Raw genomic sequence first — 67,686 nt, 5'->3', positions numbered from 1 at the left:
GGAGACAGCATTCTTCAGTACCAGGAGGCCAGCTTTGAGGAGGAAAGTGGGTTCTGTCATGGCCCTCTAGGATGAACTGCCCCAGAAGCCATCAGGATGCACGGCGCTCCCCGCCCGGACTTCACACAGGGCTGCCTCCCTCCGTCCCTCCTGCTCTTCTTTCAGCTGTCCTTACCTGGGGGACTGCAGTGGCTGTGTGGGTGGAGTAGCAGTTGGGGGTGTCTACCTTGCTATCTGGCTTTTCCTGAGTCTGCTTAATTAAATTAAACCTTTGTGAGAATGTAAAAAACAAACAAGCTCCATACCTGGGTACTGTGTCCCCTCCCCCAGATTCTGACTCGGGAGCTAGGAGCACACTTATATTTATTAAAGGCACAAGTAATTCAATTGTAGGTGGTCCTGGACCATTGCTTTGAAAAACACTGGAGCAGAAACAAGCTAGCAAGCATATGGGATACATCTGGTGTGAGTGATAATTCATTTGTTTCTAAAAATATTATTAGAGGCTGGATTATGTCCCACCCAGAATGCATATGTTGAAGTTTTAACCCCCAGTACCTCAGAATGTGACTGTATTTGGACATAAGACATTTACAGAGGTCATTAAGTTAAAATGAGGTCATTAGGGTGGACTCTAATCCAGTATAACTGGTGTCCTTATAAGAACAGATTAAGACATAAAGGTACACAAAGGGAAGAACATGTGAAAACAGAGGGAGAAGACAACCAACTGCAAGCAAAGGAGAGAGGCCTCAGGAAAAAAGCAACCCTGCAGAGAACTTGATCTCAGATTTCTAGCCTGTGAGAAAATACATGTCTGTTATTTAAGCTGCCCAGTCTGTGGTATCTTGTTGCGGCAGCCTGAGCTAACTAATACAAACAGACGCCTGATTTCACTTAATAATCATCTCGGAAGGTAGAGATTGCTTCAATGTATTGTATAAACAGGCTGGTTTATGGACCAAGGGACATGAGCCCCAGACCTGGAATGGCAGAGGTAGTGTGACGTGCACAGAAAGCATAGCTTCTGGTGTCAGACATTCCTGTAAAAGACCAGAACCCTCTTCCCTGGCTCACCACCTGAATGACTTTAGACAAGACAGCTATTACTGTCTTATTTAGCAAATATGTATATAGTACTTACTATGTGCCAGGTAATACTCTAAGCACTGAATAAATATTAACTCGTTTAATCCTCATTACAACCTTGTAATATGTATACTGAAGATCTACAATCTCTTATTCAAACGCTCAGGACCAGCAGTGTTTGGTGTGTCAGAATTTGGGGATTAGAGAAAGGTCACATGGCATATGAACCATACGCTACGTGCATCCTGCAGCATCAGCACCAGAGTCCGATTATCAGATGTGCTGATGCTTCTGTAGTGAAATGTATATGTTGCATAAATAAAGACTATAAGTAGCCTCGTGTCAACTCAAGACAGGTTTTTAATTCAAATGCACTTATTTCAGGTCATGTTTTGATGCCAAGTGATTTATAAATACTATCTTTGGTATTTGGAGCTTTTAAGATTTTGAAATTGTGAGCCTGTATTATCCCCATCTTACAGATGAAGAAACTGAGGCATGGGGAAGTTAAACAACTCACCCACATTCATTAACTCGTGGGAGGTGGGGATGGGATACCAACCCCGGCTATGTGGCTTTAAAATCCATGTTCTTCATGTCCAGTTGGCTGTGCCCTATGATCCTGCCTACCTCTCTGGACCCATCAGTAGAAGGCAGATTACACCAAGCTTGCAGCCTTACTGTGAGGACGGAATACCAAGTAGGAGTAGACTCCTATTATGGGTTGAATTGCATCCCTCCAAATTTATATTTTAAAGTCCTAACCTCAGTATCTCAGAATATGACCTTACGTGGAAATTGGGTCATTGCAGATATAATTAGTTAAGATGAGGTCGTTAGGGTAGGTCCTAATCCAATATGACTGGTATCCTCATAAAAAGGAGAAATTTGGATGTAGAGACAGACACTCACACAGGGAGAATGCCATGTGAACATGAAGTCAAAACTCAGGGTGATGCTTCTACAAGCTAAGAAATGCCAAAGATTGCCAGCAAACCGTCAGAAGCTAGGAGAGAGGGGCATGGAACAGATTCTTCCCTTACAGCCATCAGAAGAAACCAACTCTGCTGACACCTCGATCTTGGACTTCTGCCCTCCAGAACTATGAGGCAGTACATTTCTGTTGTTCCAGCCATCCAGTTTGTGGCATTGTGTGATAGCAGCTCTAGCAAACTAATGTAAGTCCCTCACCCAGCACTGGATTCTGAGCTGGAGATTGGTAAGTGGTAGCTAATCATACTTATTGTCATTATGACTGAGGCCTCAGATTCTTCAATGAAAAATAAAGTCAGTGATTTAGATGATTTTGAAGACCTCTTCCAAGTTTGGGGTCTAATATTCTATGTTTATAACATGAGGAAAATTCAACTCCACTTGTACCAATGATCTGGGTCTTATAGCATTTTTTTTGTTATTGTTTTAAAGATAGGCTACTATAAAGGTGGTCTCAAAAAGTGAGGAAAAAAAAAAAAGAAAAAGAACTTTTCTCCTGTGTTGTGGGTTGTACCCCTATACATTAAACCTGAAACCATGTGGGCCCTAATCTGCCTCCTGATGTCCCAGCTTGTCTTGTGAACTCATCCAGTCCTGGACTTTCTGAACCTCTCCCCTGGTGTTTTCAGGTCTGGGGAGTTGAGCCCACAGTATATGTTTGGGCTACAAATTCTGCAGAGGAAAGCAGAAATCTAAGTTAGAGGCTATTTTCTGTGAGTTAAGAGTGTGTCACTGGAAAGTTTGAGTTCTTCATGTGGAAATTTGCCCCCAACTGCCATTTCACTGAATAGATAAAAGCTGCTTAAACAGGGTCCTGAAAAGCAACTGAATACTTTATCTGTTCATAGAACGGGACAGGATTGGATCCAGTCTAGAGAAAGAGGTAAAATGCTAAAAAGTTTTTCTTGGGCTTTAGTGATAGGAATCCCCATCGCCAAGCTGGTTTGGAGCTTTAAGCCTCTGTCCTTAAGATTCTACCACATCAATTCAGAAAATGATTTGATGATAGGGTGGGGTGTGGTCCCAAACTCCCCATCTATGGAAATGGGACCTCAATGCCGTGTGTGTTCAAAGAATGGACTTCTAGTTTCCTTCCAGCATCTGACTGTGGTGTGTAGGGTTCTCCAGGCTGCCTCTCTGACTCCCCGTCAGCCCCTCAGCCTTTGTCCGGAAGGCTGCGCCCGGCTTCTTCCCTTGAAGCACTTCCATACCAAGCCAGAGGCGGCTTTAGCATTTGGGTAATGGTTTTCATCTTTGTTCCTTGTTCCTGATTATCCATCCCTAATTTTAGGAGAAGTGTGCCTTCTCCTGTCATGGATGCAGCCCAGTGGAATTCTGTTGGGATACAAAAACAGTAGCAGAGTGGGGGTGTCACTTTTGGGAATCTCATGGATGGTGATTCTATTCAATGTCACGTGAGTGATTTAATTAAGCAAGAGGAAGTGTCTAATGGATTGAGCCGCTGGGGAGTAGACAGCACATCGTGTTCATTTTTGAATCCTCAGTGCTTGGCTCTGAGCTCGGCACAGAGCAAGTGCTCAATAAAAGTATTTGTTGAATGAATAAATCTTAGTTTTCTTCATTCTTCAGACAGGTGCTGTGACATGTTTTAAGTCCAAGCATCCTGGCCACAAACAGGGTTGGAGTAGGCTTCTGCTTTATAACAGCTCTCATGAGTCATGTTCAACAGAGAGGTCCTGGGGCCAGGTGGCAGAGGACACGAAGTCCAGCTCTAGCTCGGCCATCACCAAGAGGCCCCAGGGGCTTCCACTTCCCCAGGTCTTAGTGTCTTTTGCCGCACGTGGAGGCCATAATGTCTGCTCTGCCTACCTCACTGAATGGCTACGAGGACATGACAAGATGTGAAAGTTCTCTGAAAGCTTCAGAGAGCATGCTGAAGGTATTACTTTTTAAATAATTGTTATTATTACAGGTAATTGTAGTGTTTCGCTGCTCATAATTATTTTTGACTACTTCAATCTCTTTTGTTCTGGATAAGCCCTCCAGGACCAAAGCTAGGTGTACCCCCTACCCCGGCTGAAGAAATATCCATCTGGGGAGGCCAGGCACTGCCAAGCACGGGCCTCTTTTGAGCTCAGTCACCTGCTTGGTCAGCAAACATTTTCCGAATCACAGGTGGTAAGTGAAAAGTTAAGTCACAGAAGATTGGCTGAAAAATAGTTGTTCTCGGACACAGTGCCTGTGCTCAAAGCCATGCAGAGCAGAAACAGTAAGGTCTTCTCACCCAGAGGACTGTGCTCCTCATGCTTGAGCCAGCCAGAGAGTGCTCAGCCCCCATGCCGTCAGTACAGGTGCAGGAGGTGAGGCGACTCACTGGGGCAGCCAGCCAGTGGGCAGCAGAGCAAGGGCAGGAATGCAGGCTGCCTGATTGCAGGCATTTTTCCTCCGTGCCCCATGCCTCTCAGTCGAGGCTCTGGTAGATGGTGCTTTGCATCTTCTGTATCCTGGTGCAGATGCTGTTGCTAAGGTAACTGAGTGAGCATAAAACAGAAACAGCCCATGGGGTCTTGCTGCCTCCACGTGTGTGTCCAGACAGTTTCCCATCTTGGCCAGAGAGACAGGCAGGCGTATCAATCCAGGCTGAGCATGTGTGTTGGGGCCTGAGGAGAAATGCCTGGCTCTGTGGCAGTCTATATTCCCTGAGCATTCCTCCTGGGCGTGCATTTAGACAAGATGTTGAAGACGGGGGCAGATGATGAGAGGCTGAAATTGTTTGAGTGTGCCCTTTGTCAATGTGTGACATGGCTGCTTTGTCCACAGCCTGGATTCTGCACCTTTGGTTTACTTGAGGCATCTGTAGAATGAGAGGGCTTGTGCAGAGCCTCAACTCTGAGTTCTGTGTCCCTCAAGATGGGCCCCTCCAAGCTTTCAGACAAGCGCCTTTCTTTAGGAGCTATATAATATCATGTAGCCGATTTTCTCTTGTTCCTGGGAGGGGTTAGCTAATTAGTGCATTATCCAGGGCCTTCTTTATCACTTGTTCTCAACCCCTGCCTTGCAGACTCACCAGAGCTGGTCCCAAAGGCAAGAGGAGAGGGCACACCTTAGTGAGCTAGTTTGGCTGCACTGACAGCTCCGAGGATGGGCAGGTCATGGAGAGGGGCTGCAATTCAGGCTCAGGCGTGGAAAAAGAGGGCAAGGGGGTACAGTGCCTGCATCCCCAGCCTCCAGTGGCTCCTAGAAGAAGCATAGCATATCTGCACCTAAGACTACACTTCCCTTAGGGACTCCTGGTTTAGGAACTCACTGCTACTACATCCCTGTTTTCTTTTAGGGTACAGGTTGGAGGAGACAGATCAGTCTCCTGGTCTAGCTGGCCATAGGGTTCACCCTTTTGGGAGAAGCATGAGCTGCTGCAGGGAGGTAGAGACTGAAGCCTTGAAATCTGAACCCTGACACCCCTACAGCTGACCACACACACCAACCCACCCCGCCAACACATGCATACACACACACACACACACACACACACAACTTCCCACCCACTCTCCAGCCAAATGCAATAACCAGCCATTCCCTGCACAAGTCCTTTGCTTTTCTACCTCTATCCTTTGCTGCCTTTCTCCTTTCAGCCACAGCCGTATTGGAGAGGATACACTGGTTGCAAGTTCAGAACTCAGCTCCCATGAGCTAGGCCAAGGAGGGCACAGCTGAGATTCCGGAGCAACTGGAGTCAGGGGCTCAGAGTTCACCACGACTCTCCCACTCCCACCTCTTATCCCCACTTGTCTCTAGGTGCCCATGTCATTCTCTCATGGCATACGGATTTCCTCCACATTGCAGGAAACAGGGCTGCCCCAACCCCTCCTCGCCAGCACACATACACACGCAACTCCTGAATTTAACATCTTTGGGATTTCACCAAAGGTACTGCCAGCTTTAAACCAGAAAATCCCAGGTAAGGATTCTGGGCGGCCAGGCTTGGTCGGGTGCCCACCGCTAGACAAGTAAGGCAGGACGAGGGCAAGGTCACAGCAGGCAGCTCCTGTGGACTGTGGGGAGAAGCGATTTCCAGGAGAGAGAGGAGTGCTGGGCAACAATCCCACAGACATCCAGCACAGCGCTCCCTTCTCCAGGGAGGCCCAGCTCAACAAAGACCTTCTCCAAACATCTCTCCAGCTCCACCTGGGCGGGAAATAACATTCTCCTCCTCCTCTCCCTGCCAGAGTGTTCCTCTGTACTTCCCTGTGCATTGAGCACCGGTTCACCGAGTACTCACCTTTTGAATAACCTTTATTATACAAATACTAATATATGCTCACTGAAGGAAAATATAGAAACATAAATAAACAAAAAGAGGAAAACAAAAACCACTCATAAACCTGCCATCTGGAGATAATCCCTGTTACTATTTGGGGGTGTTAGTGGTATTTAGATTTGTGTCATTTTTTTCTCTGCCTGCATTCAGCTCTTCAATAGCCAAGTCCAAATCTCACCTCCTCTCTGTGCACCCCTAGAACCACCACAATGCTTCCCATGCAACAGAGACTCCGTTTGTGTGTTTTAAATAAGCCCATGAATAAAGCAAAGAAAAAACAAATGGGTGAGTGAACAGATGGTTGGAGAAAAAGTCCTCCTACCCAAAAGTTGCCCCAGAAGAGGCAGCAAGAAGGGAAAAGAGGGCATATGCACCCCACCCTCTCTGTCCCTTCCCCAGGCTTCTCTGCTCCCTTCAGAGCAGAGTCAGTGCTAGGAAGTGAGCAGTGCACAGTGAACAGGCCGGACCTAGACAATGACCATTGGTGGAAATACTGCAGAGGGACTGAAGCCTTGTCTCCCCGATGTTACTTGGAAATATCAGCCATGGCTTAAGGGGAAAGAGGATTCAAGGAAACAACCAAGTCAAGGTGGCCACGTGCTTGCGGTATTTGGGGCTCAGCAAGCAATCTGGCAAATTCAGAGCCTCTCATGAATGGGTTCCAAGAAATCTGATTTCAGCAGTGCCTTTGACACAGGAGTACTCCCCCATTACTTTGCTCCTTACTGGGTTGAAGATTATCATTGATTTCTCTGGAGCAGAAACAGTAGGATTCCATCTCATGCCTTGGAGGGAAGCCTGGGCAAAGGCAGAGAATTAACAGATCTTTATTATTAATTCCAATACCACAGCTCCCCACAGGCCCATGCAGTAAATCACCAGCTCTCTTAACAGGAGTTTCTCTGTGTTTAAGTGGAGCTAGTGGTTTTTTGGTTTGTGCCCATTTACTCCTCTTCCATGAGCCTCCTGGGAGAGGCTGGTTTGTGCAGAAACAAGCGGGCACTGGCTCCTGTTCTGGACTTACTGGTAGCGGTGCTGATGACTGCTTTCCACTCGGCGTGCGGAGATGGCACTGGTGTGGGAGCTGATCACGGGCCCACAACCAACAGAGGTGAGCCAGAGAGCAACTTTTGGTCCCCAGCAGTGTTTTTCTTCTGCCCCCAGTGTTTTTCCTACTTGATCTAGAAGCAGCATTTGGGTTCTATGGGAAAGGAGCCTGAACTCTGCAGTTTTGCAGACCAGGGCTTAAATCCCAGCTCAACCTCTTGGAAGTTGTATGAGCTTGGACTCTTAGCCAGAGACTTCATTTTCTCCACCACTAAGTGGTGGCAATGCCTGCCCTGCAGAGAGGTTCGCTTGGGTAACTTACGCATGATGTCTGGCGCGCAGTAGTTGCCCAATCAATAGTAGCCATCATTATTGTCCCAACTGAATTTCCCCCGAGAAGTGGAGTCATGATTTTTTAAGCCATGAGCTAACAAGCTTTAATTAAAGATCTGTTTTTATCTGAGAAGACTGATAAAGCTTGTGAGAAAATGGTTGCCCACACCCTCTAGGAATGAGGGACCTAGACAGGGAGTAAATAAAACCCACGGCCATGAGCAAGTCTCCAACAACTCAAGCATCTGAGATACAGGAAGCGAGAGATAAAATTCTCCTGGGTGTCTGCATCTTTAGAGATAAAGGCAGTGAGTGTGAGCAGATGGAGGCCCCTAGGAGACCCCCTGGCCAAGCACCCCAGAGCTACATCACAGGTATCCCTTCACGGGCCTAGTTTTCACGCCCTGTTCCTGTCTCCCCTGTCCCCAGAGTTTGCTTTTTTGCGCTCGCAGGTATTTTCCTTCTTGAGAGCTGCCAGGCACCCAGAGCATCCTCAGGGTATCTGTCCCCAAGCCCGGCCGGCTCCTCACCCAGTTCTGACCTCACCTCTGGCGTCAGCCTTATCAGGTGTGGACAGAATCGTCTCCCCTGCTCTGGGAGTTCCAAGCCCAGGATTTTCCCCACACCCAGGACCCATCCTCTGTGTCAGAGGAGGGCCAGGCACCTCTGGGACTAGACATGGTGGTCACCTGACGAATCAGGAGTGACCACAGAAGTCTGCAAGCAAAGCCATGAGGCACAGAGTCGGGGAGGAAGGGTGAGGTTTACGTAAGTGTTGACAAAGAACAGAGCAGATGCCGAGCTCTGCCAAGCAGGAGAGAGGGAGGAGGATGTTGGGGAGAGACAATAACCCTCCCCAGCCCAGGTCCTCGTGGGGACACTGACAAAGGGCAACAGGTCGTGATGGGGATTTAGTCTCCTCTGGGAACTTTCTTCCTCCTGGAGGGCATGAAGATCCAGCTGAGCCCAGTCTTTGAGGAAGTGGGTCTTGAGTAGACTGAAATAGGAAATGAGAGAGCCCAAGAGGTGGACATGGACCCTTTGCTCCTGGGCACCTGGGCACCGGTGCAGCTGCTCTGTATCAGCTCATATTCCATAATCGGAAAGGACACTTCACTTATACTGCATCTCTAGTTTGTTTAAGTTTATCAGCTTGAGTACTCCTTGGGGTTAATGGCCTGGGTGGGGTGGGAGTGGGTGAGTATTTAATTAGAATTCATTCCACAGGGGCCCCTTTGTCCTGCTGGGGTCAGCTCCAACCACTTGTTTGTTTGCACTGGGCCTCCGGCCTTTATTGGGCTTGTTAGTGTCTGTCAGTAAATGATAACTCATTTGAACTGTCTCCAAAATCACAGTTGTGCAGTTCCCAGAAGCTTCTCACATCAGTGTTTTCACATTCTAGGGCTTGGAAGGGAGGCAGGGGTCAGACCGCCCCTCATCGTGCAGACTGGCAGACTGCAAGCCAGACCGCAGGCAGGCACCCCGCAGGCCAGGCCTCCCCTGGAGTGGTGGGGAGCCACTGGGTGAGCTAGGCAAAGCCACAGGGCTCAAGCCTGGGGCTGGCAGCTGCACCCTTGTCATCAAAAGAGACCAATCGGGACAGTGTGGGAATATGCAGCTGGACAGCTGGGGACAGGAAAAAAGGGACACCCGAGAAACAGAAAGCGCTTCCTTCCCTGCAGGCTACACTCCGTGTGCGGCCCCACTGTGCTCTTGCCCAGTGAGCCACAGCTAGGAATTCATCCTTCAGAAACACTCACATGTGTGTGAAATGGCGGGGTGCAAGGTTGTTCATTGCAGCGTTGCTTGAATTAGCAGAAGACTGGGATCAATCTAAATGCCCTTCAATAAAGGACTGATGAAATAATTTATGGTCTGTGCATACAATGGCATACTTCAAACAAGGGGCCCCACGCACTGAAGGGGGATGCTCTCCAAAAGGCATTGCTACATCAAACTAGGTTCAGCACTGTGCATTACCATTTGTTTTTCAAAAGGGATGGGAGTGTGGGGAAGGGAGGAGACTATATACTGACGTACTTGTTTATGCAAAAACTTGTTATGCAAAAAAACTATTTTTGGAAGGATTCACAAACTGGTACTATTGTAATATTTTATTCCTCCAGGAAAGAGTTTGCCTGGGTTGGGTGTGGGAGGTGGGAGGGTGCTGTATACCAGCGTAGCCCAAACTTAGTAGCTTAAAACAATCCCCATTTATCCAGCTCACATTTCTGTGGGATGGCTGGGATGGCTGGGATGGCTGGGGCGTTTCCCCATGTGGGCTCCTTCTCCAGAAGGCTAGTCCTGCCTTCTTCACAGGGCAACATCAGAGTTCCCAGGAGCAAGAGAGCAAGCCCAGAGCACTTTCAAACTTTTCCTTGCATGATGTTTGCTAAAGTCCCTTTGGCCGAAGCAATTCACATGACCAAGCTCAAATTCAAGGGAGAGAAAGACTCCATTTCTTAATGGGAAGAGCCACAAAATATTGTGGGCATTTGTTTTAATCCACCTCATGGTAGGTACGGCAGGAGCAGGGAGGGAGGGAGCAGCTTTTCTTTTTTTAGCCTTTTGTACTTTTTGAATTTGAGACATGTCAATATTACCTATTTGAAAATAACTTCAATTTTAAAAATTAAAAGAGATTCCCTGAAATTAGCTTCCTAATAATTCAGTTGTTGAAGGATGTGTGTGGGAGAGGGGAGAGGTGAAGCCATAGGGGAAACTACACTGGCAGCGAGCTGGTAGCTGCCCAAGCGGGTGATGAATGCCTGAGGGCTCATCATACTCTTCTGCTTTGTGGAAGTTCAAATTTCCTGCAACAGAAATTTTTAAAAATAATAAAATAAGAAGGGCTAATAACAAAAGCTCATACTTTGAGACTTACATACGTGGTAAGCGCACTGCCTGCATCATCCCTTTTGGTCTACTCTACCCTGGAGGTCAGGACTCTTGTGTCCTTGACAGCAGCCTCCTTGGGGGGGACAGCACGAGGGGTCAGCCTCAGGGTGAGGCCCCCAGGCAGCCTCAAGCAGAGCTGGGCCTTGGGGAGTGGTCAGAGAGCTGGGAAGAAAGGAGCCTCAGGGAGCTGCCTGCACAGCGTGGGCAGGACTAGTGGCTGAAAAATCCAAGGGTTGGGGTGGGGTGTTTGTAGTGGCAGCGGAGGTGCAAAACACTTGACTGTCTCAGAAACACACACAGAGCTTAGGAGGGTTAGAAACAAGAAGGGAGCCTTTCCAAAGATTCCAGACAAAAATTATAGGGCTTATGAGCACGTGTGAAGGAAAATAACTCAGCAGGAAATAAAGGTCCTTTTTCTTGCCTCTTCAGACTTATCACTTATGAGGGCCACCTGTGTGCCCAGGGTGGGACTTAAGTCACCCACGTGGACTGGGCCTGGCCACCAAGGGCCCCATCTTGGAGCAGCTCTGAGAATGCTAAGCACCCGGGTGTGCCCTTCTGTGGGCAGGTAGGGAAATCCTTCACCATCTTCACCCAGTCACCATGGTCCCTGGCTGACCCTGAGAACTCTCTGCCTCTGTTCCAAGTGTCTGCCAAGAGTCTTCCCAGAGGCTGCGCCACATTCCGTGCCCTGGAAGGTTCATCTTTCAAGTGTGCAGCTGTGGATGCTCCTCCTGCAGCTGCTACAAGGCAGACAGCTCTGTGGGAGAAGTGACCCTGGCACTTCCTAGGCATCCAGCTGTGTCCCCCAGCCCCACTCCAGGCCAGGTTAGGTGACACTCCATCTCATCCTGCCCCATGCCTGTCTTTCTTGCCAAACCCCCACATCGTTTAAAATCATGCAGCATTTTCAGAGACTTAGTATTAATATTAAAGAATTACTGTTTTTAGGTGTGATAATGCTATTGTTGTTATGTTCTGTTTGATCCTTTTATTGAAGTTTAATGTATATGCTGAAAGGTGAACAAAGCATATGTGTACAGCTGAAGAATTTTTTAAAAAGGAAAACACCTGTATTGTCAGCCTGCAGATCAAAAGGAGATCATTGCAAGAAGTATAGTTATGTTCTTTTAAAGAAAACTTTTGTTTTTTAGTAGTACATTCTTAAATACCTACAGATGAAATGGTACGATGTCTTGGATTTGCTTCAAAATAATGTGGAGTTGGGGAAAGGTACAGATTAAACAAGGTTGGTCATAAATTGATAATTATTGAAGCTGGGTAGTATTTACACAGGGGTTCTATGTATAGTGTCTCTCTCTCTCTCTCTCGTACTTAAAATTTCCATGATGAAATTTTAAAAGCAATCACTAGAGAACCCAGGCTTTAACTCAACCAGTGACTCTGAGGTAAAAGCTAATGGGTGAGGCCAGGTGCCATGATGTGTGCCTGTAGTCCCAGCTACTTGGGAGACTGAGGTGGGAGTATCTCTTAGGCCCAAGAGTTCAAGACCAGCCTGGGCAACATAGTGAGACCCAGTCTCAAAAAAAAAAAAAAAAATTGTAAAAAATGCTAAGGAGTGAGGTGAAAATGTCTCTGATATATTACTTGGTGATTAAGAATCTTTAAGTCTAATGGCATAAATATGTAAATTATTTATCTTTTAAAAAATGAGTTTTCATGTGCCTATCTCCTCTGTGCCACTGAGAGCTCCCTGCAGGTATTGGGTTTTATTCATATATGTATCCTTGATACTTAGTACAGTGCTTGGTACACAGTAGGTGCTCATAATTGTTTGCTGAGCAAATGAACGCTTGAATATTGATATCATATCATACTACACAAGGCCTAACACAGCACCAAGATAGTGCAGATGCCCAAAACTGCTCCATAATTTACAATGAAATCAATACTACCAATTTCTTTTCTTTTTTGTAGTTACTTCCAAATAATAAGTTGATTAAATCTTAAAATATAAGAATTGAGAGGGACTTAAAGATCACTTTATATAATCATTTGTTATAGATGACGAAATTAAGGCCCAGAGAAGTAAGGGGCCTCTCAAGGTCACACAGCTGGTAGGGACACAGGCAAAGCTAGGACTCAGCCTCCTTGAGCCCAATCGGGTTTTTTGTTATACCACCCAGCGCCATGCTGCTAATTTGACACACCTGCAATCCTATTTTCACAGGTAAAGAAAGAGAAGTTGAAAAGGTGAATATAATTTTCCCAAGGTCTTGGGTCTTTGTGACTTCATAGCTCTCTCAAGAACAGTGTTTTTCACATTAGGTTGTGTCCTTTACTTTAAGAAAACTTAAAATTCAAAAATCTTAATTTTTAAAACAGGTAATTATGCTCATTAGAAAAGGCTTTGGTGCTCATTTTTTAAGAGAGGTGAACTCTCTCAAGTGTCTTTGAAATATGAATCAATTTTTAAAACTTCCATCTGCATCCAGCTTGATAGGAATAAAGCAACTGTATAAAATCAAGCACAGCTCAAGCCACGGCCCCCAGTCCTATCCTGTCAAGTGTCACAAGGGTGCTTTCAACATTCCCAAGGCAAAAAATAAACAAATCAATCAAAGATAACTCACCAAGATGGAAATAAATGTTTTTAAAAACCAAAAAGACTCAACCATCTTATAATATTGTATCTTTTAAAAACATGTGATTAAAAAAACACTTTTTGTAATAAATTAAAATGTTAGGATAACCATGCCTTATAGTGTAATTCTGTTGGCTTTCAAAGCAACATAACTATAGTGGTCTTTTGTGGCATTCATGCTCTGAGCTTTTCCATGCAAAAGTATTTTGCAGCTTTGTCCAGTGCCTCTTTCAAGCATCTTGTGACACTCCCAACCCCCCGACCTAACAGGGATGGCTGGATTTCTTTGCTAAGAGGATTACTGAGACATTCCCCTTTGTACAACTCAGAAGACTGAATAACAGGAAAGAGCAAATGAGATGTCAAGGAGAGAGGTTACAAGCAAGGGCTGCACTTCAGTGAAGCTCTCTAAGCACAGAGAGGTCAAAGAATGTTCTTAATTGACACTGATAAAGCTGGGGCTCGAGAAGCCGTGTACCAGGCGCCATTTTCCTAGGCAATCAGGGGGGTTAACTCACATCCATCCATCAAAGGTTAAACCTTAAGCCTAAGAACTTTGGGTGAGTCAGGGCCAGAGACTGGTAAAGAAATGAGACACCTTTATCTCTAATCAGCCCTGCCTCAAAATAGCTCTCTCTTCCCTGCGGAAGCGACTCTCAGCACAGCACAGTGCAGGGAGGTGCCTGAGCTGCACACTTCATCAGAAAGTCGATGAGTATGCTCTATTCACTCTTGCACAAAGTTGTATCTCTCTGGGTGAAACAATATGTAATTTAGCAACCCTCAAGATGGCTTACATTGCATCAGGATGTTTCAGCCAGGAGGGACCTTACAATTTACCTGGACCAACCCTTCATTGTACAGATGGATAAACTGAGACCCTGGGAGATGGAGGATTTGCTCAAGAACAGAGTCATTAGCCGGGCTGAGGGCTAAAATCCTGGGGGGCTGTAATGGATGTTCTCTTTCTCTTGGCAATGCTGCTGTACTCATCTGAAAAATGAATGAAACACTCATGCCCCTGGTCAATTTTCCTTCCGTTGTTAAGGAAATCATTTTCAACTCTCCAAGAGTTTCCAAATCAACACTTTCATAGGCAGCTGTTGTTAAACCCTTTCATTGTGAGTTTCTCTAACTTCCTCTTGTATCTTCCTAATCCAGACAGCCTTACTTTTGAGGTTTGCTACATGGACTGCCACTGTTGTTCCTTTCTCTGCTGCTGGAAGAAAATGTTACAAATGGGTAATTGAAGTACTTGGGAGACTGCTCTTAGGATGGGGTCAGACAAAAATGCCCACCAGTCTCATCAGCTGCTCACCCCTGCCAACGGCTGTGACTCACAGCTAGGACTGCCCTCCCAGAGACCATCTGTGAGATGACACAGCTCTAACATTCCTGCCACCACACTTCCTACACTGCCATTTGGATACTGTGTCCCCTTTGTGCATCCTCCACACAGTAGGGGTTCTGTCCAGAGCTGTCTGAGGCACACAAGGTCTAAAGAGGGGTGCTGCTGGAAACTGAGCAAAGTAATGGGGATTCACAACATGAACAAAGGGCTGGAATGTGCAGTTAAGAAAATGCCTGGCTCCGTCCAGCTTTAATCAGTTTTGTTTCAGGTTATTACTATCCAAGGCTTTGTGTCAGAGATTAAAGAGAAATAAAGTGCTAAGAGACAGGAAATTGAATTTCAACCCCCTCCCATTTCTGCGTGATTGTCATCTCTTAAATGTTCCCATTTATTTCTTGCATGAGTCACTTAGGCCGACTCATCACAGCTCTTAGGTAGAAATTGGTCCCTAGTTGTTCCTCATATATACGATTTATCTCTTCCAGCTAGACTCCAAGCTACTCCCCCAAAGGCCCAGGGCTGCATAATTCCCACAAGGCCTCCTACCTAGGGCTGGACATAGAGCAGCTGTTTAATAAGTATTTAATGGCCAAGTCCTGCTGCGTCAGCATCACAGTTGTAGACTCATTCTGTGTTAAAGTCAGATCTTGCCTTGCAGGTCCACACTGTATTCATGAGAAGGCAAAAGGGCAAAGAGGAATGATCACCCAAGGTTTATACCTGGTGAATGACAGAGACAGGGCTCAATCCTAGGTCTTCTGAAACTACATCCAGCCCTTACTAACTCTTCTGTCTATCATAGGATGGAGACAGAAAATATTATGCTAAAGACCTTTTGGTTAAAGTCAGTGAAAAGTGAAGTAGTATTAACTCATTATCAATTTTATGTCAATTTTTTAAAAGAATAATTTGTTATATTATTTTTATTACATGAGTTACACAAATATTTTCATACATTTATGTAACTGTAAAAGTCTAACATTTTTTCTAGCAAGAATACAATCATAACAAATTGTTTTATCAAAATAAAAATAGGTTCCTTTTTAGCTGAAGAAAAAAAAATAGGAGGCAAATTAAAGCCTAGTAAATGAGATAAATTTCTATGATGTAAGGCCTTATTGTTCTATCAACTCAAAGTGGAGTTTGAACTTTCTCAGTAACATACATGTTCACATTCAAAGATTATGCTGTTGAGGAATATCAATAAGCATTCCTTTTGTGTCTGCTGGGTGCACAGCATGGTTCTGGCTGGCTTTCTAGTTTTGCCGTCAATTAGCTACGGGACCACAGGTACATATTAAAGGACCCAACATTTTTGAATGCCAACCATGTGTGCAGAGCCTTGAGACACTTTACATGTTATTACATTTAACCCTCATGGCCTGATTAACAAAGACTCAGTAAAAGGTCATTAACTTACTCAAAATCACACAGCTAATAAATGGCAAAGTTGGGATTTGGATTGAATATTAGTGCCTCCAAAGCCCATATTTTTCCTGCTATACCAGAGTTTCTCAATCTTAATCCATTAGTATCACCCAAGGAGCTTTTATATCATACTGATGTCTCAGACCAATTACATCACAGTGTCTGAGGATAGAGTCTAGATTTTTAAAAATCTCCCTAAGCAATTATAATAAGCAATCAGGGTTAAGAACCACTATATTAGGTGTGCTGAGCCTCACTTTCTTCAATTGTAAAATGAGAAGTTTAAATGGACATCTGTAAGTTCTTTCCACTTCTATAATCACCAGAACTGTGATGACTTTGAGGCCAGTTGCTGCTCAAGAAGTCCCAATTTGCACTTGGAGTAAGCAGTTGTCACCCATGCTGCCAGATATGCTCCCAGCTTTCTTCTTAAGTGTGGGCTATAAGTGAAGCTGTTTAAACATCCAGGGATGAGACTCTAAAGCATACAATTATTTCATATATATATATGAAATCAGAACAAGGCCCTAAAGCTCTAGAAAGATTCCCCATGCCACTCTTCTCTGTCTTCCTTTCCAGGTATCAATCATAGCTATTTGGTGACATCCCTAGTGCTCCAAACTATTTTAGTGCTACTTCTCTATCATCATAACATCAAAAAGTCTTTTGAAAAATATTCATAATCTTTGACCCATAATTCCTTTTCTAGAAATCTATTCTAAGGGGGTAAACTGAAAGCAAAAAAAAAAAAAAAAAAAAACAAACAAAACCTTTAGGAGGAAAGATGTTCATTGCAGTATTATGTATTATAGTAGAAAATTGGAAATGACTCACATCTAACAGTAGGGGAATGATTTAATAAAATACAAGGTAGCCTAACAAATGGAAAAATGGCCATTATGAATGATATTTACATATAAAGTTTTAAATAATGTGGAAAAATATTAACACTTATGTTATAACACTGAAAGAAAAATGTAGGGACACAAATCACAGAGTTAATCTATGAGTTAAGTCACACAGAGTAATCTCAACTATGTACTGATTTTTTTTTTTTTAATTCTATAATTTGGGCTGAGCATGGTGGCTCACGCCTGTAATCCTAGCACTCTGGGAGGCCAAGGTGGGAGGATCGCTCAAGGTCAGGAGTTCAAGACCAAGACCAGCCTGAGCAAGAGTGAGACCCTGTCTCTACTAAAAATAGAAAGAAATTAGCTGGACAACTAAAAATATCTAGAAAAAATTAGCCGGGCATGGTCGTGCATGCCTGTATTCCCAGCTACACGGGAGGCTGAGGCAGACAGATTGTTTGAGTCCAGGAGTTTGAGGTTGCTGTGAGCTAGGCTGACGCCACGGCATTCTAGCCTCAGCAACAGAGCAGGACTCTGTCTCAAAAAAAAAAAAAAAAAAAAAAAAGGCTAAATTCTATAATTTGGAAGAGGGTGTTGATTAATTTCCAAAATACACTTCAGAGTCCCACCTTCCATATTACTCCCCTACTCATAGCCTTTTGGTTTTTCAGACAAAATTTAAGAGTCCACATAAAGCTAGAAGTATTGATAACCCTTCAGTGCACCCAAAAGCAGTATTCATTTCAATCCCTTACAAAGACTATGTCCTATAGACTTTGCTTCTCCCTACACATTTCTCCTATGGCTCAGTGGTAAAGTGGCTGTAGAGACACACATTAGGGGGTAAGTGGAAAAGGGAAACAAAGAGGAAGCCCAGTCACATGGATGCAGGGAGGGGTAGGGAACACTACTTCCACTTTCCTTTTGTTTTTTCTTTAAAAAAAAAGAGAAAAAAGGCAGGGACGTGATTGGTTGGAAGGGCAGAGAACAAACCCCAGAACAGCAAGCTCCAGAGGTGGGTTGTGGGAACAGTTCCCACAGAAGTGAGAAGGGAAGAGGTCAGGGCAACGCTTGCAGCACCAAGTTGCTCAGGAGTTTCTGTCGGCCCAGCTCACAGTCATCCTCATCCACATTCACCAGCAGTTTGATGGCTTCATGGCCCACAGCTTGCTTGAGGGAGTCTGTGATGAAGACACCTTTAAGTGCCTCTACTAAAGAACCATTGATGTAGTCACGCCAGAATGCGTCGAGGTCGGTGAGCTGACAGAACTTGATGCCACAGACGATGGAGCCCAAGCCCCGGGAATTGAGGATGGTGTTGGCCTGCTTAAAGCACTCAAACTGGCGCTCAAGTGGGTCATCCTAATCAGAGAAGACGCTGCCCTGCAGAGCAGTCTCGTGCAGGCAGTAGTCAGCCCGAACCCGCAGTCTGATGTCACATGTTTGCTTTTCCTTGGGATCTGGGGTCACTGATTTCCGGCGTTTTCGATGGCTCCCAGGTGTCCTCTCCCTCTGGCTGGCCGCCTGCTACACATCTGAGGACCGGAAGTGGGGCAGTACACCACCGGATAGCGAGGAGGCACTGTTTTAGGAGTCTGGGGAGGCCTCGGTTCTGGATCACTGAGGGCTTTGGGGGTCACATAGCGAATTGATGTCTCCTCCAGATACTTGTCTACAAGATCAGGGCACACAGCCCGCCTCTTCTTGAGTGTGACGTAGGGCAGCAGGTCATGGCAAGTGATGAGGTCCAGCAGCTGCAGCACCTGGCGAAAGTTACTCTCATCGCAGCAGCCCTGGTGCTCCAACGCCAATAAGAAGTCACGTCCATTTCGGACGCGTCCTGCTCATCAATGGCATCAAGAAAGAGGAAGAAAAGCACGCGCATATCTCTGTGTGTCAGGTGGGTGCCCACGATGTCAAACATGCCGTGCAGGCTATACAGCCCGTGCTCCTGCTCAGCATGTTCTTCTGGCCACACCTGGCTTGCCCACTGCTTTAGGCCCGCCATCTTGGGAGCGCGGGTACGCAGTGCTTTCCAGAATTTCTGCTCAGCAGCCACAGTTTCGACCGTACCTTAGCTCAGGGTCTCCGCAGCCACGTTGGATCCCTCCGCCCCGCTCTCCGGACCTGTTTCGTGCACCACACAGGACTCCCGCCGCTTCCGCCGCCGCTGGCGTGGGGGACTACTTATCTTTATACATAGAAAAAAGAAGGAAAATAATATTATGCAAAGGTTAAAATACCTGAAATTTAGAAAATTTAGAATTGGGTCAAAATGCCCGAAATTTTTTTTCGCCATCAATTCGATTTTAAATGTTTGAAGAACAGAATATGGAGATGGTTCTGAAGCAGGCCCTGTCCAGAGAAATTCTATACATGGTTCTGGGCCTCTGGGCTGTAAACACACAGATGAGGGACTTACAAACAGCAAAGCACAAACATGAAGCCACAGGTCAACTGACTTTTTTAGGAGTGAGAAGCAAAGATAAATGTAAAATTAGATGCTAAGTATTGTAAGAGGTTTTTAAAAAGATAAAAAAATTAAAATTAGTCAAGATAAGGGAGGGGTAACTAAAAAAACCCAGTGGCAAGGTCAATCCTACTTTAATCTAGGAAGGAGTCAAGAAGTGTTAGGTAGATAGCCAGGGATTCCGGGTCTCCTAGGGACAAAAGTGCGTGCTCTGCCGCCATCTTAATCATGCCCGCCCTAAACTCCCGAGACTGCCATACCTGGGGAGGAGGGAATACCCTGCGAATCTGCCGATCAACTTCGTGGCCAGCTGCAAAAGAAGGCAGAAGATTCTCTAGCCCACAGGCCAAGCCAGTAGGTACCACAGAATCCAGAAATTGGCCTAGAATAATGCGCAAGTGTAGGTAAGGCTCAGGTCATGTGACGTGCAACTGTCCAATGAAAGAGGCTCCATGGTGACCTCTGAACCGCAAGGGAGGTCCCAATTGGGCACTAAGAAATAAGAGCAGCCCATAACCAAGTCCTTTTTTTACGCCATTCCTTTTGCTTTCTTTCTCTTTGGTGTGGCAATGGGTCTGGTCGTCATCTGTGGTGTATGTGTCATGCTCTGTAAGCCTATATCTTGCTCTTACCAGATAATCCTATTTTCTTCCCAATAAACCTTATCTTTGTGCTTCCCTAACTTTGGCGGGTGTGGTCATTCTTCCGCCATGGGCACGCCAAGAACCGACATTTTCAGACTAAAACCTGACGGAAATAAATGGGGTTCACAAATGAGTTAATAACAACCACGGTTGCCACTTTGAAAATATTTCCATATTGTTGTTTCACAGGATCCTCAAAACCCTCTGAGGGTGGGTGGGAAGGTCAGTGTTGGTGTTGTGTCAGTTCCATTTTAGAGAAGAGAAAACGAATCCCGAGAAGGCAGAGAGTGCCTTGCACGGTGTCATGGCGGCAGCAGCGTACCAAGGCCCAAGGCTGCTCTGCTGTCTGCAACTGCCAGCCAGAGACCTTCGGCAGGAATGCGGAGGAGCCTTTGTACCAGGTGGCTGCCCTGCTCCCTGGGTGCTTTCAGGGCTATCAGCCTCCGAAGCAAGGTAGACACCCGCAGGCGGGAATCTGGCATGTGGCAGCCCAAGACCGCAGGACGCGGGGCGGGTTCTCCCAGGGAGACGGTCCCTCCACCCTTCCTTGCTCCCTCCGCTTCCCATTCCATCCCTCCCCAAAGCCACAGCAGGAAGGGGTTGAGAGGGCTCTGGGTCCCAGACGTGTCACCGGCCGCGGGGCTCACAGTGACCCCTCTGGCCTGGAAGGGTCACCCACCGCGGGCCCTGTGAGCGCTCACGCCCGCTGCCGCTGTTCCGCGGGCCAGGCCCTCTGCCCGCGTCCTGTGGCCTGCAGAGCCCGCCTCAGCCCCCGGCGGCTCACGCGCGGGTCCACCGGCCATCCCCGTGCTCCTCTGACAGCTGCTCCTGTGTCTGCTTCGGTGTTTGGTTTTCCCTGTTTGGCAGATTGAACCTTGTACTTTTGCAAATAATAAGTGTTTGCTCAGCAATCCAAGCGGCACCGGGAAGACGACAGGTGGTGGATTGCGGGCTTGTGGGTGTGAGAGGTCAGGTCCTGGAGTCAGGAGCCTTACAGCCCCCTCGGGGATTCGGGGGGCCTGGGCTGGACCCCAGGACCCTGCCCTCGACTCTGAAGGGAACCTGACGCTTCTTTCGGTCAACTTTTATAGTGAAGGGTGTCCTGGTACACAATTCAGTGACTAGTTAATTTTGGCCGTCTGAAAGTTTTCTTTACCCTTAAGAAGGACTTAAATACATTGAATGATGATAATGATAATAACTAAATTTAGGAAAGGTATGGTAATTCCTTCGTTCTAAACTTCTGTCTCACCCTGCTTCTTTTAAATTCAAAACAGTTTCTCTTTTTGTTGTTAAATGGGATTTTTTTTTAAACTTCAGAAACCAAAGCAAACTATTCTAGCTTTTTTTCCGAAATAGAACTTAATTTACAATTGAGGTTTTTGTTTTTCTAGACTTGAGAATCTATTTGGAATTTGCACAATAATGCGTTTCACTTCAACATCTTCTATCCAAACAGAAGCACAAAATTGTACTTGCCTTTCCTTCCACAGAATGCATTTCAAATATCTTACATACACAGCTTGTTCAAGTTTAGCATAGTTTTATTAAAGAGCTATTAAATGGTGCTAAATTTATCTTTACTTAGAGATCACTGTGCAGTTCTCTAAACTTTCCCTCCCTAGAATCATACTGGTTTCTTCCTAGATTGGATTACTCTAGTACTGAATATAGATGCTTGCTCAGATCATTTAACATTATGCCCCTAAGCTTTTATCCCATGTCATTTTAATAAATGGTCAGGTGAAGAACAACTTTATATTCTCTATAAAACTGCCATAGACATTCATTATGTTGCTTAATGTAAAAAATCCTTGCAAATAATTTCCTCTTGGACTTTAGTACTAGGAAAAAGTTTGGCTATGCTTTCTTTAATGAAAACTACGAATTCATGGGGCCATTCTTTTTGCCTACACTACCAGGAATCTCGGAGTTTAATTTTCTACTCAGTTTCAAGAATCCCCCTTAGTCTAGGTTTTGTAGCATAGTTCCCGTCGTATATCTCCCTTCCTCTCTCTCAACACCAGATTTTTCTTTCTCTAAGTTATTTATCCTGTCTTTGTTTGAAGGTGCCTGTATCTTCTTTTATGATTACCCTCAAAACTTCCCAGAAGTGGGAAGATATAAAAGTTAGTTATTCTAGATTGCCTCAAAATGTTCTTTCAGTCTGCTTTAAAGAACATAATGTAGTCAGTCTTGGTTTTGGCATTTGTTTGGGTGACATTCACTTACAAGGTGCCTCACCAAAGGCCTACCTACAGTTGTATACAATTGCAGCGAGTGAGGCCCTTCCCCTCTCTCTTCAAGAAAAGATTTCTAGTCTAATGCATCACTGCTTTATGAGTCACTCACAAGCTTCAGTACTTTTCTTTATTAGTAACAACTGACTTACACACTGTGCAGTTGTGAGGGAGCCACTCACCAAATCCAGACCCCCAACACAGTGCAGGTGCTCTGGGATGTGCTAGGGCACCACGGCTCATGATCAGCAGGTAGTAGCATAGGTTTCCTTAATTTCAACTGTCGTGAGCTGAACTCATTGTTCAACAAAGCCTACCATCTGTGCTTCCTTCCATCCAACAGGAAAACTTTATTTCCCTAGAATTTATTTCTTCAGTCAAAGGTGTCTACCAATTGTAAAAAGAGTTATATTTACAAAAATGCTCAAGAAGCAACTGGGGAAAACTCTTTTGGGTTCTGAGGATCCTAGAAGAAAGGCTAGTGGAGAAGAGGAAGGGAGTGAACATTTCTCCAACCTCACTATGTTCTAGACACTGTACCTGGTCTTTGACAAATTTCTTTTAGCCTTCCCAGAAGGCCTCCCTAAGGTAGACCCATTTGTACACATTTTCCAGATTAGAAAACAGGCTCAGAAGGGCTAAAGGAATTGCTCAAATTACATCACTCCTGTCTTAGTCTTTTTTATGCTGCTATAACAGAATACCAAAGACCGGGTAATTTATAAACAATAGAAATTTATTTCTCATAGTTCTGGAGGCTGGTAAGTCCAAAATCAAGGTGCCAGCAGGTTGGTGTCTGTAAGGATTGGGTCTCCACTTAAAGATGGTTCCTTGGACACTGCATTCTCCAGAGGGGAGGAACACTGTTCTTCACATGGCAGAAGAGAGAGAACCCACTCCCGCAAGCATGAAGGCAGAGCACTCAGGACCTGAGCACCTCCCATTAGGCTCTACCTTCCAACATGGTTGCATTGGAGATTAAGTTGCAACATGAGTTTTGGAGAAGACAAAAACATGGAAACCATAGCAACTATTACGTGGTGAATCCTGGATTCTAACCAAGTCTAATAGGCGATGTTCACTATATTCTCATTCCATGTTCACCATAAAAACTGCCCAGAGAGAGAGTGAGACTGTTAATATGCTCCCCCAGGCTGGGTACACGAGGCCCTATAGCACAGGCCACACATAGGGACTCCAAGGCCAGAGGGCCCCGGTTCAAATTCCAGCCCTGTCACTTGTGCATGACCTTGGACAAATTAACTTCATGGGGTGCCTGTTTCACCACCTAAGATGGGGGTAGTTGTTGTCTGGAGCAAATTAGTTAATCCTGGCACAATAAGCATTCAGCAAGCGTTAGCCAAGTATATCCCTATGTTATTTTATTGCAGGCTAAGAAATGCTGCTTTCTTCTCCAAGTGGTGGTATTTTTATATTCCCTATCACTTGGAAACCACTCACTTAGAATGGCAGACCTGATAGTGGGGTCATCTTCGGAATCACCCAGAGAGTTTTTAAAAATATTGATGCCTGTGTCCCACCCCTAGAGATTCTGATTCAGTTGGTCTGGGAAGTATCCTAGGCATGGAGAACAAATGGGTTTTTAAATGTTATTACATGCTCTCAGTGGTTCTCAAAGTATATCCCTGGACCAACAGCCTCAGTGTTACCTCGGATAGCATGTTTGCTGGAAATACAGATTCTCATCACCCCCAGATTCAGACCTAACTGAATCAGATGCTTGGGGAGTAGAGCCAGCAAAACAAGCCCTCCAGTTGATTTGATGTCCATGGATGACTGAGAGCCATTGCTCTAAAGGAAGGCAGGGCCCTCTGAGACTGCCTCATCCTAAATACAAAATCTAAAAACTCACACCAACCTACAGGGCTTATGCATTTACACCGAGCAGTGTAGCTCTCGTACACTAGTCTCCCCTAGTGCCATAAAATGATGTGATTCCATCAACTCATCCTCTCCCAGCCTCAAGGAAAGCCAGGTCCTCATCAGAAGTCTCTTTATTAACTGTTGAAGGACATCAAGCTAGGATTGCCCAATTTATGTATTTCACAATGAGGATCATGAATCCATGAACCAAAAATAGTGAATTCCTCTGAACCCAAATTTCTCAGAGTTCATTGGCCACAGCCCCTACCTTCACCTCTTCACTGAGGGCAGCCCTGCCACTGGCCTCAAAACATTAAAACCCCCTCTCCTCTCCTGGGCACCTCAGGGATGAGTATAGCTGTCCTTTGCCTTGGTTGCATTTTCTCTCTGCCCCCGCTGTCCTGCCCACATTATCCATTATCTTTTCTCATAATCAGAACTCTATCTCTCTCTTGTTGTAGTAATACACTTAAGGGGGTTTTAGTTGATTCTTGCAGGCCATAGAGACACTCTGCATCTTCTAGATGACTTTGCATAACTGCTCTGATCCCTGATGCGGGCTGACACGCTCAGAGGCAGCAGTATCTGTTTCCATCTCTTTCTTATAGGTTAACTCCCCATGGCACTCACACTTTTCAGCACCTGTGACACCTGCCTCCTTATCCATTAGTCTTTTTTGAAAATTAAGAATGTTTGCATTAAACATTTGTCTTCAGTGTTTCTCCAAATTTTGTGAAACTTGCGATCCGAAGATGTTTCTCCACCATTGCACTATCTGTCTTTATTCTGACTCAAGATAAACGCCATTGTAGTTTCTAGTAGGACAAATGCCATCTATGTATCTTTGCCAATCTAACTGCTCACAAGAAAAATATTCTCATTTTTCTCGTTGGGCTACATGTAACCATCCACTTAGGGAAACCTACACTGAAAATTTATACTTTTTTAAAAAAAATTATTTACTTCTAGATAACTTTGCATTTGCTTTAAGTAAATGAACAAGTAGCAGGATTATCAAAACAAGGGCAAAAGAACAACAGCAGTGGAAGTGGGGGAGAAAGCAGAAGAGAGATGGTGTGGGTGAGTTAGCAGGGACAGAGGGTGGTTTGAAATCTGGCTAAGGAGAAGCTATGCAGGAAAGTACTACCCTCAGCCTTGGCAATCAAGGCAAAAAGGGAAACGACAAATTCCGTTGCTCTCTAGCAGGATATTAAGGGGATATTTTCCTATTTCTTCAGAATTTCAATTCATCCTTCAAAGCCAAGAACAAGGGGTATTAGGTGTCCACTACACATTCTATGCAGGGGAGCTAGACCATCCCCACACAACTTGATAAGCAGTCACCCCGAGCCCATCACCTACCACGGCGGTGTGTAGAGAAGGGGAGGAGGTTGATGAGGAAAACTAGGCAGTGGGATTCCTTTCAGGGGAGTTGTCAGGATGCTAAGAACATGAATCTTCCACCCCAAACCCAGTGGGGAGAACCAATCAGAGAAGGTGGTATCTCCCAGGAGGAGAGACTGACATCTTCTCTCCCAGTTGGATCTTGCAGAGCCCTGGAAACTGTACGGTCCCAGACCATCACAGGACTGAGACAAAATGTGGGGACAGTGTTCTTAGGAGGGCTTGACCCCTGTCCAGGGAGTTTAGAAAGACAGAGACCAGAGCCTGACTCTTACAATTGAATTTGATATGCTTCAACATAGGCAGGGTGATACTGCATATGTTTGCTACCCCTACTGCAGAGGCAGCTACCATGAGGGTATATAGAGCTATCCTTATCTTTGAACAACACCAGAGGGTTTGCTAATTACCATAATGAACACTTGAAATGGGTTTTATGTTGTGAAATTAGTAGTCTTCCAGTTATGTAGATTGGCCAAAATATTTAAGAGACTCTCGTCATATTTGCCTGAACTGGCCTAGCTTTAGGGGAGCCTGTAGCCTGAACCCTTAAAGCCACCTGAGGCTCGATCCCTAAGTGTCCTGTAGCCAGCAGTTGGTTCAAAGGAATCTGGCTGTCTGATGCAAGTCCTCCAGTTTATTTGCATCTTGCCTCTACAGTAGGTATCATCATGTGTGCCCTAAATGAACCTTTTGTGCAAAGGCAAAGGTTTTTCATGTTAACCCAATAGCAGAATTGTGAAGGAATAACTAACCTCATTTCCCTCTACATATTGCTGGCTGCTGTTATCTACCACAAACAATGCAATGATTGTGCCTGGCCAAATTAGCCCGAGATGGTTCATAACACTGCAGCTTACCCTGGAAAAGTCTAAAGGCGAGCCGATGGCGGGAGCTGCCTGGGACAGAAGAGTGAAGAGGGAGACTGAGCACAGCGAGCACTCCAGAGCTGCACACGGCAGACAGGGTGGCTTACCGTGGGTCAGGTAGGGACTTTCAGGGTGTCATCTCGAAGGAGAGCCCACTCAAGACGACTAGCTGCTGGAGTGAGGTAACCCTAACAGAAAGTTGGGTGGGGTATATTGTTGGTGTAGGAACTGAGGGCAGAGTTGTTAGGGGGGCCCCAATGATTAGGCTGCTTTGCCAGAGAATTGTATGGTTGGATGTCTCTGAAAAGCTCCTGGAGTAAAGAGCCACTGTTTGGACATCTGCCACACACTGAATCGGTAGTCTTTCCTGCCCCTTACCTCGCCTCCCTCCCGTTATCCTCTCCCCACCTTGAAGGAGCTGAGGCAGCAGAGTGAGCGGCAGGGCAGGGAGGAACAGGGCGGGAAATAGGCCCGGAAGCTGAGCACGCTGCCCCGTCTCCCCCTGCCGCCTGCCTCTTCACTGCTGTGGGCTGCAGGGCTTTATTAGGTCCCAACCAGGGCAGGGGAAACCTTTGGACTGGGTGAGACATTGAGGCTTTGATGTGAGACTGGACTGGACTTCCCAGACTGAAAAATGAGGCGTTTATTCATGTGTGAAGGTGACCAGAAAAGCGTTGGCATGTGCCTGGCATTTCACCCAAGACAGTGGAAGAATAATTCAACAGAGTGGGCTTGAAAGGGTGGCAGTGAGAGAAAATTAAGTTGCCTGTTTTTTATATCCCACTGAGTCCACATTGATCTATCATCTATGGCTTTCATTAGTGAATGAAAGGGGCTTGGTATCTTTACTGTAACTTTCTAAATTATTTATTCTTATATCTCATGAGTAGAAATAAGGAATGGTGACTTAGTTTTCAAGCATATTCTTTAAAACCACAAACTAGAGAGCAGCAGGGTGCAGGGACATGTACGAGTCCCCATTGCTGTTGTAACAAATCACCATACACAGTGCCTTGAAACAACACAGATTTATCATCGTACAGCTCTGGAGGTCAGAAGTCCAAAATGAGTTTCACTGGGCAGAAATAAAAGTGTAGGCAGGGCTGTGCTCCTTCCGGAGACTCTAGGGAGGAAGCTGTTTCTTCGCTTTTCCAGCTTCTAAAGGCTGCCTGTGTTTCTAGGCTCATGGCCCCTTCCCCTCTTCCAAGCCAGCAGCAGCTGTAGTGTCTTCAAGTCTCTCTCTGACCCTGACACTTCTGCCTCCCTCTTTACTTAGAAGGACTCTTGTGATTACACTGAACTCCCTCAGATAATCCAGATTAATCTTACATCTCAAGATCCTTAACTTAATCACATCTGCGAAGCTCCTTTTGCCTTGCAAAGTGATACTGTATTTTCACAGGTTTCGGTGATCAGGGAGTGGACATCTTTCAGGGGCCAGTACTCTGCCTCCCAGAGGACAGGTCCACGTGCATGAGCTGGGCCTATGGTTCACCTCTCAGAGAACACCTGAGCCTGGGGTCAGCCAGGCATAATGGTGGCAGAGAGGAAAGAGACTCTGTATAATCTTGGTGAAGTTACGTAATCTGCCACTACTATGGTTTCTTCATCTGTGAAATTATAGACTTAGCTATTCCTCAAAGACCCTTCCAAATCTAAACCCTATGCTCCTTTTCTCTTTTGGCAAAATAAGCATTTGATGAAATCTGGCTGTCTAACTCAAGAAACCAAAGTGACCTTGATCTAATGCACACTGCCAGGCCCCCCAGTCCCACCCAGGCTGAAGGGGCTCTGACAGCAGGCCTGGTGGAAGCCTCTGAGGAAGGCAGGCAGTGTGGCGGAAGCCTCTGCCTTCCCGAAGGCAGAGGAGGGACATGGAGGGCGCAGGTGGGAGGCTCCGCTGGGCGGCTTCTCCCAGCCAGGGCAGTGAGTCATCCTGTCCCTTTCTGCTGAGTCACCGTCGAAGGCCTTGGGCAGTTGTGCCAACCAGAACCACAGAAATAGCTGCTGACTCAGAGCTGCCGGAAGGGTCCAGGGAGGCCCCGGCAGAAAGAGCTGGGGCCAGGCCCTCACAGCCCGCTCTTCTCAAGCCGGTACACACATTCCCGCTGATCTCCTTGAGCCTCAAACTCTCAGACGAGCAGGTCTCAGAACACTGGAGACAGAAGGAGCTTCAGACACCACTTGACAGTGTTCTGCCCTCCAACCTCCCCCATCACGTGACCTCTGGAGCTGGTGATGTGTTTTTGTTTTTCCAGCTACTCTGATGAATCACACATTTTGGGATGCCTGGCTCCATCTCTTGTCTGGCCTTAAAATTAAGGTTCACTTTGGGCCGGGCGCGGTGGCTCACGCCTGTAATCCTAGCACTCTGGGAGGCCGAGGCGGGTGGATCGCTCAAGGTCAGGAGTTCGAGACCAGCCTGAGCAAGAGCGAGACCCCATCTCTACTAAAAATAGAAAGAAATTATATGGACAACTAAAAATATATATATATAGAAGAATTAGCCGGGCATAGTGGCGCATGCCTGTAGTCCCAGCTACTCGGGAGGCTGAGGCAGGAGGATCGCTTGAGCCCAGGAGTTTGAGGTTGCTGTGAGCCAGGCTGACGCCACGGCACTCACTCTAGCCCGGGCAACAGAGTGAGACTCTGTCTCAAAAAAAAAAAAAAAAAAAATAAGGTTCACTTTGCACTCTCAACCCCATGAGCTGCAGGCAGACACCCCAAGTCCCTCAGGACTCCTCTAGGCTACATTTACCTTCCATTTTTGTGGTAAGTGTCATCTACCAGTAAGAGCTTTGGGCCATAAATCAGGAAACCAGGGGTTCCTGTTTCTGTCCTCCCACCAGCTGTGGAGCATTCAGCAAGTCACATCACCTCTTGGGGCCTTATGGGGGTTTGACTCTATTTTCTCCAAAGTCCCTTCCAGTACCGATATGAGGGGATCAGAGCAGATCATCCTAAAAGTCTTCTTCAGTTCTGGAAGTCAGTCATCCTCTGTCAGAGTTCTGGAACACAGCAGGGGTGGCTCTGCCTGGGGATAGCCGTGGCTGGTGGCTGCCATGTCCGTCCCCCTCTCAGGAAGGTTTGAAATCCACAGCCTCAGGAATGCTCGGCATTCTGCTGAGGGCTCCTTCCCTTTTCCTGGTCAGGTTTCTCAGTCTCTGTCCTCCCAATCTAGACTAGACTGTCACATCCATCATCGATCCCATGGGAGGTTCAGGGTGACTGCAGAACCCAGAAACTGAGCTGTGACTCTTGTTCCTCATCCTTGTTACAGGCCTGTCACTCCTCCTCCAGTAGGGCCTGCCTAACCAGACCAGCACTGGGGTCGCTCTGTGTGGTGTGCATGGGGACAGATTCCTGCCTATCCAGTGACCCCGAGGACAGGTGGTGCTCAGTGGGTGGATGTCAGCTCTGTCCCTGGAGCATCTGGAGCAGCCAGGGCCTCCCACCTACCCGCTTCACTTCTCCAGGGCCTCTGTGTAGCGCCATCTCCCTCTGCCTCAGGCCTGGCCCCACTTTGCCAAGGACTGCTTATTCCCAGAACATTTTCTGTCTCTGTCTCAACCACGAAGGTACTCTCTGTAAGAGAGCAAACCACCCCAGGCTGCCTTTTGCCATTCCATTTCAGAGTCAGTTGGCATCTTATGTTTCCCCTGAAAAGATGAACAATTTTTTTTTTCTCATCCAGCAGGAAAGTTCTGCTTCTTATTTTTCACATGAGTTTATGCCCCACCCTCGCCTTTTCAGAAGGAAATTGAATGCAAGTATCTGTGTTGTAAACTAGCTTTCTACACTGTCCAGGCCCAGGCATGGACCCAGGCTTGCTGAGAAGAGGACTCCTTTTCTCCTGGGTGTGTGCTCAGCTGCTGGAGGAGAGAAAGGCCTATTGTTTCTGATGTGCCCGGGACACTCTGCCAGGCAACACACTGGGTGTTCCTCCTGGGAGGTAGAAAACTGCCTCCCTGAGATCAGATCATTTTATGCCTCATGTTTTGTTTGGTTTTGTTTCTGGCCTTTCCTTCTTTGCTGCACCTCCTTGCCCGAGCACTCAGACCCCGAATAACACTTATTTCTTCCTGTACCCTTTGCACAGTGAATTGCCTTTTGTACACTTCGATGCAACTGTTCAGTTTCCAAGGAAGGGGAATGAGCTTCTCATCTCCCCCACCTACGAGGCTCATGCATGTTGTCAGGAAGAGAGTGAACAAAGGCATGCTTGGCCCCGAGGGAGGCTGGGTCGGAGGCGAGGGTCGCAGGGTCTGGAATGTAGGGTCCCTTCTCCCTGGATGTGGAAGGGGGAGTGGTGCTTTGGGGCCTGTGGTGCTGCTGGTCCCCAGCAGTGGCTCAGGGGCAGTCATGGCAGGACTGAGCTGGGCAACACTAAAGTGGAGCTTTGGCCTCTGGGTTTCTGCCCTTGTCTACTCAGAGTATCGAGCCCGTCTGAGTCTCAGAGGGAGGAGCGTTGCAGGAGGAGCCGGGAGATTCTGGTCCGCCCAGCCTCTGCCACTGTGTGACCCCTCATGACACTGACCCTCCCAGGCGGAGCCTCCCTCCCTTGGCCCTTGAGTGGAGCAATAAGTCCTGCCCCACCTGCTGGTTTCCTGGGCCTCATGTTGTAAGGAGCAAACACAACATGCTCCGAGGAAACGCTGTGAGAAGTAGAAGCCCTTTGTGAGTCAGAGGTGGTAGTTACTGCTCTGTCTTCCCCCACTGTTTACCAGCCACCACCCCCCACCCAATTTCCCAAAAGCATCTAGTGACCTCCTGCTGCCCCCTAGTGGCCAAACTGCTCCTCATCATTTATTTCTATTAAATGTCTATTATAGCCATAAGAAACGATGAATAACTAATATAAATAATTAATAGTAATGAACCCAGGCTGGATTATATTCATTTCATACCAGTAGAGTTATAAAATATAAGTTATACTAGTTTTGGATGGAGGAAATGGCCCAGGAAGGCAAAAGTGCATAGTGTAGACCTAGACCCAAGGTGAGAGGCAGGTCCAAGCGGACCCTTCCCCATCCTGCTGCCCAACTGCTGGCTGCGCCTCTAAGCCTGCAGGGAGGCCTGCCTGAGGCCACATGGTGGCCACTTGCTAAGGCTCCCCCAAAGGGTCCATATTTCCCCAAGATAATGAGGACAGGAGAAAAGGTGAGAAACCAAAGCAAGTGGCTGTGATTTCTGCACCCTTTAAAACCTGTTCAAATTCCTCAAGGTTACAAAACACTTAGATAAGTAGCTATCTTTTTCTTTACCAATATTGAGATAGTACTTGTTGATCTGGAGAGAAATTAGAGTTCCTGCATTTTAAAAATGAGTGACCCATAACAGCTGTGTTCCCTCTTCACAAGAAGCGTCCATGGACATGATGCCACTGACTGCTTGCCACAGCCCCGAAGTGGAACTGTCCTTATTTTCAGAGTAGGAACTTGGGGTCCAAGAGGACATGTGCTGGTGAGATGGGAACAACAGCTAGAACCCAAGTTCTGACTTCAAACCCTCACTCTTTTTACCACATTGGGGACATAGACTTGAACACTGGGGGAGTCCCCAGCCATGTAGAAGAAGAGAACAGTCTACATGATGGGGAGGAAATGCTGCAGAAAAATTAGTAAGGCTTTTCCCTCCATACCTGTGGAATAAATCTAGTTAACAGTCACCCTCTAGTCACGATGAATAATCGCCTGAAAACACACGCCCTTTGACCTGGATAATCACTTTCCTTTTCCCGTCTCCTCTGGCAGAGAGTCCTTGGGGCATTCACCTCTCCACACATTTCCTTACTCCCCTTACAGCCCAGGTGTGCCCAGGCTTCTGAGGCACTTCCTTTCAGGTTCGGCCTCCTGGCATTGGAACTGGGACGAAAGCTTGACCTCCGCGTCCCCTCCAGCCCTGTGCTCTCTCTCTTCTCCAAAGCAGGCAGGATCATGGGCTCCTAGACACCCACAGCAGAACTGAGAAGAGTTTAGTCAACTTGGTGTTAAGTATTGTCTTGCTTTGATGAAACCATGAGTGTAACACTGACAAGCTTGTGAGGGTCTGATGGTGGAGGGGCGGGTGGACAGGCGTAGAGGCCAGGGCACCCCAGGAAGGCAGTTGGACACCCCGTCGCAGGTGCTGCTGTTTCCAGGACTTGGTTTCTCGAGAAGGGCTTCTGACACCCATGGTGCAACGAAGTGGCACATGAGCTTGATTCTTCACCAGTATGAGGCGTGACGATTCAATCAAATGTGCAGAAAGGCTTCTTCCAGATCTCCCGTCTCTGGGGTGGGGCCGAGTGAGATCATACTTGAGTTCTTACACAGTCCAGGAAAGCTCACATTTCATACGTATCTTTTGTGTGCTAGGCCCTGGTATGTTTGCATACATCATCTCATAACCATCAGGAAAACCCTGTGAGGTAAGGATTATTTGCCCTGCTTTACATATTAGTAAATTGAGGTTCAGAGAGGTTAAGAGACTTGTTCAAGATCACAGAGCTAATTAAGAGAGTATCGATTCAGGGCATGATGTGAGCTCCAGAAAATGTTACACCCTTGAAACTAATTTGCCTGACCAAGGACACCTCTGGACACTTTTCTGCTGTGGGGGAAAAGGAGGTCTCTCTTAGCGCATTAGGTGAGTGCATATGACCTTTCCATTTATTGGAAGTACTAACCGAATGATCAGATAACTTAGTTATGCATAGATATGCTTGCACCCAGAATTGGCCATTGTCCCGGTTTCCTGCCCCCTCCCTCCACTGCACACAAAGGCCAAGTCATGATTGTGTCAGTTGCTGTGGCCTCATTTGTCTGCCTTCCCCAGATGCCTGGGCAGCTGTGGGAAAACTGACCAAGATAAGAATGGAGAGGACATGGGCTTCTGAGCCAGGCAGGCTTGGGTTTAAATTCCATTTCTGCCATATTTTCAGGAAAAACTACCCAGATTCTAGGATAGGGCTGGGGACAAGGAGAGGTGGAGAGGATGTCAGAGACAGAATCATGTGGTCTCAGCCTGGTTCTGAGAAGAGGAGGGGGCAGGTGGCAGGTCACTGCCCTTGCCACCAGCTCTCTCCAGAAGAGTCAGGGGCCTCTCCTGGTAGCTGGCGATCCTCAGTGCAGGAACGCAAGTTCAGATGCCCAAACAAGACTCAGGTAGTTCCCCAAATTCTCTCCCACAGTGGTCTTAAACTCCCTTTTAAAGCTCTGGCCATGACCCAAATGTTACCATCCCTGGAAGGGGACAACGCTTTACAATGTTAAGGAGAAGTGCATGGGATTAGGGGAGCACTTGCTGTGGGCCCAGTAGAATCCAGTCTTTACATGTAGGCAATAAACTTCTGTTTTCTCATCTCTGACCTATAATAGCTAATGACATAATGATAGGTAACACTTCTGCAGAGCTATTCTAAGCACTTTTTACATAAGTTAACTCCTTTAATGCTCTCAGTACCCCAGTCCCCATTGTGCCAGCGCAGTGGGCATATAGGTCCAATCCCCTGCCCAGGGTCACAAAGCAGGACTTTGAAGTGGCAGTGTCTCTGCTCATAACCTCTACACCATTCTGGTACTTAGGGGAATAATGAGGCCTTCCTCTGAGGTTTGAAGGGAGGATTAAATGAGATCATGCATCTAAAGCTTCTGGCATAAAGCAAGGACTCAGTTAAGGCTCCTTTCCTTCTCTGGCCTTTTTCATTTGGAAGAAGACAGCTCCAGCCTACCTCTCCCAGCAAAGGTCTGTGCTGCACATCTAAGTGCTCAGTCACTGTCTGAGGAATGAAAGAAGGGGCAGACTTTGATAAGGCGGGTGCAGGAGGTGAGGGGCAAAGGATAATGAGAGGTGTGTGTAGGAGGCTGTCAGAGGGCTAAAGCTGTGGCCCAGGGCGGTGGTTTTCCTGGGGCCTGCCCTGAATGCTGAGGTGCCATGATGCTGCCTGAGGGGTTTGGGTCCACGATATGGGTTTCAGCACCTACTTGCTCCCTATGTCATGGTGTTAGCATGAGAGCTCACCCAGAGGCCTGGGGCTCCAGATGAAGACAGCGCTAAACGCGGCAGAGGGTTCACGGCGGGTGTGCTTGGAAGCAGCACAGAGGAGTGGGAGGCACTACCCTGATGACCCGCTGTAGTGCTGAGAAAGGTTTGAGGCTACTCATTGGTGGTGGTAGTGGTGCAGGAGGGGAGGGGAGGGTGCAGGGGCTGGTGTGAGGAAATAGGGCTGTTCTGTTTCAGGCCTAAGATAGCCCAGACCCACACCCAAGCACACCCCGCACCCCTGCCCTGGCCTGAGTCAACCACTGGCAAATGGAAAGTGTTTCCCACAACCCAGAAAGAGGTCTCTGTAGGGCCAGACATAGCCCGGGTCTCTGATGGAAGGTCTCCAAGCCATACTGGCCCAATTCAGCTATAACCTGGCTTCACCAACACAGGCTGTACGGGTAATGGTTACTGAGGTGCATTCATTTCTGTTTATCAAGAGTACATGGGCCGAGGCCAGGTGCACCTGGGCCAAAACAAGTAGACCTTGACCAGGCAACATACCAGAGCATTGGTTTCAGCATGTTCTCTCTGAATGTCCCTCAGCTCAACTGATATGTCATGATCGGGATGGTTAAGGATGACTGAAATGAACTGCCACTCCCTGCTCACACTTTTAACTGCTTCTGTTTATAGGCACAGACTTCATAGCCAATGCAAAGTGAAATGAGGTGAGTTTTTTCCACAAAGTGGAGTCGCTGAGTCTCAAGTGCTTGAATGTTTTGGGAGTGGTTGTTCTAAAATCCTGCCCACTGCTTCAGTTAGCTCTGCTCTTTGTAAGTACAGTCACAGCCCTAGACTCCAGGAGAGATTAATCCGGTGTCCTTGTTCTGTTTCATTCCATGTGACCAGCTGAACTGGGCCTTTCTTATTCAAGATTTGCAAATGATAGTCAAGACCCTGCTTCAGTCACTGACATTTCAAAAGCGTTCTTGAAATGACAAAATGGTTTCTTTGCACTGTGGACATTTTCATCATCTATGAATATTTATGAAGTACCCATACTGAGGTTGCTTGCCAGTTCTGAACCCAGATAAGAGGGAAGGTTCTTTGTTCTGTTGCAGAGGGGGATTTGGTCAGTAAACTGCATTTCTTTTAACTTCTGAAAGCCTTCCTTTTCCTGGAAAAAAAAAATGTCATTTTGTTTTTGTAAATGAAAAAGTAAAGTTTTTGCTAATGCATAGTATTTCTTCAGTTATCAATTTGGGTTTCAAGACAGCACTTGTTTTCTGAAACCCTCAAATTACCTTATTTCTTTGTACTAAAAATACTTAGTCAGTCAAGCATTGGTTGAACTTGTGACTTGTGGCATTTGTGAATTCAACAGATGGTTTCGTTCTTTCCAACCCATTCTCTCCCCTTTCATCCACTCCACCCAAGAACAAATCATTCAGATACTATATTGCTAGAATGACTCACGGGAGAATCCATCACTGGCTGTGGGTGCTGGAGGTTTTGCACTGACCCCTCCTGGTGAAGAGGGCAGCAAGCTGCCTCCCACACTCACCAGCTGTTTCCCCTGATGGGAACAAGAGCTGCTGGGCTGGTCTTAAGGAGCAGGTGGTAGGAACAGCCCGTGAGGTTCTGAATGTCATGTTATGTACTCTCCAGTGTGAAAGGCTCTGGGCTGTATACTTGGCTTTTGCCTCCTATTTGAGATACAGTGAATCAGATTGCCTCAACAAAGAAAGTTATTCCCTGGGAATTAGGTGCTCAGAAAAGTACGTTAACTGTTTTAGGCCTTTGCAAAAACTTTTAGCCACAGGAGGAACTCTCTCAGTGAGGGCTGGGTTTCCTTCACTTCAGTAGTCTCAGAACCTGGCCCTTTGCCTGTCACATAATAAATACCTCGTAAATACTTGTTAACTGACTTGAGTTAATCAGTCATCAACAGTCATTTACTGAGCACTTACTGTTTTGGGTCCCTGGTTAAGACAAGGGATTACAAATAGGTGTAAAGGACAGTCCCAACTCTGATTGGAGTCTAGTTGAAGAATTAAGCCAAACAGAAGAAATGACACTTTCCAGCACAGAGCAATGTGTTTTAATTGCCTCAAAGAATAACACAGACCATAAGAGTCACTAGTGTTTAGGAAAAAGGAGAGATCCTCCTAGAATGAGATGCCAGGGTCAGCTTTTCTGATTGCTTGGAATTAGGCTGTGCCTTTAAGGCAGTGATACCAGCAAAATATATCAAGTACCTCCCACCCTGTGTCAGTGTCTTTTTACGTACATTACTAATTCTCACAATAATCGCCAAGGGAAATGTTATCATTGTTAACCCAGCGTTGAGGAAGCTCAGGCTAAGCAATTCTGCCCAAAGCCACGTGGCCACTGAGTAGGAGGCCCAGACTTCTAATGCAGGTAAGTCTAACTCCAGAACCCATGCCCCTTTTACCACCCCTGCCAGGGAGGAAAGGTCTCAAACCTTATCAGGTATGTTGCGGCTTAATTTGAAGCAGTTTTCACAAGCTGATACTGCTTCTAGGAAGCAGCAGCCAAGCAGGGAAAAGCTGATGCCCTCAGGTTCTCTAAGCACAACACTGAATGGGCTGGAGCCACTGGGTTACTGAGATTGATCTCAGGGCCTGGCCTGCTTGCAATCACAGAGGGCAGGCTGGGCTCAGGTGTGGGCATCTGCATGACCCTGCTGGACAAATTCCCGGTAGCACACACCTGGAAAGCAGCATCCACTCCCCTGAGCTTTAAAAGATCTCTGATGATTTCACAACTCATTTTGTGGATGCTCTATAAACAGGCCAGTGAATCCAGGCTTGGATATGGAAAGATTAGATTAATATAGCAAAGCCATGTAGGTTGATATATAGCATAGTGGTTAAGTGTATGAACTAGGAACCAAACTGCTTGAATCCTGGCTCAACTACTTACTAGCTGTGTGAAATCACAATCTCACTGGTTCCTCTCCCATAGGCTTTTTGAAAGATGTCAGATGAGTTAATAAATGTGAAACAATGGCATCTGGCACATAGTGCTTATATTGACGGGGGTTGCTCTCTTTATTCTTCTGCCAGCAACATTTAGCAAAGGCATGTACCTGTAGAGTTATCAAAGGTTCAAGTCTGGATTAAGGGCCTAAAGGAGGCTTAAATGGAAATATCTAAAGACACTAGTGTTCATTTGGAAACAGACAAGCCTTATTGTATTCAGAGTAAGCCTTGCCAGTCAGCTGATGTGAAACCGGGCGCTCTTCTATCACATATAGCCAAACAGTGACCTCTAGTGGCATAAGTACTTAGGATGACGTGTTACAAATTATTACAAAAGGCTCTCTGTAAGGAAAGAACAGATTGTAGGAGTATGGGAACTGATCATGCATGGGGAAGATTGTCCTGGACCAAAAGGACAGTTGTTGTGGAAACAGAGAAGCCATGTGGAGCCCTATACATTGGCTATCTTGACCTTTAAAAGTCGTTGCATCCTCTCTAAAGCCATGCTGATGTTCTTAAGAGCTGATTATTCCCAAGAGTTTCTGGTTATACACATCTAGAAAAAGCACAAATGGTGTGAATCTTTTGAAAAGACACATGTGGGAAAAAAATCTTAGAAATACTCATCTTAAAGAATATAGGAACTATCTTAAAGGGGTTCCCATTGACCACATCTGGATTCATTTGAGCAATAAAATAATGATAGTATCAGTTTATAACTCAATAGAATGAGTCCATAGAAATCATTTTCAATAATTGTTTCAGGCAAAAATCATCAATGGATGCTATAATTAGTAGGCAGAAGTATTATTACAAAACAATAGTTAAGCCAGGTGTGGTGGTTCACACCCATAATCCCAGCACTTTGGGAGGCCAAGGCGGGAGGATCGCTTGAGCCCAGGAGTTGGAGACCAGCCTGAGCAACAGAGCAAGACCCTGTCTCTAAAAAAAAAAAAAACACACCCAACAAACAATATTTACCTGGTTGAAAGCATCTCCTCCGTAAGATACTTGTTAATTACAATGGGAAAAGATAGTAACATTTTAGTAGAGAACACTGGCAGACAGTACCTTAACCGATGATCAGTTAGCATCATTAGTTAAGGGGGCAAATCAACATCGTGTGTCTCCTAATGTGATGCACTGAGGACACAACCTCACTTACGTTGTATTCCTGCCCAAAACACAAAACTCATATCTAATCACGAGGAGACATCAGACAACCCAAATAAAGGACATTCTACTAAACCATTGGTTTATACTATTCAAGAAAGTCAAGGTTGTGAAAGCAGACAGATGAAAAGAAACTAAAGAGATTATGACTGCAGGCAATGTATGATTCTAGGTTGGATCCTGGACCAGAAAATAGAACATTAGTAGGAAAATTGGCAATATTTGAATATGTCAATAGATTATAGTATTGATCAACATGTTAATTTCCTGACTTTGATAATTCTATTGTGGATATATAAGATAATGTTTTTAGAGAATATATGCTGAAGTACTTATATGTAAAGGATCATCATGACTGCGTATCAGAAAAGACGTTACTTACGCACACATAGAGTGATAAAGCAAGTATGACAAAATGTTAACATTTGGGGAATCTGGGTGAAGATTATACAGGAATTCTTTGCACAGTTTTTGCAACATTTTTTGTAAGTCTGAAATTATTTCAAAATGATTTTTTTTAAAAAGTGTCCACTTCCGTTTCTTTGAACATTATTTTTTCTTATGTCACTGAGGTGGGTTGACTAGTACTCGCTGCCCCCTCCCCCCTGGCAAAAAAAAAAAAAAAAAAAATCATGTCCACCTAGAACCTCAGAATGTGACCTTACTTGGAAATAGGGTCTTTGTAGGTGTACTTCATTAAGATGAGGACATTACTGGTTTAGGTAGGCCCTGGTGTCCTTTTAAGAAGAGAAGACACATGCAGAGCAAAAGGCCATGTGAAGTTGTAGACAGAGACCAGAGTGATGCAGCTACAAGCCAAAGAATGCCAAGGATTGCTGGGAACCACCAGCAGCTAGGAAGAAGCAAAGAAGGATTCTTTTTGAGAGCTTTCAGAGGGAGCATGGCTCTGCTCTCTGTCGTCCTGATTGCAGACTTCTACACTCCAGAAATATGAGAGAATAATTATTTATTGTTTTAAGCCACCAAGTTTGTGGCAATTTGTTACAGCAGCCCTAGGAAACTAATACAGTCACTTACTTGCCTAAAACAATGGCTCATTGGTCTACAAAACACCTTAGTCTGTCATCCACAAGCATCTGGTGATGATAATATTTACTGAACATTCACTACAAGCCTAACACTGTGTTAAGTGCATTAAATACACTATTTTCTCTAACCCTCAAAACATCTGAATACAGTAGGCTAAATTACTAACTCTTTACAGATGGGAAAATGGAAGCTTGGAGAGGTTAAGTAGCGTGTGCAAGATTATACAGCTAACTGAAGGAGATAAGCGTTGAATGCATGCAGTCTGGCTCAAGAGCCAGATGGGTAAGGTTGATGAGCAGAAGGGGCAGAATTCGAAATACGGCTGTCTGCATGCTGAGAAAAGCACCTGACACCTGGCTTCAGTGTTAAAATTAACAGGGAGTGGAGGGAACTTTATACACTGGACCATGCACACCCCAGCCAGAGGGCTACTTTGTGCCAGTCAATTGTTGCCTTGAGGGAGTGTAGATCTCATTCATGTATTCTAATTTTTTTAAAGAAAGCTGAAGTCTAGGTTTTTAATGTAAATATTTCCAATTAAAAAATGTTAGCAACCAGTGCATTTAAAACAAGCAAAACATCATACAAACCAAACAAAATTTACACGCAGGCCAGGATTTGGCCCTGGACCCACCAGTTTGCTACCTCCAGGCTGTTTACGTCTCTGTCTGCTCCCTGTAGACTGTGAGTCATACAGACATTCTTGGCAGGGCAGTTGGATAAAGAATACTTCTTCAAATTTGAAAGACAAGAAAGCATGAATGAATGATGAGGGTTTAAAAAAAAAGTCACTCAGAGAATTGGCAATGTATGAAATTCATTCATTCCTCAAGTAATATTTATTGCATACCCCAATATGGGCAAGGCACTGCTGTAAGATTAGGTGGGAGACATACAATAATGAATAAACCTTATCCCTGCCACGCTCTTGAAGCTTACATTCTAATGAGTAAGAGTCAATGATAAAGGAAAATAATTTCAGTTGGTGGTAAGCACTATGACAAAAATTAGTGCAGGCTAAAGGGCAGAATGCGATAGGGACGTTTAGAGGGGCTTGTTTTAGACAGGGCGGGGAAAGCAGCCCCCTGTGGAGAGATCACTTTAGAGCAGGGACCTAAATAATGAAGACTGTCACATAAGATCTAGGACAAGAGCGTCCCAAGCAAGGAGGATAGGAAATGCAAAGGCTCATGAATAAACATGCATATATGAACAGAAAGAGTGAGGTTGACAGAAGAGACTGGCAAGAGGTTTGTATTTTACGCAAAGTGAAATGGGAAACCATTGGAGGCTTTATGTATTAAAGCAATGTGATTAACATTTTAAATAGATCATTTTACCTGTTTGAAGATTGTGGCAAAGGTGTATAGATAAGTGCTACTACATATACCAGAAAGGCGATAGCTGATATAGGGCAATTTGATGAAATATAAAAACAGGCAGGTAGGAATCTCATCTGTACTTAGAACTGGGTCAGAATTATGCTGAGCAGAAGTGGCAGAAGCGTCAAGAGAAGACCTGGAGTCAAAGAGCCAAGTAGTGTTTTTCATGCTCTAATTATGAAAATCTTGTACTGTTCAGAATTAGATATGTGAAGTAGCATTGTGAAACAGCTGTCTTTTGAACTGTGTTCATGAGAATTGTAGAATTCAAACTTTTCTGAGCAGCTGGGTGCTTTAATACAAACTCTTTGGATTGCAGTGGTAAAAACAGAAGCCCTTCCACTTGCCCAGCACATATACAAGATGCTGTGAGGTATCTTGGGCCCATTTGCAGACAAAAAGTAAAATAACTTGCCAAGTCATTCTAGTAGAGGAATGATTTGCATGCTGAGCTGACATGGAAGTCCATGTTCTGTTTCATAGGTGGAAATATTCAAATGGTTACAAAGTTCAAATAGCTAAAAAGTCAGGCTGTGGCTTCCAGCCTTAGAGAAAAGGGATTATGAGGGGCTCCAGGCCCACATAATGAATGCTGTTCCCTTCAGTTTTCACCTGGGGGAAGTGATGTTTTTCTTTATCAAACTCCATGCACTCTCCATCTCTCCAGCTAAAGTAAGCCCTCTCCATATGCCCACACTTTTACTGCATTTTAAAAAATCTAGTATTAAAAAAAACCTTATTATAGCTCATGAGTTAAGAAATGGCTTTTAGGACAAATGAGTATTTATTATTAAATTATCTTGTCTTTGGAAACTTTCATGAAAACCAAGTTTTAAGTAACAAAGGCTTTTGATGCAGATTGTGGTGTTAATGAGATTAATAACTGATGGTAACAGTGACAAAATTTAAAGCTATTAAAGCAAAACTAAGAACTTAGTCATTTTTATGTTCACTTTAAAATGGGAAGATGGTTAAGAATTTCACTGGTGCTTTAGGCTTAAGATACCAATTGTAAAGCACAAATGTAATAGTCCTTCACGTGAAAGGACTTCTGATTAAAAAATCAGGATTTCATTCATGGATCATTAGAAGAAAAAATAATCAGGATCATTAGTAGAAACACAAAGCTGTAGTGGGCAACAAAGACATGAGACAGAAAATAGAGGGGAACATACAAGGCTGTTGAGGTACAAGCACCAGTGGACTAAGAGCTGGAAACCCAGTGAAGCATCTAGTGGACGAGGCAGCACTCTAGTGCCAGTTCTAGAACGACACATTCGGGTCTCCGGACTTCTGAATGTCAGATAAGAAAAGTAAACCTGAATCTGATCAAGCCTCAAGATCCACCAGTTTACAATACAGGGGACAGAAAAATGTGTTTAGTGACAACATAGGGTTACAATGAGTGAACTCAGAATATGGAAAACATGACCCAATTTCTTCAAATAGATTACAAGTAAAAAAGATAAAGAAATTTGATTAAAGCCAATGCACCATGTATGGACTTTGAACAAACCAGTTATAAAAATAAATGATGGCCTGGTGCAGTGGCTCAAGCCTGTAATCCTAACACTCGGGGAGGCCAAAGTGGGAGGATCGCTCAAGCCCAGGAGTTTGAGGCTGCAATGAGCTATGATGACACCACCGCATTCTACCCAGGATGATAGAGTGAGACTATGTCTCAAAAAAATAAAATGAATGACTAAAGATAATAAGGAAATCTAGATCCTGACAGGGATAGCATGGCATTACTGTTAACTTTTATAGTAAAAAGGCATTGTGGTTGCTTTAAACTCCTTACTCTTTTGGACTGAAACATTTGGAAATGAATCATTTGTGTGGGATTTTCTTCCAAATAATGGTGGCAGGTGAATTGGTGGATTATAGATTTAAAAAGGTTTGCTAACCACACATTATTTTTGGAGCTGAAAGATAGGTATTCTACTTCTTTGAAATTTCCCCTAAGTTTGAAAATAGGTATTATTTTTTAAAAAAAACTAAAGTTTTTACATAGTGGCAGAGCAGCACATGGTTAACCTCTTTTAATAAGAAACTAGAAAACTGATTCAGTAACAGCACAAGAATTATTAGGACACCGAAAAAGACATCCTTTCCTAGCCTGCAAAGCCACCTTTGAGAACACCTTTAACATACAATCCCACACAAGTGAATGCTCCACACCTCCCATTCTTCACAAACAACCCTCACCCACAGCACTCCTATTTCCAAGCAAGGACAAAGTATGTAAATAATTTATATTCTATTAAGAATTCAAGATTAATTTGTTAATGGGGCCTTTGTTAACATTTGCTCTTACCTTCCTTCTATGCCTTTTAAAGAAAAACTGTTTAATATTTAGAGGCAGTTAGTTCCTCTGAAATTCAATTTATAGCTCAGCAATATGCGTAACATGTAGAAAGAACAATGAACGGGCTACCCTCTTTCAAGTTACCATGAAGTTGCTAATTCAGGGTAGGTCATGTTTTGTTTTTATAGTTAGAACTGCTTTAAGTACCATACCCAACACTTTTATATCCAAATGAATCTTGTTTCCTTCAAAGTAGTTGCCTTGTGAAAATGCTATCTACCTTCTCCAGCCCCCCTGCTCACCACTGTAATCCTCTTCAGAAGCTGTAACTTTAAAAACATCTTAGTGGCAGTACGTCTTTCTTTGTAGGTAGGTATACTAGGTATTTTTTAACAGGAACAAATCATTTGGAGCCTAGTAGACAAGTAATCAAAGTACGTAAAAAACTTAATGGAAATTTTAAAGTAATGAAAACATCTTTTGACTTAAGATCACCAATTTCCAAAATGTTTGGGGAAAAAATATTTCAATCTAACTTAAAAAATATCCATTTAGGGCCGAGCGCGGTGGCTCACGCCTGTAATCCTAGCACTCTGGGAGGCCGAGGTGGGCAGATCGTTTGAGCTCAGGAGTTGGAGACCAGCCTGAGCAAGAGCGAGACCCCATCTCTATTAAAAATAGAAAGAAATTATATAGACAGCTAAATATATATATAGAAAAAATTAGCCGGGCATGGTGGCACATGCCTGTAGTCCCAGCTACTCGGGAGGCTGAGGCAGGAGGATTGCTTGGGCCCAGGAGTTTGAGGTTGCTGTGAGCTAGGCTGACGCCACGGCACTCATGCTAGCCTGGGCAACAGAATGAGACTCTGTCTCAAAAAAAAAAAAAAAAAAAAATCCATTTAGGCCGGGCACAGTGGCTCACACCTGTAATCCTAGCACTCTGGGAGGCCGAGGCAGATGGATCGCTGGAGGTCAGGAGTTCGAGACCAGCCCGAGCAAGAGCGAGATCCCGTCTCTACTAAAAAAATAGAAAGAAATGATTTGGACAGCTAAAAAAATATATAGAAAAAAATTAGCCAGGCATGGTGGCACATGCCTGTGGTCCCAGCTACTCAGGAGGCAGAGGCAGGATTGCTTAAGCCCGGGAGTTTGAGGTTGCTGTGAGCTAGACTGACGCCATGGCACTCTAGCCAGGGCAAGAGAGCGAGACTGTCTCAAAATAAATAAATAAATAAATAAATCCATTTAGGCCAGGCGCGGTGGCTCACGCCTGTAATCCTAGAACTCTGGGAGACCAAGGCAGGATAGCTTCAGTTTGAAACCAGCCCGAGCGAGAGCAATCCCTTCTCTACTAAATTAGAAAAAATTAGCTAGGGGTAGTGGTGCATGCCTGTAGTCCCAGCTACTTGGGAGGCTGAGGCAGGAGGTTCACTTGAGCCCAGGAGTTTGAGGTTGTGACACCATGACACCACAGCACTCGCCCAGGCAAAAGTGAGACTCTGTCTTTAAAAAAAAAAAAAAGAAGTCTTTGTGGTCAAATTGTACTGTACTACCAAGCCAGGCCCGGGGGCCTCATTTTATTACACTGAATTCTCCTAGCCTAAGTAACAAATGCCTTAGTTATACAGAACTATTAAGGCTCAATAGCTGGGTCTTAAAGTCATCTTAAAAGTTTTAGGTTTGTTCAAAAGGCCAGCTGAATTTAGAATACTTAAAATTGACTTAAAATTACTTCATGGTACCATTCAAGTGAAAATCAGCTTTTGAGTTTAGTGCTACAATATAACAACGTTACATTGTTGGGCTACTCCCATTTACGTTTTCTACATATATAGTGGGGAATGTTATAATAGTTCACAATGTAGATAAGAATTGCATTTTAATCTCAAACTGTATCTAATGGAGGAAAGAACAGTGCAGTTTGTCAGAAAATCAGTACAGCCATTTTGCTATTACAATTTTTGCTTTTTAATAATTTATTTAAATAAGATATTTGAAGAAGCAGTTTAGAAAAACAAGATTTGTATTTTATTTCCTTGTAAAAATCTTTACACATGCAGACAAACCAGTGTTAAGAAAGTATTCACCATCATTTAAACAAATAACCACTTAAATAGAACAGTGTCTGCAATTTTATCTGTATAAAAATAAGATACATTTTTTACAGAATTCACGCTCCAGTTCTTATAGCAATAAACAATACACAACTATAATAAAGTACAATTGAACCTGACCATGGTTTTCAATTAGATACTGCTAGGTAATTTTAATGTGCAAAAAAATTTAACATAGTTCTTTTCAAAAGAAAATGTCCTCAGTGTTTCTAGAGACCTAGAGGGTTTTAAGAAATCAAATCCTAATCCATTTGCCTTTAATGTTTTGATTTTGAGTCCATACATCACACTGCAGATAGGCAAAACCAGGAACTGATGCAGGCTCAAAGGAAGAGAAAGTCAGCGCCTGTGCCTGCCATGTCCTGAGCGACTGCTACCATGGTGCTTGCCTTTATGGGACCTCTCAAAAGATCGAGATCTTTCTCGCCTGTCCCTATGATGTCCCCTTTCATGCCTGTGCTTCTTGGCAGCATCTGAGTGATCCCGAGACTTGCTCTGAGATCTAGAACGAGATTTTTTCCTTTTATGACCATGTCTATTTGAGCTCTTTAAATCATCTCTGGTATGTTTGACCTTAAGGTGAGGAGAACCATGATTATGATGTCTTCGAGGGCTTTCACTGTGACTGCGAGACCTGCTTCTTGATCTTGAGCTGTATGTTCCAGATCGACTCCGCCTATTATTATAACTTAGACAATAAAAATTTGAGGTTTAGATTCGGGTTTCTATGGGGAACAGATTTGGTGGTTACTCATAAAAGGTTCAAAACAAAACTTATCAGCTATATCAATGACAACAGAACTGAGGACTTTTTCTAAATCTCTACACCCCTAACTTCTCCCCATCCAACGTATAATATATTAGACAAATTTTAAATAAATGTCTAAACAAACTTATAGCTATATTCCAAGGAGAAGAGTAATTAGCCTAACAGTGTCCTGGAGCTATGCTTTTTATTAAATAGCTCACACATGCTCAAGAGACACAAGGAGCTAGCAATCTAATTACAAAGCTAACTAGGGAAGATTCTTTGGCTATGGTTAATTTGATTATTGGTTAATAACAGGTTAATGGAAATTAAATGAAAAGACCATGTTTTTGCATTATAAACAGGGTACTGTATACCTCTGTACATCTCAAAAACACATGGGAGAAAACAGAATGCCATTAAGACACCACATATCCAGAACATGCCTCCAAACTCATTTCTCCTGATTCTACCTCATGATAAAAGCCTAATTCTATCCTGATAAACTTTGAAAACAGTCTCTGTTCAATAATTATTTTAGAAAAAGCAATAAACTTTGAAGACTTCAAATCAGAATACTTTCCCTAACAAAACATTTACTTACTGTCTTCTTGGAGTATGTGATCTAGAACGTGACCGTGTTCTTGACCTTGATCGACTTGCACTTCTGCTATTTCTACTTCTCTTGCTGTCTTTTCTTACACTTCAAAAAAACCGTGTAACATTTTAGTTATAAACTTAGCGTGTTAGAAACAAGTAACAAAAAATTCCTAAGGCCACTTTCTAACTCCAGTATACTCACCCATTGTAAGGGCTTTTGGACGCCTGTTGTCTATCCTCAGGTTCTTTTTTGACTGTCTTCACATTAATGGAGATTGGTGACTTCTCTTCAGCTTTTACTTCTCTTGGAGATGCTTTTAAAAGATATAACAACAACACGTTAACCACTGGACTTAAAATAGGGCCAAAACAAAGTATCATGCTTCCAAGTATCAGTCTTTTTTTTTTTTTTTTTGGAGACAGTGTCTTGCTCTGTTGCCAGGGCTAGAGTGTTGTGGCATCAGCCTAGCTCACAGCAACCTCAAACTCCTGGGTTCAAGCAATCCTACTGCCTCAGCCTCCCAAGTAGCTGGGACTACAGGCATGCGCCACCATGCCCGGCTAATTTTTTCTATATATTTTTAGTTGTCCAGCTAATTTCTTTCTATTTTTAGTAGAGACGGGGTCTCGCTCTTGCTCAGGCTGGTCTCGAACTCCTGACCTTGAGCTATCCTCCCGCCTCGGCCTCCCAGAGAGCTAGGATTACAGGCATGAGCCACTGAGCCTGGCCAAGCATCAGTCTTTAGTTGACTGTCAGGAGAGAAAACAGTAACAGCTTCATAAAATCATTGTATCTATGCAACTGTTAAATGGTAGAAATTTCTAATGACACACTTTCAGTACCCCTCAAGTCACTTTAATTCTAAGCATATCTTACATGGCTTGGAAGCTGGAGAAAATCCACCAAGGGTTGAAAGGGCTGGAGTTCCATCGGGATTCAATCCCTTTGCTTTTAATTTAGCTTCTTGCAAGGCTACTTTTCTTTTTTCTACTTCTTTTTCCAGCAATTCATAGTTTGGCTGTTGGAGGAAAATAAAGTTCGTATTTCTCCCTTATAGTAGATTCTTAGCACTGAGAATATTAGCACAAACTTGGGTGAACAGAAATTACCTTTTTTCTAGTATAAAGCCTAAGTGTTTCTATGCATATTTCTTGGATCTCCTCTTCCGTAGTACCAAAAAGAAGAAACCAATGGGGTCGAGTTGGCAATGGAATCTAAACCATAAGAACAAAATGGTATGGATTAAATTTTTGCAGCAAAAATTTAGTGGAACCACTGGAAATCCTTGTGATTGAACCTATAAAACAAATAGGCTATATATATATACACCTACCTGAAGTGCTCTAGCTGCAAGGTAGATGCAAGCACATGCTATAGTCTCTGGTTGAAATCGAACAAAAACATTGGTTCGAAGACTGTCATTCATGTAATTCCTGAAAAATATTTCAACTATAAGCTTGTATATAAACAAACCACTTCTTTTGAAGCTTACATAAAATTGGAGACTCAATCTACTTTATTCTTTTTTCTTCTCTTATATTCACATCCTCATATTATAGCATATAACAATTAACTAAAAAAAATCTATAAAAGAATTTAACAAGGACCATTCTTCAGTTTTTCTAATGACCAAAGCCCTTTAAAATTATTCCATATAGTTATCCAAATAGAAATTACTCCTCAAGTTCTCTAATATATTTCTATAAAAAGCAATGCTTTGAAAGTCAAATTCTGATATGACTGGTTTGAGAAAGGATAAAACACCCCCCAACAATACTTCAAATCATTAATTATTGACCATCTCTCCTTTATCCACAACAAAAAGCGTGTCAACTAGCGGTAAAAAGGTATTTTCTGTAAGCACCCACCAAGTTACATTTATATAAAGAAAACTAGCCAGGCAGAGTGGCTTTGGCCTGTAATCCCAGCTATTCAGAAGGCTTAAGTAGGATGATGGCTTGAACCAGGAGTTCAAGACCAGCCTGGACAATACAGTGAGGCCCCACCTCAAAAAAAAAAAAAAAAAAAGAAAGAAAGAAAGAAGAAAAAGATAGAAAAGAAAACTAAGGTAATTCAGACAATCTAGGTAAGGAAGTGAAGAGCAATAAACATACATAATGGCCTTGTTTACATACCTTTTTGGGTACTATGTATAAATAAAAGCAATAAACTATTTCAGTTAATAAATGGCTAGATTTTAATTGTTAGTGAACCCTCCCCACAATATTCCTAAGCTAATAAAGAAATTTTACAAGTTGTTTAAAATCCTTACCCATGAAAACTGCTAAAATCCATTTTATAGAACACATATTAAAAACGTCATGCATTTTATAAAAGCAGTGAGACTTTTCTAATATTACTAGTATTTACTGAGTCCAAAAGAAGCATGGCAATTATAAAAAAGGACATATTGTTGGAAAGTCCAGAACATAAAAATTACTTAAGTCCTTCACAACAATAGTCTTATGAAACAGTAGTTGTGACTAAAAAAATTCCTTGCTTGACCTTTAAATAAGCCAGCACTCCAAATGACACATCTGCAAATCAAAAGTCCATGTTCTAAAGTGTTTAAGTAACAGTAACATCTCTTAAAAATGAATCACTTCGTACTTCTAATATTACTGCCTGCAATATAGCCCAGCAGCTATAAATTAACCCAGTATGGAAACTGGTGCCCACTTTAAGCTGCAAATTGTAGTCTCCTTTGATAGAATTCATGCTATACACACTAAAAATAGGAATTTAGTCAAACTCCTAATAAAAACCATTTATAATTCATAATGGCTGGACAACAAATCTATCAAAAATGAACTATTCATTTTGATAGTTACAGGTATACATTAAATACATAGGCATGTCAAATAGTTACTTCTAGAAGCAAATATACAAATCCTTTTGACACCCCGACAGAACTAGAAGATGCTGCCAGATGGATATGGACCACTTCAGTGAATCTCGGATGAGAGCTTGCACTGGATTGGCTGGAGAGCAGGGCAGCCAATCAGGCCATCCTGAGGTCATGGGCTGAAGTGCAGAGGGCAGAGTTCTATGACTTACCATCATGGACTACCCTTTAATCAAAGAGTAGAAAAAAGAACAAAGTTAAATTGAGTTCTCCATTAAAAGTAATTAGTCAAGCCAAGAAAACAGGAAGCAGAAATAAGCATTATTTACCTTTTGATTAAAAAACAAACAAAAAAACAAAACAAAACAAAAAGCCCCAAAACAAACTTATGTCATCATTTTGGAAAGGGAAAACGAAACTTACTTTATTTCTGCTTCTGTTTTCCTGGCTAAGAAAGAAATGTAAAAAAGCAACTTACCAGGCAGTTTGAACCAGGGTTTGGTTACGTTCACATTCTAAGACTTGTAAATACATAACAATGATCTGAAGGACAAGGAAAAAAACTCAATTTAGCATACTGGTGGTTCTTTCAGGGTACAGAATTCAATGAAAAAACTGAAAATGGTAGATTAAAGTTCTAATTCTGCACAGATAACACAGACCAACCTAAAATGGAGCTGAGATTCAATGTGAATTATAATTTTAATAGATTTTATAAAAACCATGTTTAGAAGTATATTCCAAAATTATACAGAAAAAATGGTAGTTAATTCAATTAAAAAGAATATTTTTCACAAATACTTTACTACATGATGGGCACTGTGCTAAGAGATTATGTCATCTAATTTCCCAAGGTACATTTCTATACCAGTTAGTCCTGACCTAAGCATCTACTCTCACAACCACTTATTAATATCAATATGAAAGCCAAGAGATGCTGGGAGAAACCTATGGATTTCCAATAATGGTAAGAACATTTTACTATGTGACAGGAAGTATGCCAGGTACTTCTGCAGCTACATAGTATTTATTCCTTGGAATCAGATAGTCCACTATCTCTATCTAGGTGGGAAAAATTGCACTTACCCACGGAAGCAAAAAGAACTCTACAAAATTTTACGAGCATGCAATTTAGAGTGAAGATTTGAACCTGTCTTTTTTTGACTTCCATTTTACTGATAACATCCAAGAGTGCTTTTTAAAACCAAAGTTAACTCTTTATATATAAACAATATGAATTTGTGTAAAATTTTAAAATGCCCTAATACTTACGAAACGAATATACTTTCTGTACTCTACAACTCACCTTATGTGGATGCTTGACATGAACACAAAATCCCAACTCCTTTAGCACCCTCCTTTCTGCCTTGATAACTTGATTTTTGGTGTTAATGTAGTTCTGATCAAGGATCAGGGGGCTTGGAGTCCTATAGTTTGTAAGAAATAAAATCAAAACTGTTTTGCACATCCAAAAAATTTTATTTGTGGCATCTCCATTTTCCCTTCCAACCAACTATTGGCAACAGAAACCAGCTTTTTAAAACTCCTGCAAACAAGTTAAAGCATTAATCTTGTGCTGTCCAAGTTATGCTAATTAAATATATACAGCTACAACTAAGTTCCTAAAAGAACTAACTCAACTCTGTACTGAAAAAATTTCACTCTAATGCTCTTCGATTTATCCTTGTTGACTTTTTCTTTCTGATTATATTTTGGGTATATAAACTAACTTTAGCAATAGCATGATTTATTATCACAAACCTCATTAGTCTACAGAGACTTTCCGCTGACAAAAGTAACATGCTCCTGAAAAGATTTATAGTACTGTGAAGATTGTAATGGTTTTTCATTCATTTTCTAAATTATCTACTCTTGGTTGGTTTAGGGCCAAAATAAAAACTAGGGGAAAAAAATAGTGGGTAGTTAATCCAGATTCCCTAAGGGGGCAGTATGTTTTAACTAATTGTTCTAAGAACCACCTCTATTTAAAAAAAACAAAACTGAAAACTAAAGATTCAGCTCAATTACCAAAATAAAATAAAATAAAATTTAAAAATCATGTTCAAAACTCAAAGTCATCTATGATACAAGCCAAAATTCTGTCAGAGTTGTAGTCATTAGTCAAAATGCTTTAGTATGTAATACACAAGAGAATGGAAGATCACGATGAGGAACTAGAAGAACAAATTCAAGGGCTCTGTGCCAGACTAAATTTTGCTAACTTTAGAAATTTCTATGATACAAATGGGTACGTCAGTGGTTCAGTATTTTCAAAATAGCACATTCAAGTGATGCTATCCCCAAGTGTTTTGTTTTCTATATGGAAAAAAACAAAAAAAAAAACCAAACTATTTACAGTAAAAGACTATCTTACTTAAGTCTTACAAAACTGGTTTCCTGAAAAATTTTAAATTAGGCAATGTTAAAGAATTAGACTTTGATTTTTGAAAAGTCAACGAAATTTACCCATGTCTTTAGATACTTGCTTAGATCCTACAAAGAGGAAGTACATTTTTATTAACACACTGACTATATGGTAAATATATGGGTAGAACATTTAATATTTTCACCCATAGTTAATTAATTTTCACCCAAAAGATTCAAGAGTCTTTGCTCTGTGCAGAACATTCTCTATGTTTACCTAAAAGCACATTAGATCATAAAAAATATAATCTCATATTTTAAAAATACTGTATTTCAATATATCCACGTAAAGGTTACAATCTTAAGTGACCTAATTAACTAACCCTATGGTGACATGTTATCAGAATAAAAAGTCTGCTATCATATTTTCCTTACTTCCCCCACTTAAAATTACAACAAAAACCAGAATACTTACGAGACCATTTCTAATTAATCTGTATGATTTTATCAAATTAAACAGAAGTTGGCAGAGCTGACAAGATAATAGCTGTTACTTAAATTGGCCTTCACTCAGTTCAATCCCTCACACCTGTAAAAGGTGTGAGGCCACCAACTGGCCTCATTGAGCTGCTTTCAAACATTAAAATATAATGATGAATCCATTTTATCAGGACAGTACACTATGAATGGCTCTTTGAAAAATAACTCAAACTTAAATCAAATGAGGCATATATATATTCTCATTGTATCTCTCTATATATGAGAAAACATATTCCAAATATCTCAAGGTTTATGATTGTTCAGGATTTATCATTACAGGAAATTTGGAAAAGTCAAATCCACTTCGGACTGACTGGCTGGTTATCTGATGGCTCTCCTTCAACTGGCATTAGGAGGTAACACAGCTCCGGTGTTAAAGCTGCACACCACTTTATCTCTTAACCCCCTGCAATCCAGACAGAAGACTGTGCCATCAGAATCCCTTATAAAAATCTAATTTTATGACAGCACAGTTCTGTTTCATTTTTCTCCATTTACATTGATCAAAATCATTAACACCTCTTACTAAAATAACCTGCTCTGAGTTGCCTTCAAATTGTGATAAAATTCATTTGTTTTTGCAATTACACTAAACAAGCTAAACACTTGTTTGAAGTAGGGCTACTACCTAGTCCTTAATCAAGTTTAATCACTACGTAATTCTGTCTAATTTTCCATTTACTCTGCCATAATCTTTACGTCCCTTTTTGTGTCAAAATCCCAATGATATCAAAATAGATTAAGAAAACCAAACCTAGTATTTATTATAATTCAACTATGTAACTCAACTTCTTGCTTACTCCTGCTATAACCTGCACTATTCAAAGTTAACTTTGTGGGTGTGTAATCCCACATCTTTGTTTTGTTCAGAATTGGTTTTACCTCACAAATCAAGGCTCAATGAACATGTAATTTACAACTACCTTAGAGAGATTACTTTGTATCAGAAATAGAAACAAATGTCTCCTTAAGTCAGTAAGTAAAGCTCCCGAAAAGGACTTAAGCAAGCGCTTTCTTTATTCATTATCAATTAGTACTTTTTGTGGCAACAAGCACAGTAAATTAAATTAAAGCTTGCTAGAATTTCTTCCTCCTCAATCAGGTAAACTTCTGTTGCCAATTAAAAATTTAGAAGACGGAGCATTTTAAAGTCTTTAAAAAAAGCTGGATCCATCTATTCATAGAAAACTCAAACAATTTGTAATCAGCACACAAACTACCTAACTCCACTTCCTCTGCTTTAAGTTTCTACTGTCTGTCATTGGAAGCTTCTTATTTGGTCTCCTAGAGAAGCTATTTTCCTTTTTAGCATGATTAACGTAATTGAAATACAACAACAATTAGAATTAGGAGGTCCAAACACAGTCTCACTCGGGGACTCTCACAAGGATGGAGAAATTTTGCAACTAGTTCTTCAAGAGACTATTAATACCAGGTAAGTAGAAGCAAGCAGACTGCTAACTCAACATACAGAAATTTATAAAGCCTACTTCACAGAAAATAGGAACATTCTTTAGGTGTTTAAACAAACTGAAAGTAGCTTGTAAAGCCACAGAAATAAACTGCAGAGGTTGTTGGACTACATGACATTACTTAACATCCTTCCAACTCTATATACATTGAAAATGCCACACCATTGTTCACCAATGAGTGGTTAAACCAGTCTTTGAAAATCTGTCTTCTTTTACACAAGTCTTAAGAGTATGAACATAAGCCCCTTAAATTATGAAAAACCCCTCCTGATATAGTGGGAATATGCTACATCTCAAAAGTAAGTATTTGGAAACTATGAAAACGAAACCAGTCTTCCATCTAAATTCAGCCATTTATTCTGAACTTAAAAAAAAAATGATCAAACTACAAAATACTGAATAATAGGCCAAATAATCTAGGTTGAGGACTAAGCACTGATACTTTATAAAAAGCTCTTCTGGTGATTCTAATGTGTAGCCAGGACTGAAAAACAATGACCTAACAGTTACATGAAGGATGTCTCCTCTGTAAACACTGAGGTCACACTAACAACTTAAAAGTATGCATAAACTAGATTAAAACTAGTAGTATCATTAAGACAACTGATATGCTTTACCTAATTAAAGTATTACATTGATAGTACTTTCTAATAACAATAACCTACGCAAAAAAGTACTAAGCTATAGTTCTAATAACTTGGACAGCAAAGACAAAAGCTTATAACAAGAAACAGGAGTTGTTCTAAATGGTTCACCAGTGGCCAACCTGTTAGTCCCCGATTCCAGTGACCTATTCTCAGAGCACTGGCTTCTCCTTGGGGATTTTCGATACTTCACTCACTGTTGCCATGACGACAGCTTCATCTCTATGTACCACTCCACATCACCCAGGCTTTGGTAAATGTAGCTGGTCGCTGTATAGTCGGTTGCAAGGGAAAAAAGAGTTGAAGTTAATAACATATACAAGTTATGTGTCTGAGTAAACTTGTAATATGCATAGAAACACTTTTACATCCTGCTTTAAAAAAAAGGCTTCCATGCAATTAACAACTCCTTTTAAATTTCATGCTATTATCAGACTAAGATTGAAACAAAATCAATTTCTCTGTGAATAATGACCAAAAACCGCAGTTAGATCAGACACAAGTCAGTCAGGTGGGATTTAAAATTCCAAGGTTCCCCTAGGTCTTACAGTTAAGACCTATTCTGTAATTAAGAAAACTCAGTCTCACAGGAAAATTTCAAAAAAGATAAACCATATGATTACATAAAAGTTGGCTCAATGGTTCAAAGAATACTACCAGAAATTATTTCCCTTAAGCAAACAGAATCCTTTGACTAAAGATAGAGCCTTGTATTAGTGTCACTGTTTTAAGCACCCTGAAGACTCAATGAGGTACCTAAATAAAAATTTAAGCTCAGACCATATTAAACACCAATTTGAAATCTTCCCAATTCCCCAATTCCCAGGGATTCCTCACCAAGAAACTAAAAGGATTTTTAAAATGAAACAAAAAAAATCACTCTATTCCTGGCTACAGTGAAGGTGAATGAGCACAGATTGGGGGAGAAAAGGTATGTAAGACAACTGAAAAAAATGCTTCGAAAAGTTATCTGGATAGAAAAGTTTCAGACTTTTTGACAAGGTTTTTTAATACTGTCTGTGGACTTACAAAATAGGCTAATCATTTTAAAGTTACTTTAATATTTGCATGACTGAATAGTTTAATTACTGCCAACCTACAGATTCCACCCATAAGGACTAACTTATATAGGATACCGATTTGGCACTAACCAACACACCCAATCCCCCAAACAACTTATAATAATCCTTTTACAACTTCCTTTCAAACTCAGTACAAGTTTGTCTAACCTCACCACAAGTCCTGAAAAAGGGAACACAAAAACTAATCTACACCAAGTATATATCCTTCTGCATCATGTACCAGAAGTCACCATTATGTAGATGCAAGAAGCCCTACAACAAACTTTTTGGTACTGCTCATATGAACACAAAGGTCCACACAAAATTACATTATCACAACATCTAAGAGATATTATTTTGGTCTCTAATTTTTTCTCACAAGATCAAATAAATGGGCCTTACCTAAATGTAACACAATCAACCTTGAGAGTTATCTTTCTAACCCACTCACTGAGACTGTATCTGACCAAAACAAAATACCTGTTTAATCCCTTTGACTTCAAACTTCAAACTTTATCATCCTGCAGTCCTTTCAGATCCGGTATTATGCGATATACGTAGTTCAAGTTCAATGTTGAGAAGTACTCTAACAAAAGCCAACCTCAATTGATAAAGAATTAACTGGGACTTCGGAGTAGAAAAACAAACTACACAGAACTTTGCCACAATAATAACTTGAACTACAGCGTTTAAACTTCCAGCCTTCAGTCTTCCAAAGAGGGGAGAGGAAAAATAACTTACAGAATACACTCACACTTGAGCCAAACGTATTCCCTTTCTTGTTTAATCTTAAGCCACAGGATTGGTCTGTTAGGATTGTCCATAAATGCAACTGCCTCTACAAACTTTAGATAACTGGTTAATTATGAGTTTTTTCCAAATTACTTTAGGTATGTGTTCCTATGTGAATTTTAACACCTAAAGTCGGTTTTCTTTTGCATCTATATTGACTTGAGAGGAAAGATGTTCTGAATTAATGATTGATGCACAGTACAGCAGCAGCAAGAAATGTTTGATATTGCCAATCTTACCTTTTTCCTCGTAACTGGCGTAGGTGGTGGAATACATTAATCACATCTCTTATTCTTCTAGGTGCTTCTTCGATTTTTGACGCAAGATTAATACAAGCCATGGCAACAATCTGAAAGAACCCATGAGGTAACAAAAACTATTGTAAGATTAAACTTATTTTGACGAATAAATTTTAGAACTTAACTGTGAGAACCTTTGGCCCAATAAAATTACAATTGACATATTCAGGCCACGGGCTGACCAACTATGCTAGTACTATACTCTATCCGTTGCTCAACTCTTGGTTTTGGATCCAGAGACAAACTCAAATCTCAGAGGAGTTTTGCATTTGGTTGAAAATTATAACCCTTCATAACAGGGCACTTTGGCTCAGGATCCATTTTCTAGTTTCTGAAACATACTCTGAAAGGTTTCCACTTCCTGGCGAGTGATAACTAGGTACAAAGGCCTAAACTAACCACTCCCTTTCTGGAAAGGCTGGCTGTGGACACTACCCCTACTCCTTCCCATTTCCGGATGAAAAAAACTCCTTTCATACGCCTCCGCAGTGCTTACCTCGAAACTATGTTTGACGAAAGATTTGGAATAGAAAAAACGATGAAACAACACCTGCCCGGTTGCCATCGCCACCTGCAGACAAGGGAGGAGAACGGAAGCGCCGGGGTCAGGCGGGCCCGCACCAGGCGCCGCCGCCATTTTGTGCCGCCGCTCACTTCCCCTCCCCCTCCCACCGCCGCGTACAGCCCGCAGCCGGGTCCCGCCTCCGCCCCCGCGCCCCACCACGGCCAAAGTTGCAGGGCCCGAGCGAGCCATCCCCACCCTTCTGGGACACAGCGGTCCTGGCACGCAGCGTGGTGGACGGCGGGGAGGTGAGTCGCGCCTGGCCGGCCTGGGACCCAAGCACTGACCTGCGGCAGCCGAAGGAGGATGCCGGCGGCCTGAATGAGCTCGCAACCCAGGATGCGCAAGTCCGTCTCGCTCGGCAGGTCGAGCCCGTCCTGCATGGACGGGGTGGGCGAGAGTCTCTCCTCCGGAATCAGCGAGTGGTCGATGGTGAGCGAAACTTCCGAGTACAGGCGGTCACCGATCAAGATCCCTCCCGTCGTGGTCGTCGTCGTGGTCGTCGTCCCAGAGCTGGAGCCGCCCGCGCTTGGGGCGGCCGACGAGGCGGCGGCGGCTGTCGCCGTCGGGTGAGGCCCGGACGCCATACTCTCTGCGAGCTGCACGCAAGCCCAACGCAGCCGGAACCCGAAGCGAGACTAACCAGCGTTCTCGGCGCGACGGATATTCCCGTGACCGCCGGGTTGGGCCGCTTCACGCAGCGTGCGCTTCCGCCCTGACGTCACCACGCCCGGCCGGCGCGCTAACTAGTCCCTTCGGGCCGCGCCTCCCCCTCGGCGTCTCGGTCCGTGCCGAGGGGTCCGGTGCTGCGAGGGACTCAGGGTCGCACGACCTCTCCGCGTAGGGTCCCGAGTGGTCCTGCAGACTATGTCTAGCTAAAGCAGGTCCGAATCGCCTCGTTTGTTATGTATTGCGCCACAAGAATAATGAGGGAGCTTACAAGATATGTTATTCTTAAAACAGAGTTGTCAAATTCACAGTCATTCTGGCCCGATTTTAGGCATTTGCACTCCATCGCTCGTCCTCTCCTAACTTTTCGCATTTGCGCGGCGCGTGTGCAGGTATACCAAGAGGAAGCGTGGAGCGGGCCTTTTAGCGGGTGAGAATGGTAACTCTGATGTGTCTGGACGAGCTTGTAACTTAAAGTGACCCACAAGGAATCTGGAGAGGGCTACTTTACGGTATTTGTATTAATAGAAAACACATCTCTGAATCGTATCGGTTCCCCCAAAAAGCTCTCCGAGGAGTGTGTGGCGCCCAGAAGTATGGAAGTAGGGCTAAGGCATAGTAATGACTGGGAGGGGACTGCTTTTGCAGCTCGGCTTGTGAAACTCCTGCGCCACCAGTGAGTGATACCGTCACAGCTTTCAGTAATCTGGAAATTCCCTACTTTCCAAAAATAGTTAGGGCGAGGACCTTACAAAGGTAATTTGTTTATGCCCGGGAGTCTTATATATTCATACATGGTTATTGAAAGTAGGCACAATGGAAGAAACCAATCTCATGTTTTTTTCTCCGTGATATTAACTAGCAATTCCCAGAACTTCCTGAAATTTGAAGTAAAACTAGTGATACTGATCTAAATTACTAGAATCTAGAGTTGGAAGGAAAGGAATACGTTGCGGTTTACTCTTGTGGCTCAGAAAGTGATACCCTAAAAACTGGAGCTTTCACATTCAGAGAGGCCTTAGAAGCTGCCTCTGGGTTTTGTTTCTCCTGCTTCCCCAAGCGCCGGGAGATACTCTTTCTCTGAGGAAGAAAGCTTGTTTCCAAAAGTAACACCATTAATTGCCTTCCTCCCCTCCCTGAAATCTTACTGTCTCAGAAAAGACTGAGGAACGCAACCACACCTAGAAGGACTTTTTCACAAGGTTGTGCCTCTCTTTCTGGCTCATTGAAATTGCGAAGAGAATCTTTTTTTTTTTTTTTTTTTTTTTTTGGAGACAAAGCCTCATTTTGTTGCCCTGGCTAGAGTGCTGTGGCGTCAGCCTAGCTCACAGCAACCTCAAATTCCTGGGCTCAAGCAATCCTACTGCCTCAGCCTCCTGAGCAGCAGGACTACAGGCATGCACCACCATGCCCGGCTAATTTTTTTCTATATATTTTTAGTTGTCCGGCTAATTTTTTTCTATATATTTTTAGTTGTCCAGCTAATTTCTTTCTATTTTTAGTAGAAATGGGGTCTGGCTCTTGCTCAGGCTGGTCTGGAACTCCAGAGCTCAAAGGATCCACCCACCTGGGCCTCCCAGAGTGCTAGGATTACAGGCGTGAGCTATCACGCCCGCCCCGCCCTGGAAGAGAATCTCTTACAAGTTAATTTCTATCTAATCCCTAATTATCATTTGCTGCCCCTCAAAAGAAAACTCTACATTCTCCATCTCCACTCTCCCTTATGAAAAAAGGTATATATAAGCTTTTGTAGGCCGGGCGCTGTGGCTCACGCCTGTAATCCTAGCACTCTGGGAGGCCAAGGCCGGAGGATCCTTTGAGGTCAGGAGTTCGAGACCAGCTTGAGCAAGAGTGAGACCCCCGTCTCTACTAAAAATAGAAAGAAATTATCTAGACAACTAAAAATAAATAGAAAAAATTAGCCAGGCGTCGTGGTGCATGCCTGTAGTCCCAGCTACTCGGGAGGCTGAGGCAGGAGGATCGCTTGAGCCCAGGAGTTTGAGGTTGCTGTGAGCTAGGCTGACGCCGTGGCACTGTAGCCCGGGCAACAGAGTGAGACTGTCTCAAAAAATAAAAATAAAATAATAAAATAAAGCTTTTGTACCCCATTAGGTTATTGGGTAATCATTTTGTGATTCCCCTGTGTTATGCACATTTAAATAGAACTTGCATGCCTTTTCTATTAATGTGCCTTTTGCCAATTGATTTTTCAGCAAAACTTCAGAGAGTGAAAAAGTTTTCCCTTGGCCCCTAGAACTCCAGCCATCTTTTTATCCCATGCTGAAGCTCTGAGACTTTGTCCACGGATGAGAAACCTCATTATCTTTGTATTACACAGCATGGGTTTTTTGTTTAAGGCTTAGTTTTTGTTATTACAATAGAATTAGGGGTATAAGTTGAATTCTGGTACATGTGTAATGTATATTGTATAGTGGAGAAGTCTGGGCTTTTGTACCCATCACCTGAATAGTGTACATTGTACCCCATAGGTAATATTTTCTCTCTCACCCTTTCCTACCCTTATTAAAGCCTCTGCATCAATGGTTCTGAATCCAGGCTGCACATTAGGATCTCTTGAGCAGCTTTTAAAACATAAAGATGCGGCCGGGCGCAGTGGCTCACGCCTGTAATCCTAGCACTGTGGGAGGCCCAGGCGGGTGGATTGTTTGAGCTCAGGAGTTCGAGACCAGCCTGAGCAAGAGTCAGACCCCGTCTCTACTAAAAACAGAAAGAAATTATATGGACAACTAAAAATATATATACAGAAAAAGTTAGCCGGGCATGGTGGCGCATGCCTATAGTCCCAGCTACTTGAGAGGCTGAGGCAGGAGGATCCCTTGAGCCCAGGAGTTTCAGGTTGCTGTGAGCTAGGCTGATGCCACAACACTCTAGCCTGGGCAACAGAGACTCTGTCTCAAAAAAATAAATAAATAAATAAAACATACAGATGCCTGAGCCTTACCTGCAGAGTTTGATGTCTTTGATTTGGGGTGGGCCCAGCCAGTGGTTCAATTTTTGGCCATCCTCCAGTGATTCGAATATTCAGTCGAGAATCTGAGTCTGGTGCTGGCTAAAGCATTTAACCTCACTTCTTTCACCCTTCTGAGTAGTCTGCTTTCAGAAAACCTTCCCTCTTGAATATTCAGGAGAGAATTAAAATATTATAACAAATTCATAAAGTGTCTTCAATTTCTTTAAAAGTTAATTGCTATGCCAGTGTTCTGGTTTTCTTCTGTTTTGTTTTTAAAGATAGGTTCTCACTATGTTGCCTAGGCTGGTCTCAAACTCCTGGGCTCAAGCAATCCTCCTGCCTCTGCCTCCCGAGTAGCAGGGACTGCAGGTATGTACCCACTGTGCCTGGCCAGTTCTCTGATTTTGTTGCTCTATGGTTGTATAAGATAATATTATTGGAGAAAGTTGGAGGAATAGTATAGGAGAACTCTGCTATTTTTGCAACTTTTCCAGTCTTATTTCAAAATAAAAAGTAAAAAACAAAAATCCTACTTGATTATATACTTCATTGAAACATTGAGCTTCAATGAAATTCCCACCTATACTTGTAATGACTTAACAGTAATATAGTTAACTGGTTTGTGAGACTATTTCTTAATGGAAAAATCTCTCCTCTTTAGAGTCTTCCACCAGGCCTCCCTAATAAGCTGACATGGTAATGTCTTGATATATTTTATAATATATTTTTACCCTCTAGGTCCATGATTAATCCAAAAAAGGTTCACCAGCATAGGAGGGAGAAGTCGGGGTGGGGGGCAGGTAGGAGGGAGTATTACTTGCTATCTCATAATGTACCTCTTTACCTCTGATGTCTTTTCCCTTTGGACCTCCCTGCTGCCTACCTCCTGGCAGTCATTTCCAGAAGAGCAGAACTACCTAGAACAATTCCACAATTTTGTGCCTATTTCCCACTCCCTTCTGACTGTACTCCTCACTATATTCCAAAAGATGTGACTGTTTTCACTGCTCCCAGCTTCAAAAAAGGTGGAGAGGGCGGGGTCAGCATTTTATATAAGTATTTACTTAGCATCAACTTGTCAAGCTGATGTTATTTTCTATTTTAATTTCATTTTTTAAAAATCCATGATTAATTCAGAGGATGGAGGGCTGTGGGGCTCATGGCTCTACTCTGCAAGGTTATGTAAGGACAGGGATTTTAAAAAATGATTTCATACCTGTGGATGGAGAAAAAAATCATTTAAAAAATGATGATTCTGTCCTATCCTTTTCAGGGTCAAATTCCAGGAAATATCATACTTGGGGAAAAAATTGTTCCATTGCTTCTAAGTTATTTTGAGGAACATTGTTGGAACATTGTTTTTCCACGTACCTACTTCCAAAGCATCAACAAAAGTGTAGAAAGACTAAGACCTATTCAGAATTATAAAGGATTCAGAATTAGGAAGAGTAAAGCAGTAAAGCACATGTTTTAATTGTATAAAAGTATAAATAGAAACGAATCCAGTCAAGTGAGACTACTGGAAAGTAAATCAATGAGTTGTCACTCTAAGAAAAAAAATGGAACGAGGAGTTTATAATCATATATTTATATATTTTTTTCCAACACAGGTCCTGCTAGTAGACCCTAAATTCACTGGTGTCTAAAAGGTAATCCAATGATAAGTTATATTTTTACTGTTTTAAGACCACAGGCTTCAGAAAACAGCTAAATGGAAAGGTGCAATTATCAATGGCTTCCTTGGTGCTACTAAAGAATCATATTCCTGATGTTTAAATTAGTTCTCATTCCATTAGACTCTGCAGCCTCTCTGGGGAACACATTTTTCATTATTATTTAAACTTCAGCTTCTTTAATCCTAAAATCATAATTGGCATCATTCCATCTTCTTCAACTATCAGTTATTCACCAACAGACAACAGGAATTTAATGACTCACCACCAAAATTTAGGTAAATGAAGTTCCCACCTAGAAGGAGCTACATTCTTTTCTTTGAACTCCTGGCCTCAAGCCATCCTTCTGTCTCAGCCTCCCTAAGTGCTGGGATTACAGGCGTGAGCCACCGTGCCCAGCCAGAGGTACACTCTTAATAGAGGGAATGGTACACACGAAGACAAAGGTTAAGGTGACCACTAAGTGCAAAAAGCAGGCAGAGAAGGGATAAATCATCATGGTTGATGTCATCAGGGAGAACTTAAAACCTTAAGAAGTTGCTAATTAACTTTCTGATGACAGCAGAAACCATGGCGCGTCTGACATGGAGCTGTTCATGTAGCTAAATGATTTTTTCACTTAGTCCTGTTACATGACCACACACATTCTGATCTGCTTGCTCTCCTCATTGGAAATAGAGTCACTCTGAAAATGGTTTATTTGTAACTAATATTTAAGCATATACTGCTTTATGAATCTAGTAGCACTGACCTGGGTACTGCTGCTGGCTCAGCTGAGATTCAGTCCTGAGACTTGGGGCAACTGTAGTTTTCTTATCTTTAAAGTGAGGGAGTTGGCCAGGTGTGATGGCTCATGTCTGTTAATCCTAGCACTTTGGGAGGCCGAGGAGGGAGGATTGCTTGAGCTTAGGAGTTTGAGACCAGCCTGAGCAAGAGCAAGACCCCGTCTCTACAGAAAATAGAAAAATTAGTGGGGTATGGTGACGCCCACCTGTGTTCCATATTCCTAGCTACTTGGGAGGCTGAGTTAGGACCATCACTTAATATCCAGGAGCTTGAGGTTGCTGTGAGCTATGATGATGCCACGGCACTCTGGCCCGGGCAATAGAGCTAGACACTGTCTCAAATAAATAGGTAGATAGATAAATAAATAAATGAGAAAGTCTGACTGGGCCCCTAGTATGTCTAAAATTCTTTGACTCTGGTCATCCAGATATCTTGAACCTCAGACTTATCTTTGGGTTTATTTCTTCTTCATTATGTTTGAATGACCAAGTCCTGTTGGTCCTTCCAGGAAGGAACTTGGTGTTGAAGCTCCCTGTGCTGTCTATTCTCACAGCTACGGTATCTGTTTTTACCTCATGCTTGTACCATTACAGTAGCCTCCCAAGTGGTCTCCTTGCCTCCATTTTCTTCCATCCCTTATCCATCCTGGGAAATTTCTCAATCTTCTTGAAATAGAGTTTCCTTACCTCACTTTCTCAAATTAAAACTTTGGATATAAAACATAGAGATCAAACACCTTTTGACAGTTGAGACTGTCAACAATCTAAATTTACCCTGTCATTCATTTCTTTATCATCTTACCACCTCACCTTATTCCCCCCATGTCTCTGCCTGAACCAAGACTAGCTAACAAGCATGTTATTTACTTTCCTGATTTTACACTTTTCCCTCATTCTATATCTCAAGCCTACAACATTCTTACTCCCTCTCTGCTAATCAAAGCCTCCCAACATTTTTTTCCCCCTTGGGATGGAGTCCTGACTGTGTTGCCCAAGCTGGTCTCCAATTCCTGGGCTCAAGGGATTCTCCCATTTCAGTCGCTCAAGTAGCTGTGGCTATAGGCATGTGCCACCATGCCCAGCCCCTGCCAGCTCTTTTGAGATTTGGGATGAAGTTCTATTTTTTGCTGGAAGCCTTCCCCCACTGGATCTAGCTTTTACTAATTCTTCCCTTTTTTGGACCCCTTCCTAACACTTATGACCTTTAATGTACATTTGACACATAATTCCATATTATGTATTCTACCAGATTGCCTCATGGGTGTATGTCTCACAAAAATAAAACCATTTTTACAATTATTTTGCATTCTCTTTAGCATCTGGTAGACACTGTGTGTGTGGTAGGTACTTAATCAGAATTTGTGGACTGAATTGCTTTTCTCCTAGTGCCTTGCAAAGGCAGCCAGTTCTTGCCTTTTTCTTTCCATTTGGGAGCCAATTCCATCCTCAAGTGTCTGTTCTACCAGCACCCTCTCTCCCTAATAGAGACTTCCAGGGCCCCCATTTATCTTGTTCTTTTTGCAGCACTTTGTAGCAGATCAGCCATGTTTCCACTTTTGCTCTATTCTTTGTCCTTCTTACAGTGGGCTAAATAGTCCACAACTTCTGCTTCATACAGGCATGGGCTGTACAACAGGAGGGCTATCGGAATTGCTGTAACCAGAGAGTTGTGTGTATGGGGGGAACAGAAAGCAGTACAATGAAGTGTTCCGGTGTCTAGGTACACATATAGGCCCTGGGACAGTTTTTGGAGATATGTCCAGAAATTGGGCATGTTACTGAGATGTAAGGCCATTGGCAATTTCATAAACTGAACTGTAAAGTCAACAAACCCACAGGTTTGCTTTTAGAGCTAGATTAAAATTTTTGTTTTTGTTTTGTAGAAACAGGGTCTTGCTCTGTCACACAGGCTGGAGTGCAGTGGCTCAATCATAGGTCACTATAACCTCAAACTCCTGGGCTCAAGTAATCCTCCTGCCTTGGATACCCAAAGCAGGTGTGAGCCACCAAATCTGGCCTAGATTAAAGTTAATATTATCTAGTCCAATCTTTTTTTTTTTTTTTTTTAACACACAAGGAAACTAGGTCCAAAGAGGCAGTTGCAAATCATAGATAATAAATATTGGCTGATGGAAAATAATCCAATCAAGTCAGTCCTTGGATAGATTCATTCTTTATGGTATTTAATGTCAGAACCAACCAGTCTTAGTCAGCAATTCAAGAGTAATTTAACAGACCACATCACCAACACTCTGGCCCTGCTGACACCTTGATTTCACCCCAGTGAAACTGATTTAGGACTTCTGACAACCAGACCTGTAAGAGAATAAATATATGTTGTTTTAAGCCATCAAGTTTGTTGTGGTTTGTTATAGCAGCCCTAGAAAACACAGTGACCTTAGGGATTCTGCAAATAAAGGTAAACTTTAGTTCTTTGTCTCAGCAGCACTGTAAAATCAGTTAAGCCATATTTGTCATGTTTTCTATGCTATCAGATATAGGCCACCAACCTTAAGCCAGGAGAAGCTTTGTAAGACAGGAATATCTAAAATGATAAATCTTCTCTACCTTACAGTTTTCCTGACTCTGATTCTGAGTGGGACAACCAGTGAAAACCATACTTGGAGAGAAGAAATACATAAGAGAGTGTATAGCTCCACTGGGTCTGGGGTGGGGGGAGGGATCCTGTCACTTCAGAGCTATGTGACTTTAAGCAAATTGTAATTCGAGATATGTTCCAGAGAACGTCTTTTGGTTGGATTTGTATGTAACTTGGATCCCTGATGAACAGCACATATATGATAGCACAATAATAATGATACCATAATGGCTCATATGTGGTAATACAATATAATACTGTAATAATAATCATCTCTGTACTGCAATAAGTTACAGAAACTATTGTGCTCTATCGTTTAATTCAAACGAACAGAACATAAAAGCAAACTCAAATAAAAAGTTTAGATAGGAGATAGGAGAAATTTCAAAAAAGAATATTAAAAGTTAACACACCTAATGTTGCATCAATATCTTGCTTACTGGAAGGAGCATTTCTGAGGGAAAAAGATGATAACGTTAATCTGAAGATGATAGAGATGGTGCTGGAGAGGACGGAGGGGGCGCTGGAGAATCAAGGTTTGAGTCTGTTGCTGGAGGAGGAGATCTTACCCCTGAAGAGAGTTTCTTGAAAAAGGTATCTAGGGTTGTTTGCACAGCTTTTTTCCTTTTTTCATCAATGGCCTTGTAGCAGCTGATGTTCTCACTAACTGCACAGTAAACCTTTATAAACTGCTACATGTTAGGATCTTGGTCATCAAGTTTAGCAAATCCTGCTTCAGTGAGATGAAAGGCCTCAGCTAATTTTTTTGTCAGAAACTTTCTTGGCTCTGGATCTTCTGATTCTTCGTGTTCTTTTTTTTTTTTTTTTTTATTTAAACTATCATTTATTTTTAGGTTACCTTTGAAATATTTTTTTTTTATATTTTTTTTTATTCATGATAAATTATTAATCTTCGTGTTCTTGTGTTTCTGTCAGCTGCTTCTCCATCTATCTATGAGACTAGCCGCTAGCTTTAAGATGCTGTGCCAATGAACCTCTTAAGCCTTGAAGGTTCATTTACATGCATGAAAGAAACTAGTTCCTGAATTATTAATTTAATTATTTAATTATAAATTAACCTTATGGGGAGCCTTGGAAACCTGTTCATTAAGTACAAAATGCTGTTTAAGTTGGGTTGTCTATAACCCGCGGACTGCCTGTACTTAAATTTGCTTAAATTATTTAGGCAATTACTTAAGCTCAGTTTCTCATCAATAAAATGATATTAATAACACCTACCACAAAAGATTATTGTCAGGTTAAAATGGTTATAGATTAATTCATTTATTTTCCAGTCCTTGGAAATGTGAAGTACCCACCTGGTGTTGCTCAATGGTTAATACCTTTTGTTCCGGCCCCAGGGACTTTTGGTCCACCAGCTGTGAACAGTTTGTATTCATTGATTCATTCATTCATCTTTAAACTCTTATTTATTAATTAACAACTAAATACCAGGCTCCAGTCTAGGCACTGGGGATATAGTGATGGACAATACAGATTCTACCTTCAAGGAGTTTGGAGATGATACACAGATTTTAAAAATGTGGTAATTTTGGCTTGTGCTTTGTTAAAAAAAGTTGGAAGGCTCTCTGAGATATGTTATTAAGTGAGCAAAAGGAAACTTCAGGACAATATATATAGTGTGATACCAAGTTCAGAGTGAGGTGCAGGTCT

The 67,686-nt window shown here is 43.0% G+C and overlaps 1 protein-coding gene and 1 pseudogene across 2 annotated transcripts; both read right to left on the bottom strand.

Moving 5' to 3' along the window:
• Window positions 1–17,933: 17,933 nt before the first annotated feature.
• Window positions 17,934–18,882, bottom strand: LOC138386552 (death effector domain-containing protein pseudogene; annotated as a pseudogene).
• Window positions 18,883–45,040: 26,158 nt separating this feature from the next.
• Window positions 45,041–58,361, bottom strand: CCNL1 (cyclin L1). Of its 2 annotated transcripts, XM_069475299.1 has the most exons (11): window positions 57,603–58,361; window positions 57,250–57,324; window positions 56,694–56,803; window positions 50,888–51,008; window positions 50,060–50,124; window positions 48,070–48,169; window positions 47,846–47,950; window positions 47,613–47,754; window positions 46,938–47,049; window positions 46,740–46,838; window positions 45,041–46,075 (listed from the first exon to the last, which is right to left on the bottom strand). In XM_069475299.1, the coding sequence occupies exons 1-11, from the start codon at window positions 57,900–57,902 to the stop codon at window positions 45,727–45,729; spliced, it is 1,578 nt and encodes a 525-aa protein (XP_069331400.1). In that variant the 5' UTR covers window positions 57,903–58,361; the 3' UTR covers window positions 45,041–45,726. The 2 variants fall into 2 exon arrangements, with proteins under 2 accessions (XP_069331400.1, XP_069331401.1); XM_069475300.1 differs by lacking the exons at window positions 45,041–46,075; window positions 46,740–46,838; window positions 46,938–47,049; window positions 47,613–47,754; window positions 47,846–47,950 and adding an exon at window positions 49,794–49,807 and having other exon boundaries at window positions 48,118–48,169.
• Window positions 58,362–67,686: the final 9,325 nt, after the last annotated feature.

Source organism: Eulemur rufifrons, chromosome 7, assembly GCF_041146395.1.
Source record: "Eulemur rufifrons isolate Redbay chromosome 7, OSU_ERuf_1, whole genome shotgun sequence".
Classification (NCBI taxonomy): Eukaryota; Metazoa; Chordata; class Mammalia; order Primates; family Lemuridae; genus Eulemur; species Eulemur rufifrons.
The sequence above is the reverse complement of the archived record's forward strand: the minus strand, read 5'-3'. Positions and strand labels throughout refer to the sequence as shown.

Bases quoted from the DNA above. Each gene is read 5' to 3' on its own strand.
- CCNL1 (XM_069475299.1), bottom strand. From the start codon at position 57,902: ATGGCGTCCGGGCCTCACCCGACGGCGACAGCCGCCGCCGCCTCGTCG. The intron at 51,009-56,693 runs GTAAGATTGGCA...TACAAACTATAG, and splicing joins CGCCAGTTACGAGGAAAAAG to GACTCCAAGCCCCCTGATCC. The intron at 46,076-46,739 runs GTAAGTAAATGT...TTATTGTCTAAG, and splicing joins TCACATACTCCAAGAAGACA to TTATAATAATAGGCGGAGTC.